General features: G+C 43.4%; 1 protein-coding gene across 1 annotated transcript; it reads right to left on the bottom strand.

The window, feature by feature from the left end:
* Positions 1–37,115: 37,115 nt before the first annotated feature.
* On the bottom strand, positions 37,116–41,393 carry LOC123169535 (uncharacterized). The gene is made up of 10 exons (XM_044587405.1): positions 41,029–41,393; positions 40,837–40,928; positions 40,566–40,673; positions 40,365–40,447; positions 40,003–40,136; positions 39,232–39,281; positions 39,037–39,129; positions 38,793–38,884; positions 38,460–38,566; positions 37,116–37,346 (listed from the first exon to the last, which is right to left on the bottom strand). The coding sequence occupies exons 1-10, from the start codon at positions 41,311–41,313 to the stop codon at positions 37,305–37,307; spliced, it is 1,086 nt and encodes a 361-aa protein (XP_044443340.1). The 5' UTR covers positions 41,314–41,393; the 3' UTR covers positions 37,116–37,304.
* Positions 41,394–72,089: the final 30,696 nt, after the last annotated feature.

Below are 72,089 nucleotides of genomic sequence, written 5' to 3'. Positions count from 1 at the left end.
ATGAAGATTATGGTGCTACTTTGAAGCACAAGTGTGGTAAAAAGGATAGTAACATTGTCCCTTCTCTCTTTTTCTCTCATATTTTTTTGGGGCCTTCTTTTTTCTTATGGCCTTTCTCTCTTTTTTTATTTTTATTTTATTTTTCCTCACTTGGGACAATGCTCTAGAAAATGATGATCATCACACTTCTATTTATTTACAACTCAATGATTACAACTCGATACTAGAACAAAGTATGACTTTATATGAATGCCTCCGGCGGTGTACCGGGATATGCAATGAACCAAGAGTGACATGTATGAAAGAATTATGAATGGTGGCTTTGCCACAAATACTATGTCAACTACATGATCATGCAAAGCAATATGACAATGATGAACGTGTCATAATAAACGGAACGGTGGAAAGTTGCATGGAAATATATCTCGGAATGGCTATGGAAATGCCATAATAGGTAGGTATGGTGGCTGTTTTGAGGAAGATATAAGGAGTTTTATGTGTGAAAGAGCATATCATATCACGGGGTTTGGACGCACCGGCGAAGTTTGCACCAACTCTCAATGTGAGAAAGGGCAATGCACGGTATCGAAGAGGCTAGCAATGATGGAAAGGTGAGAGTGCGTATAATCCATGGACTCAACATTAGTCATAAAGAACTCACATACTTATTGCAAAAATCTACAAGTCATCAAAAACCAAGCACTACGCGCATGCTCCTAGGGGGATAGATTGGTAGGAAAAGACCATCGCTCGTCCCCGACCGCCACTCATAAGGAGGACAATCAAAGAACACCTCATGTTTCAAATTTGTTACATAACGTTTACCATACGTGCATGCTACGGGACTTGCAAACTTGAACACAAGTATTTCTCAAATTCACAACTACTCAACTAGCACAACTTTAATATCACTACCTCCATATCTCAAAACAATCATCAAGCATCAAACATTTCTTAGTATTCAACACACTCATAAGAAAGTTTCTACTAGTCTTGAATACCTAGCATATTAGGATTAAGCAAATTACCATGATGTTTAAGACTCTCAAAATAATATAAGTGAAGCATGAGAGTTCATCTATTTCTTCAAAATAAAACCACCATTGTGCTCTAAAAGATATAAGTGAAGCACTAGAGCAAACAACAAACTACTCCAAAAGATATGAGTGAAGATCAGTGAGTAGTTGTATAATTATGTAACTATGTGAAGACTCTCTAACATTTAAGAATTTCAGATCTTGGTATTTTATTCAAACAGCAAGCAAAACAAAAGAAAATAAAATGACGCTCCAAGCAAAACACATATCATGTGGTGAATAAAAATATAGCTCCAAGTAAAGTTACCGATGAACGAAGACGAAAGAGGGGATGCCTTCCGGGGCATCCCCAAGCTTAGGCTCTTGGTTGTCCTTGAATATTACCTTGGGGTTCCTTGGGCATCCCCAAGCTTAGGCTCTTTCCACTCCTTATTCCATAGTCCATCGAATCTTTACCCAAAACTTGAAAACTTCACAACACAAAACTTAACAGAAAACTCATAAGCTCCGTTAGTATAAGAAAATAAAACACCACTTCAAAGTACTGTATTGAACTCATTCTTTATTTATATTGGTGTTAAAACTACTGTATTCCAACTTCTCTATGGTTTATAAACTATTTTACTAACCATAGACTCATCAAAATAAGCAAACAACACACGAAAAACAGAATCTGTCAAAAACAGAACAGTCTGTAGTAATCTGTATCAAACGTATACTTCTGGAACTCCAAAAATTCTAAAATAAATTGGTGGACCTGAGTAATTTGTCTAGTAATCATCTGCAAAAATAATCAACTAAATAGCACTCTCCAATAAAAAGTTTTAGCTAATCTCGTGAGCGCTAAAGTTTCTGTTTTTACAGCATGATCATAAAGACTTCACCCAAGTCTTCCCAAAGGTTCTACATGGCACAAACACTAATTAAAACACAAAACCACATCTAAAAATAAGATAGATGGATTATTTATTCCTAAACAGAACCAAAAAGCAAAAAACTAAAATAAAATTGGGTTGCCTCCCAACAAGCGCTAACGTTTAACGCCCCTAGCTAGGCATGATGATTTCAATGATGCTCGCATAAAAGATAAGAATTGAAACATAAAGAGAGCATCATGAAGAATATGACTAGCACATTTAGGTCTAACCCACTTCCTATGCATAGGGATTTTGTGAGCAAACAACTTATGGGAACACTAATCAACTAGCATAGGAAGGCAAAGCAAGCATAACTTCAAAACTTTAAGCACATAGAGAGGAAACTTGATATCATTGCAATTCCTACAAGCATATGTTCCTCCCTCATAATAATTCTCAGTAGCATCATGAATGAATTCAACAATATAACCATCACCTAAAGCATTCTTTTCATGATCTACTTGCATAGAAAATTTACTACTCTCCACATAAGCAAAATTCTTCTCATTCGGAATAGTGAGAGTATCATAAGAGACTCGAATATTATAAATTGTTTCCACATTAAATGAGTAATGTTCAGAAAAAGGGTAATCATAATCATGACAAGTTTTATAAATATAATCATCACTACTCTTTATAGCATAAGTTTCATCACAATAATCATCATAAGTAGCAACTTTGTTCTCATCATAATCAATTGAAACCTCTTCCGAAATAGTGGATTCATCACTAAATAAAGTCATGACCTCTCCAAATCCACTTTCATAATTATCACAATAAGATTCAACATCCTCCAAAATAGTGGGATCACTACTTCCTAAAGTTGACACTCTTCCAAACCCACTTTCATCAATATAATCATCATAAGTAGGAGGCATGCTATCATCATTATAAATTTGCATATCAAAACTTGGAAGACTAAAAATATCATCTTCATTAAACGTAGCATCTCCAAGCTCGGGACAAACATTAATTGCAGCAAATATATTCTCAAAAACATCATCTTCATCAAACATAGCATCCCCAAGCTTGGGCCTTTTCATATCATAAGCATAATCACTCTCATCATTAATAGTATGGATAGCACCAATAGTATAGCAATTATCATCATCATGATGAGTAATAGGAGCAACATCATTTGGGGGAGATACCTTTCTACCTTTGCTTCTTCGTCTTTTCTTTTTCTTCTTCACATCATGTGTGGGTTCAATCCTCTTTTTGGAGCTCCTTATTAATGAGATTGGTTGAATAGAAGGCTCCTCCTCGTTACCTGATTCATCATAAGAAATAATAGGAGGATATTGGGAAGTCTCTTCCCTTTCATTAGTATTCTCTTCATCCTCTATTTGTTTTCTTTTCTTTATGTAATTGGCAATATAAGGGTTTTCAATGCAATACACCGCACAATACATATAAATTTCCTCTAGATCAAAATCAAGAAATTTATCGAGATTAAATTTTGGAATACCCTCAGTTATACGTTTCATTTCTTCATAACCCAAAAGAAGACTAAGCTCTTTATGATGCTCAAGGGTAATCAAGTTATCACAATTTTTGGACACGACTTGATCATGAAACAAATAGCATTGGAGCTTTAAATGACCATGTTCATTGCAAAGTTCACAAGGATGGCGATAAATATTGAATCTTTCAGCACAAATATCTAACCTTTCTTGCAACAATTTAGTTTCTAAATGCTTATGCCTCTTGCAATATCTATCTTCCCTATTTGGTGTGTACTTGCAAACCCATTGCACTCCACAAAAATTGGCATGTTTATAGGAGACATTTTCATCATAACTAGTGCAATCATCATTAGTACTATGGATATTCAAGGAGTTCATACTAACAACATTGCAATCATGCTCATCATTCAAAGATTTAGTGCCAAACATTTTAATGCATTCTTCTTCTAACACTTTGGCACAATTTTCCTTTCCATCATACTCACGAAAGATATTAAAAAGATGAAGCGTATGAGGCAAACTGAATTCCATTTTTTATTTTCTTTTATAAACTAAACTAGTGCTAAAACAAGAAACAAAAAGATTCGATTGCAAGATCTAAAGATATACCTTCAAGCACTCACCTCCCCGGCAACGGCGCCAGAAAAGAGCTTGATGTCTACTACGCAACCTTCTTCTTGTAGACGTTGTTGGGCCTCCAAGTGCAGAGGTTTGTAGGACAGTAGCAAATTTCCCTCAAGTGGATGACCTAAGGTTTATCAATCCGTGGGAGGCGTAGGATGGAGATGGTCTCTCTCAAACAACCCTGCAACCAAATAACAAAGAGTCTCTTGTGTCCCCAACACACCCAATACAATGGTAAATTGTATAGGTCCACTAGTTCGGTGAAGAGATGGTGATACAAGTGCAATATGGATGGAAGATATAGGTTTTTGTAATCTAAAAATATAAAAACAGCAAGGTAACTAATGATAAAAGTGAGCGTAAACGGTATTGCAATGATAGGAAACAAGGTCTAGGGGTCATACTTTCACTAGTGCAAGTTTTCTCAACAATAATAACATAATTGGATCATATAACTATCCCTCAACATGCAACAAAGAGTCACTCCAAAGTCACTAACAGCGGAGAACAAACGAAGAGATTATGGTAGGGTACGAAACCACCTTAAAGTTATTCTTTCCGATCAATCCATTGGGCTATTCCTATAAGTGTCACAAACAGCCCTAGAGTTTGTAGTAAAATAACACCTTAAGACAGACATCAACCAAAACCCTAATGTCACCTAGATACTCCAATGTCACCTCAAGTATCCGTGGGTATGATTATACGATATGCATCACACAATCTCAGATTCATCTATTCAACCAACACACAAAACCTCAAAGAGTGCCCCAAAGTTTCTACCGGGGAGTCAAGACGAAAACGTGTGCCAACCCCTATGCATAGGTTCATGGGCGGAACCCGCAAGTTGATCACCAAAACATACATCAAGTGAATCAATAGAATAACCCATTGTCACCACGGTTATCCCACGCAAGACATACATCAAGTGTTCTCAAATCATTAAAGACTCAATCCGATAAGATAACTTCAAAGGGAAAACTCAATCCATTACAAGAGAGTAGAGGGGGAGAAACATCATAATATCCAACTATAATAGCAAAGCTCGCGATACATCAAGATCGTATCACCTCAAGAACACGAGAGAGAGAGAGAGATCAAACACATAGCTACTGGTACATACCCTCAGCCCCGAGAGTGAAGTACTCCCTCCGCGTCATGGAGAGTGCCGGGATGATGAAGAAGGCCACCGGTAACGGTTCCCCCCTCCGGCAGGGTGCCAGGACAGGGTCCCGATTGGTTTTTGGTGGCTACAGAGGCTTGCGGCGGCGGAACTCCCGATCTATTATGTTCCCCGAAGGTTTTAGGGTATATTGGTATATATAGGAGGAAGAAATACGTCAGGGGAGCCACAAGGGGCCCACGAGGGTGGAGGGCGCGCCCCCCTGCCTCATGCCTTCCTTGTTTATTCCCTGACGTGCACTCCAAGTCCCCTGGATTGCTTCCGTTCCAAAAATCACGTTCCCGCAGGTTTCATTCCGTTTGGACTCCGTTTGATATTCCTTTTCTGCGAAACACTGAAACAAGGGAAAAACAGAAACTGGCACTGGGCTCTGGGTCAATAGGTTAGTCCCAAAAATAATATAAAAGTGTATAACAAAGCCCCCCCCCTCATCGGCATGGGACACTGCCGTCGACCGCTACCTCTCAGCGGCGCCAGTTGCCGTCCTCCCGCGCCACGCATGTCGGTCGCGCGACGACATGATGTTTGATTTACAAGTGAAGAACATTTTGTGCTGCCTTGAAGACTTCAACAACGGCATCCCGGAGGACGACAACGACGGCGCGGCACGCCGCCTCCGCCGCCGCCGGAAATAGTTTTTTTGGGGTTTAATACTGTATCTCGAATTCTCAATCATATGAATATAAATTCGCAGTGTGACTGAATGAAAGATATGGTTTGAACGAACTTGCGTTTTTCTCTCTTAATGTACAGACTTATCAAACGATTTTCTTTTGAAAAAATGTCAATGGTTTTTAAATATAAAACACTCATCGCAAACGTTTTAGTTAGAACACCCTTATGCAAACCGACAGCTTTCCCAGGAAGCCAAGGGAAAATGTGCCGAGCAGGATTTCTGCATCCCTTCAACGCAAATGGTTGTTTTGCATGACCCGTGTGCAACCACGTATAAACAATTGGGTGAGATTTGCATATCTGTCATTTTTGGTATGTTGCCATTTGTCAAACTAGAAAGATTGACATTTGTTTATCTAGTAACATTGCCATTTGTCAACCTTGTAACAATGCGATTTGTCAAAATATGCAGCTAAAAATCACTAGCACTATCTAATTTTTGCAACTAAAATCACTAGCATTGTTCATATGGACACCACTAGCAGGCGTGAGTTGATGGACGCATATGCAAATATACCATTGATTACATACGACAAGTCATCAACCCACAATGACAACGAGGATACACGTTGGATTATAGATCATGTCCAACAAAACATTCTAGTATAGTTTTTCTCACACAACAAATAACAAAGCGATGAAATGAACTTCGGCTCAACCACTCGTCGGCGTTGGAAACGCTTGCTTTGAACCAGAAGTGATTCTCTAGGAAGGGCCAGCTACTCTCAATCTCGAGACCAACGCAGGACTGATCATCCAGACTGAAGCGGCCTATGTCAGGACCCATATTGGGATGGTAGGGAAGCATAGCAATGTCCGAGGTATAGATATAGTTGCTTCTCATAAACGGTAGTAACGTTGTGTCAACAGCAGCTGGATCGCTTTCCACCATCATTGGATAGTTTTGTCCAAGGAAGAGCGAGTTTTCTCCAAGACTTTCAATACTGAACCAGGGAGAAGGTGTTAGCGCTAGTACACTAGTATCCATCCCGAATACCCTGCAACGGATGTTGGAATAGGTCCGGAGAGTGCGACCATGCGAGACAACACCTGCTTCCTTAGTAACATCAACAGTGCCCTGTATACAGAAAAGAAGAGGTGATCCATCGGAATAAGTTGCCAGGCGCCACTGAGTATATGGGTCCTGCTTGTCTTCATGCTCGTGATCATCAGCATCGTCATCTCCCCATTGGTTATAAAAAATTTCAAGTATAGGTGGTGGAATGTTTACAGTACCTTGGAAACACAAGAAGGTTAATTAGTAAAGGGAAACTAGTTAACCCGCATGCATGTGGATGAAACAATTATAATTACGGTAGAAGACAAACGTACCGAAAGCATCAGGATTCCATGCAAAAACAGTGCCACGAGTGGTGGTTGCAAACACAAGACCCTCGTATTGAATTGCATCACAGTACTCATCCGTGTACAGAAATTAATTTTTGAGCAATATCCATCGAGGCATGGAAGTAAGGACGGCAACAAGCTTGTCGAAGATAGCAACAACTTCATAGTTCGTGTAATCCCAAGAGCGGTTGGGAACTCGACAACTTGCTATCTTCCGTAGACGACAGTCACCATGATCGTATTTGAACTCACGTAGAATACCGGTGTACTCAACCTCTGGGCAGTCGTCTGAGTTTTTGGAAGTGGAACCCGGTGACAAGTGTACACATTCACAAGTTCCCACTCGCAGTTGTACCCAATATAAACAACCCAATCTCCATTTGCGCCTGCCAAGCCTTGCCCTCAAGTGATGGCATCTCAACATCATACGTATCATTATCAAGCGGCACCAACTTGCACAAGGTGAGGCTTCCCTCGTCCCCGCGCCAGTCAGCAGGGTCACGGCGAAGAAGATACGGGAGATCAAACCGCTCCTGGACCCTTGGGTTCCTTGTAATGATGTTATTAGTTGAGTCGAGAATGGTCTTGAACGAACCTGCCATACTAGCCAAGGTGATGACGTCGCACCGATCAATGAGTTCCTCCACCACGTCATCTTTCAGATCGGGGCAAGAATAACGGGGTCGTTTCCGGCCTGTTCCCTCCATGGAAAAGATGATCAAACAATGGCAGAAGGAAGGGTGAAAGCAAATGGAGGGAGGAAGAGCGTGTGACAGCAGTTTCAAATCGAGAGGAAAAGGCGAAGAGGCGGTGGACGGTTGCCACGGTACACGAAGAGGCGCCTGGGGAGCGAACGGTTGCCACAGAGGTCACACACTGACGACAAGGGCCGAGTGAACCGCATGCGTATATCGCACACACCTTGATCTGGCTGACCGTTTCTTTTGTGTTGCCTAATCATAAACAAATCATCCGAGTGAACCGTATGTTGTATATCGCACACACATTCATCTGGCTGCCCGTTTCTTTTGTGTTGCCTAATCACAAACAGTTCATCCAAGTTAACCGTATGTTGTGTATCGCACACGCCTTAATCTGGCTGCCCGTTTCGTTTGTTCCTCCTCATCGCAAACAGTTAATTGAACTGAACCGTATGCCCTTCATCGCACACGCAACTAAAATCTGAACCGTGTTTGATGCATCCGTCATCGCAAACGTTTTATACATTTTTGACGGGTTTCATACACCACCGTTTGCGATTATTGCATCGCACACAGTTTCTCGAAGGTTCTCTGATCGTAGTGTCACGTTAGCAGTACCTGCAGTAGTGTCTATTAAAGGGTCAGAAGCCGATTGCCATCGTATTCCTAAGGTAGTCTACCGTTTCCTTTGTATTCGAGATTTCATTTTTGAAAAATCAATTTAATCACTATCTTATTCACAGATCACAAGTTTCTTGTGGCCGCACATATATGGAATCGGATCCTCTAACATCCTCAAGGGATGTCACGTAAGCTACAGTAACCGTGACATCCCTTCTTCACATCCATGTGATTAAGCCTAAAATGATTATAATTAATTTGCAAATTACAAATCTACTGTATACATTTACAAAAATTACATATAAACAAAATTATGGTGCAATAAAATTATTTTTTGATTTATTTTTGTACATGCTACAGTAAATCCACACAGTAGTTGCTACAGTAACCCTAACATCCCTTCTTCGCTTTACACACATATTTCACTCTAGCTTCATGACATCCCTTGAGAATGTTAGAGGATCCGCTTCCCACATATATAAGTGGCACTTGCCAGCCAAAAACCCATAAGCTAGCTATTGCCTTGACCTGAACCCTCATAAAGACATGCACCTAAATTTCACAAGTGAAAAGAAAGGGTGCTAGTCAGGAGCCACATGCTTCGCACTCATGGCCATGGCGAATAATTAATAGCCTTTGTTTAGTGAAACATTTTCTTCAAAAATAAAATATAATAAAAGTGATAATAAAATGATGCATATGCTTCCAACGAACCATGCTATATATAAGATGGATAGAGCAGTATAGACAGAACAACAATAGTTCTTACAAAATGAAAGAGAACAACAAAGAGGTACTTCAAAGTTTGCCATGGTTCTGATGTGGTCTTCCACCGGGAGTCAAATTGCAACTCGTGAGATTGGGAGATATTGGGAACCGCTTGTATGTGTATTGGTCATCACGACCTTCTCCATTGCCCTTGTTGCCTGCTTGATGTGAACGTCCCACTATTGTTGTTCTAAGCTAAGGTAAGTGGCCTTGGCTTGGGGAACAAACTTTTGGGACTCCGGGTACAATATGGTCGTACTGAACGGGGTCACGTAGTCTGTAGATTGAGTTCGGCTACATGCCGCCATATCAATCTTAAACTTTTTCGGAACGTGATGGATAGATACTGAGGTCATATCCCGAAGGATTCCGCCGCACGCGGTGCGCAGATATATACTACTAGCGGGTAGTGCGCGGCGGCACGCCGCGCCACAAAGAGTGATAAGCTATTTAGTTTTTTAATATTTTGTAAATCGTCTCAAAATTTTATTAATGGCAAAATAGTTCATACAAGGCCCTGTTGATTTGCTTGAGGTTTGTTGTTTTTGTGAAGTTTTTGAGATTTTGTTGTATGTTCAACATGTGTGTATCTTTGTAGTGGCGAAGAGAATAATTGCGCACTACCCAGCTTATGTTGCTCCCACCGTGATCACTGAATTAACACATGAGAGTTGGAAGTCGGCAAAACTTTAAGCACACTAACTTGTCATAGATGTTTCAGAAAACTAAATCTGCACATGATGCTGAATGGAAAAAATTATTGGAGTTGGTAGAATTGCACCCGCTGTTATCATCCACAGGACCTTGCATATTCCAGCCAACATAGAATATATTGTCAATATTATGCAAAAAAACACAACTGAATGATTAACCGAGATAAAGTACGTGTGCAACATATTCTATCCGAATTGTAAAATACTTCTATTAGTATCTAGAGAATTTCTTGCATTTATCCATCTTGTTAGTACTACGTATTTTGGACATTGGTGCTGTCATGCCAAGACCTCCATAAATGTAACAACATATTGGTTGACAAAGGTGTATCTTCATAACACCATACTCTGCCCGCCCATATCAGTAGTAGCATTATAATCTCAGCCTTGAGATTCCATTTCTGAAGATATAGAATGTCACAGGTACACAAATAATTTCAGCACCAACTGTACGATTGTGGCGCCACTGCCGTCGTCGCGGATGTGGCAGCCGCGCTCGCGAGCACCGGCGGTATCCAGGCGTCCTCTCCCTCTGTCGTCGCCTCCGAGGTGAGAGAAACCACAAAGGGTCCCGCCGACGGTGGAAGAGCGGATCGAATCGAGCTGATGCGCTGCTGTTATGGTTGCGCTTGCAGAGAGGTACCGGAGCGGCGAGCTGAAGAGGGCTCTTTTCCGAGGCTGAAGCCTACGCCTTCAAGGTATAAAATCCTTGTCGATTCGGTTCAGTAGTTGCTCAACTCGGATGCCTGAATTTGTTCCAGTTTTTGTCGATTTCTTTCTTGGGACAGAATTTAGAGTATGATGTTCTGTAGCTGTGATTTGTCCATCGATGTTGATAGCTAGTACAATTGATTGAATACATCTCCCGCCTCGCCTCCTCTGACACATACGATTCTCGGCATCTCACTCATGTTCTCGTGGTGCTGCGGGCCAACATAGGTGGAGCTGCTCATGGGGTGAGCAGACCGGCCTTGCTCCTGAATTCTGGCCGTGTTTGGGCTGGCCGGCGAAGATGGCAAATTCCGGCGCTTTGGGTGCCTCAGCTTCGGTTCCTTTGCTTTCCTTGCTGTTCTGGTGGCCGTGCGTTTCCTTGGCTTCTTCTGCATGTGTTGAGCTTTCCTGAATCCCTGACGAGTTATTGTTTTTTCTAGAATACTCAGTTCCTGGGTGGACGCTTAGTAAGCAGATAAGTGGACTTGGGCACTTGACTCGTTTCTTAATAGGAAAAATAGTGATTAAATTCTTATATTCAGGGTGACTGCCATTGTTGGTAGTGTTTTTTTATTTAAAGAAAACGATCAATTCAGATCATTCATAATATTAATAGAGTGTTGGCCCTCCCATCCTTCAAATCCCAAATTTGTTTCTTTTGGTTATATTGATTATTTGTTCCTTCTTTGGCTCTGCATAAGGAAATATGGTGAAAATAAGGGTTAACATAAGATAGTACTAAGGGGGGATCGACTATCACCACCAGGTGGCAGCAAAATGTACCGCACATCATGACAGAGAAAGGAAATCAGCTATTAACACTATATGTCTTTGTGTATAATTTGGTGGGCAAAATCACAGTTCATTATGCTAAAATGAGAAATGACACAAAACACGCTTGTAGCTGACTGTCAAGATGAGAAATGAAACTATTAGTCTCTCTATACCTTTGTAGACAGAACACTCTTCTAGCTAGTGTCTAAACTCTATACGGTTGTAGACAGAACACTCTTCTAGCTAGTGTCTAAACGGTCCTAGATAGTGCTTCCCTGCCACTACATCATCCTCGTGTTGTACGATTAACATCTACCACTACATCATCTATTTTTGGATTGAAGAAATTTAACTGCTCTATATATACTTTTCTGTCAGGTAGTCTGACTGTTTAGCATCTGTTGCTACAGTGACAGAGTTCTCTGTTTAATTAAATAGCTAACATTTTTTCTGATAGACCGCAATATTATCTCTGATGAGAATATTTGAGCGAATTGTTTCTTGTTATTATCCGAAAAAGATTGCCACCATGGCTATACAATAATAAAATGAATTTATTCGTTGCTACAGAGAGAAATGTCCAACACTACTTGTCATTTTTTGCATGTCCAGCTTTCTGGAAGATGGCATTAGGCAGTATTCTTTCCGATGGAGACCTAGATTGGCCGATCTACTTTTTTTATCAGCGACGCTACTATCTATTTCACGAGGATGCACTTGGCAGATCTGTAAGATCGCAATGTTCAGCCTGGCTTCTATCTTTGATCTGGTATGTAATAGTTTTTTCGTTGGTATAAAACTGCAAGTTATCCGTATTGTGCTGCTAAAACAAAGTTCTTGATATAAGTTACCTATAATCATCCGGCGCGGCTTATATAATATTTTGATAGTAAGACTCATGGCACAGTAGATCTAATACTTCTGTTTGGAAAAGAAGCAATAGAGAAAATTAATTTGCTAGATTTGAAAAGCACAACCCGGTATTTAGTGTGTGGTGAATTGATAGCATCATCACAAACACCATACAGATAAGAGGCTTTTTGCCTAATTAGTTAATTAACAACATAAATGAACAAATATACTGGGTGAAGTATGTGTCCATCACCCCTCTGTCTAATACTCATCGCAAGCACCAAAATAAATTATCTTAGTTCTATACAGAAATCCCAACTGATGAAGCTAGCATAACTTCCAAAAGTCGTTCTTGACAGGAAGTCCCGTACTACTAACCTGAAGAAAGAAAATCTAAAAAAGATTACTAAAATTCAGAAACAATCAATTAACCAAAAGAGAAGTTTTCTCCAACCAGATATCTTTTTCTAATTACCAACAAAGAATTAATTATGTCCTTGTTAAGCCCAACTGGCGAAACGAGGATAAATTCCAAAAGCCAGTCTTGGCAGGAACTCCTAAACCACTAACCTGAAAAAAGCATATCCATATAGAGATGAGAACCGAAAAACCCTTAGCCAAAATTAGTAGCAAAATTGTACAAGTACCTCTTTTCTAACATAATAACACAACCATCACCTTTTGGAATTGATAAATAACACATGCAAGATTTCACATTTGGAAAGGACCATTGGCTCTAACACAGGTTGATTTTGTGCATCTTAGTGTTCCAATAATAGCTGGAAAAGGTCAAACGTTGATCAATTTGTTCTATCGCTACAGAAAGTAATGTCGTTCTTCTATGATACTCAAAAACTGAAGACTTCAGTTGTGCCTATCCATAAATAATAAGTTGTAGGCCATAAATAAATGAAATGTAGTGCTTGTCATGTGAAATGGCAAGTGGAAGTTATTTATATTCAAAGCCGGGAAAAAATCCTGAGTGTTGTGGTGACTAAATTAGCTACAGGATATGACTAAGCTACCACATTAGTGTATGCCTAAAGAATACATCTGAAAAGAGAGGATGATGAAGTCAAAGTGTGACATACTAAATCCTGTGTGGATAGTATATACATACTCTTCACAGTGCAATGTACTGTATATTTAATATCATGTGTTCAGCATATTAGTACCCTATAAGGCTAACAAACCTACATTAGATTTCTATAGTAAGCAGATTTTGCGAAGCTTTTTAAGAAAGTGATAATGCCTCAATGGCTGAGCGCCCTACTTTCGGCAACCTTGTTCAAAGAATTAAAAATGAGTCATTTTACTTCTATATAGGAGAGAGCAACCTTGTTCAAAAAATAAAAATGATTCATTTTACTTTCATAGGAGAGAGAACTATCACAAAAGGAACAATACATACCTGAAAATAATGTAGTACTGCAATAATCATCAAGCTGTAGCATTTCCTCTGTATGTCAGCTACATATCATGTGTTTATTTCTTTTAACACCATGTGAAATTAAACCAAAATTACTTCCATCGAGAAAAATGCAACACAACGTCAAGGAGAGATCAAGAATAAATATACCATGGTATACTGAAGAAAAGATGCAGGTTCTAAATTCCTTGCACATTCATGCAAGGAGCTAGACGCCCAAATTTTTGTCCTCACCAGAGACCTGTACGCAATACCTGAACATTCTTCTCAGATTAAGAATCTGTACCATATGCACCAACTTTAGATCTGAAATTCTAGTACTAATAACTCATCTACCTGTACAAAGAAACCACGCAGATCAGAGGAGAGGAAAGGCAGATGCGATGCGTACCTTTGCAAGAGCGCTGCAGCGGAGGGACGGCCGTCGGGCAGATGGGAGGGGACCGGCAGCCGGGGCCGAAGCTGGGGAAGGCCAAGGGGAGCCGATTAGGATGGAGAGCAGCAGGGCAGCGAGCTATCCGCTGCCAGCTGCAGGCGTGCCACCTGGACCACGCGAAGGCCACCGCTGTTTATCCGCCTTCAGGCCAGGGGGCCGGAGCCGAGGAAGATCCATGGGAGGCAGGGAGCCGGAGCCGAGGAAGATCCATGTGAGGCGATGGTACATGGCTCTCCCGATTCATGTTGTAGCCTGTGCGCACCTCTCGGCCGGCCAGCCGGAGCGGCGACGTAGCGCGCCATGGGATCTCGGGTGGAGGGTGGAGGGCAGCATCGGGAGGAGAGATGGGCGTATTGGTGAGGAGCCGTCTGGGTGCAGCGGTGACTGGAGGGACCCACGCTACGGGGGGCCTTTTATACGCACATAGGTTGGCAGAGCCACGACACGGGATTGAGCCAGAATTTTCGGGAGAGACAGAGATAGACCGGTCAAAGCGGTGGAGGCAAACGTGGCGAGGTGCATGGCGCAGACATGCATGCCCATACGGAGACGCGTCGAAGGAAGGAAACCCAGGAAATATAGAATAGGCACGTCAGCTTGACCATGCAAACCGGCCAGTCAAAACAAATATAAAAAAACAAAGGAACTCTCTCGTACGATGGGCTGCACACGTGAAGGTAAACAAGGGCTGCACACACGTCGCTCAAAGAAACATGGTAAAAGAAAATCCAAAAAAACCAGAAAAAAGGAACCCTTACGGGCCTAGTCTTAGTATATGGGATCACGTTCCTCGAATAGCAAACTGGCTTCTCACGCCGATTTTTTTTTTTTTTTGCTGTACATTTTTGTTGTTTTGAAACCCCGAATCAGTGGGTTCTGCTGTGGAAGAGAATCGTTGATCGATTCATCTCGCCCTCGGCCGTAAGCCCATAGCTAACTAAAACCATCGCTCTGCGGCCCCGGATCAGATCCTCTGATGAACGAACTAACCGACCCTCGCGCACGCTGCATGTCTCCATGCCATTGACCGTCACGCGGCGCAGCTGTACGTAGGTGCGAGAAAGACCGACCGAGAGCAGATCGACTGATCGGTCGAGGAGCCGAGTCCTATGATCTTACAAAATCCAAGTCCTTCTTTGGGAGCCAACAAGAAGCCAATTTGTGTCATCCCTATGACATATCTTAGAATCTATATATAAGTTCAAAATTCTGCAACAATTTTACATGCTACTTCCTCCATTCCAAAATAGATGATCCAACTTTATACTAACTTTGTGTCCCTCCGTTTCAAAATAGATGATCCAACTTTATACTAACTTTAGAGTTAGTATAAAGTTGGATCATCTATTTTGAAACGGAGGGACACAAAGTTAGTATAAAGTTGGATCATCTATTTTGGAATGGAGGGAGTAGATAATTGTTTGTGCGTGAAGCACCGCAAGCAAGGTCCTTGGTTATCTGGTTATAAGATCTTTCCATCTCTGGAGACCACATAACCTGACAAAAGTAAATCAACAGACCCCTAACACTAGGGGAGGCTGCCTGCCCCCCGACCGCCGCGTCGCCTAGCTCGGGCGACACCGGGGAACCTAGCACCGCCGCCACAAAGCTCTCTTTCCCCCACTCCCCCGCATCGCCGCCACCGGAGGGGCCGCCGGCGAAGCCCGCGCGTGCCCCAGGGAGGGTGGGGCGGGGCATTTTCTCCTCTTCCACGGCGTAGCGCGCGCGGCGGCTGCATCTTCCCGGAGGCGCGGGCGCCTAGCGGGGCTGCAGGGACGGCGTTTGCGCGGGGAGCGGCTAGATCCTGGCCGTGCTTGCCAGATCTGGCTTTCTCCGCCCTCGGTGGCTGCGGCGGAGTGGCGCGCGACGCGTCGGCGAGCCGGTGCTCGGCGGCTCCATGGCGGGGCTGTTTGCGCCGGCGAGGGGCTGCGGCGGGCAGTGTGCATCGACAACGTGGTGCTTGGCGGCTCCATGGTGGAGCTGTGAGCTCTGGCGGGCATCGAGGGCTGGCATCTGGGGCGGCGGCCCCGAGAAGGTGGTTGACGTGTGACACGTGTCGACGGCTGTGGAGTTCGCGCGGGCGACGTAGCGGCCGCGGTGTGCTGGTGGTGGGAGGCTCGTCCTGCCTGTCTAGGCAGCTCGGCGACGACGGTTCTTCGGCAGGTGACAGCTCCGGCAGCTCGGGCTGTGGCGTCTGCTTTCTGCGCGGTCTTTGGACCACCAGATCTGGCCGGCGGGAGGATGCGGGGTGGCAGTCTGCCCTTCCCTGCCCGGAGGAAGTGCATCAGTCTACATGTTGGTGGTTTGCCGTGGTTGACTCGACAGCAAGTCATGGTGGTGGTCCCTGCACAGTCATGGCGTTGTGGTTGTGCATGGTTGCGCGAGTCAGTGGAGTTGCTTGCATGAGAGTGGTGGTGTCGATTGATCCGAGCGAAAGCTTGGCCGGTTCTTGCTGGCCGGCGGCCGCGGCGCCCGTGGGCATCGCTTTCTTCCTTGGAGGCGCCGTCGAGGTGATTTGGGCATCCTTCGCTCTCGGGTCAAGATCTTCGGGCGAAAGTCATGATCCTGGTTGGATCAGGCGGCGGCGTCGTCTTCAACGTCGTATTCCCTCTTGGGGGCGCCGTCTTGAAGATCTTGGTCCCATTTGTGATTCTTGCAGGCTGGATGTGCACTACATTGCGTTCTGCAGGTGCCCGACCGGCGATGAGGTGGTGTGGCATTGCGACGTGTGTGGCAACGATGATGGTGGCGAGGAGAGCCGGGTCGCGACTTGTCCTTCTGATGCCGAAGGTCCAGTGCGCCAATGGGTGTGCCTATGTTGGCTTCTGGCTGTGACAGAGAAGTCGGAGCTGCGGGCGGCGGGGCCACTGCGGCAATGATGACTCCATGAGGGCGGTTTTCAACGAGCGGTGCTCTTCAGGTGTTGCGCTGGACTAGGTCGGTGTGAGGCTTGTAACTTTCTCCTGTGATGCTCCTCGGCAAAATCGGAGCTGCCATGTCCTCGATGCTGCGGTCGACTGTTTGGCGTTGCTTTGTTGTTCGGTGCTACCTCTCAACGGTTGTGTCGTTGGTTGTGTCGTGATTTTGTTGGTGGCCAGGTCGTCCGTGTGTGCCCCTTGTGGGGTTTGTAATTTAGGTTTTCGTCCGGTTTTCCTCTAATTAACCGGACAACTCTCTTCTTCTTAATCAATGAAAATAGCAAATCTTTTGCCTTGTTTCAAAAAGTTGAACTTCAGTTTCAGATTTAGTGTTACGCACACACCTGCTGACTATTGGATGTTGGGATTCTAGATACTAGTACTTTTCATCGTAATATTGATGTCAATTTTATCCGTTTTATTTTGTACACATTTCTTGGGACCAGGGCTCTCTTATCATCAAACTATGATGGAACAACGCCACATGGTAGCAAGCACGATGATTCGACTAAAATTTACATGGGCACTATCACTGTGTGTACAAAGCCATTTGTCAAATATCTATATGGTGATTTTGTGCATTTTAACATACATCAGGGGCATCAAGTACATACGTGCCTCAAGCCAGAAATGGCGCTCGCAAGTGATATTCATGTCATGAGGTTTTTAACATGGTCCCTCTTAACTCCTTTTTTTTCAGATGAAAGGTAAGAGTATATAATAAATCTGAGTCATTGATTTCATTAAGTAATGGGTCTGATTAATCTTATCTTATCTTTCATGTGAAAAGAGAGGGTAAGAGGGATAATGTTAAAATCGTTCGTCATGTCATAACTTACAAAACGAACTTGTCGAACGGAAATGGGACTCACAACGGAGACAATGTAGGACCATATGTATGTCATTGTAAGTAAGATCCACATAACATTACAGCTTCAACCAACTAATGTTGACAGTTTACACTAAGCAACGTGGCTCCCGATCCACATTTGTTCGATGAGTACTCTCTATCCTACCCTTTCATTTGTTTTGTTTTGTTTTACAAACCATGCAGACAAACTGTATGTAAACTTTATAGAGAAGGAAAGGGTCATTGTCGTCTTTCAGATCGGACAATGACGGCACTGCGATGTCGCAGCGGCGCCGTTTCTCTCTTGGGAGCATCATTTATGGAGCAGCGCTGGATGATAGAGGCAAAAGGTGGAGCGGCTTCGTCTTGCACGGAGCTTTGATGAAGATGTCAAGTCATGCCTGACCGAGAGGTGCTACGTTGTGTCATGCCTATTCAGCAGGTGCTATGCACGACATATCGTTCTGGTACTTCAAGCTATATCGGCTGGTGGTACTTGGCCGCATGGTGATGCGGTGTACCGGCGGCGACTACGACGTGCTCAGCAGTTTGCATGCAGGAAGGTGGTGTTTTTTAGCGCCGTGATGGCGTCGACGGAGGGGCGGACTGGCAAGGATGATGAGGATCTCTTTTCTAAAGATGGGTCAGCGGTTCGATGATGATGGCGACCTCTAAAACGTTGCATATGGTGTACGCTTTGGATTTGCTGCACCGGCTATAGGTCCCGATAGTTATGCGGATCGATCGGCGACGACACCGGTTTTACATATGGAGAATGAGAGCACTACACATTATCGAGTTTGTAGGTGTGAGTGGTGGCTTCAGGTGGCTTGATGTATGTTCTCATCAGATCTTTGTTGAACAATAAATAAAGATGGTTGTATGCATTGATTGATACAGAGGCCGGGGGTTTTAACCTCTTTTTCCACACAAAAAACAATCCTCAACCTAAACGATAACAAGCAACAAGTGACCTGAACTTTAGATCCATCCCAGCCAGTACCCAGCATCGACCTTGAGTTGGTTGACGACCTGAATGATGGGAGTAACCTTATTCTCGAAGACTCCGTTTAAAAAAAAAAACCTTATTCTCGAAGACCTGGGCGTTTCTCTCCCCCCAGATAGCCCAAACCCCAAGCACGCATAAGCAATCCAGTCTCTTCCTATCTCTGCCATGGCAGGCATCTCAAGCAGAAGCTCACCAAGATGAGAATTCCTGATCCAGGGAAGGAGCCACATGCACATCACTCCACTGCAGAATGGAGATCCACGTAATATTGGTCACGACACAGCCCATAAAAAGATGATCGCAGTCCTCTGGTCTGAGATTACACATGACACAGACCTTGTTATGTTGTGGTCATTTGTTTTGTTTTAACTCATGAAACTCTGAATCAGAGTCTATGTTAGCGAACCAAGGCAACTAAGTGCAATATTATTTTTCATATGTGCAAGATGATTTGATTCTTTTAATGGAAGAGAAAATTTTTTTGGCTGTGTACACTTATGTCCAATTAATCATCATGTGTTTCTGCTAGATAATAAAGCTTGCTACGAGTAATGTTCCATTTGCAATGCAAGTAATATGATGCACTACCACTCTAACCTTTTATATGATTATGAAATCTGTATTGCCCTTGCACCCAAAGCTTCATAAAGAGAAGCACCTAAATTTCACAAGAGATATAAAGTGTTGGTAGTAATAAACCACATGCTTCTTGCTGATGGCCATGATCAATAATTAATATCTGGAACAATGTAGTAAAAGAAACAATGGTACAATGCATCTGCTTCAAGCCAACCCATGTTATAAAAGAAGGATAGAGTAGTATAGACCAAACATGTTACTACCACCTATAGTTCTTGCAATGTGGAAAAAGGAAGGAAGAGAGACAAAGCAGGTTGAGTGTCATGGTTCAGATCTGGCTTTTGGATGAGAGCGAAACTGCAACTTGTGGGATTGGGAGACATGGGGAACTTCTTGCGTGCATATTGATCATGGCTACTTTCTCCTTTGTTATTGTTGTTCACAGGTTTTGAAGTTGGATCAACTCTCTAGCTGAGGCTGAGTAGTCTTTGGGTTGAAGAACACATTCCAGGGACTAGCTACAGAGGCTTTAACTCTGGGCCACATTGTCTAGTCTGATATATGCGCCAAATGTTCAACTTAGGACTTACTCTGATCAGACATCAAATGTTTTATCTCCATCAATGCCGATCACCTCTAAAGAAAAGCATCGAAGGTGTAAGGAAGGTTGGTCCTCACATGTTAGCGGCATAGGTTGATAATATAGACTGCCTTTTGCCTACAGACGAATGCTGTATTTTTATTTCAATACAAAGTTTCATGATTATTGTGTTGCCAAAATCAACTCAGTCCAATTTCTATTAGAAATGCAATGCCAAATGAAAATTGCTCACCAGACAAATTAAACGAGTTGAAGGATATGTACAAAACAATTCTCTCAATCCTTTTTCTACAAAAAAAAATCATTTAATCCTAATATGATAGCGAAATTTACATGTAATAAAAATGAGAACTAATAGTTAATTATTTTGTGGTGCCCATGTTGAACGCCTATGGAATATTCTCACACTGCCACATTAATTTCCATTCACTCGTTTCTCTGCCTCACTTTTACTGGAACTATTCTTTGCATCATTTATATGAGGACCAACAGATTGAACTATAGATCACGGTTGTGGGGAATTTCTCTTTGGTAAACTGGCAACGATGTTTTTTTTGTGAATGGCAACGAGGTTAATAAGAAAATGTGGAATCGGATTATTTTGGGCGAGGAAATGAGACAAAAGAGCTAGAGCCGTACTCTCAGTGGAACCGACAATTCCTGTTTTGCTTGAGTTAACCCATGGTCCCACAAAACAAACTGTGACACTAGCATAGGGGGCTTGCTTTGCTAACACGTTGGATATTTTGACTAGACAGGAGCATGTGCTCCCGGGAGCCAAATTGAATTTCTGATTACACATTCTTTTTGTTCTTCCACCCACGATCTCCACCATATAAATCAAAGATTGTCACCTCTGCCAATGTTATGTATGGCTCATAATCCACCCCTTTCATCCCCACCCGCAAACGTTTTGAATCTACCCCTACCCCTACGGCCTACCCCTCCCTCTCCCCCCCCCCCCCTCTCTCTCTCTCTCTCTACTGTGGAGGCAGACACGGCCTGACACGCCGTATCACACAGCCTCAAGGCTTTAGAGGGATGTTATTGTCATATAATTAGTTCTCGGAGTTTCTATTTTATTTTCTTGCTTTGAGAGAAAATAAGTCATCATATATACCATCATATCTCATTGGAATTTAACTTAGACATCATACGAGATAAAAATACCAAAACCGCAGTTTGAAAACAGAAAAGGAAACTATCAGATGACCCGTCAACTCTAAATTGTTAGCAAAGGGATACTTCCAAGAGTTCATGTATTTTACTATGCTGACCAAATGAAACCTTCAAGATGCCTGCAGCCGCTCCTTGATATCATACCCCTGCAGCTGAAACACAAGACAAAAAGAACTTAAATTAGTTTTATAGGTACTTCTATGGTTTTTCTTCCACAAAAGGCAGGAGCTTTGTCAATCAGTATAAGGTGACAATACTAATGTGCAAAAAAGGATCAAGGACCAGCATGAGAGATGAAGTGAAAACGAGCGACCCAAAAAATACCCTAAGCAATAGAGCGCAGTGATCAAGGACCAGGGTGCTGGGGGAGTGAAAACAAGTGACGCCAAAAACAACACACCCTAAACCACGCTGTGTGCAACCACATTGCATATGACTAAAAAGAGCAAATTGGCATCAGTTATACAACAAATGATGCATAAAGATATACCCGAAGAATGGTTAGTAAAAATATTACTCAAACTGAAGGAATATTACTGATCAACATCACTGAACAGAATTACATGATTTTGAAGCCGAGAGGGATGGAGGAAACCTACTGAAGGAATATTACTGTTCAAAGTTGATGCTGCTTATGATAGGGATTGATGCTCTGGAAGAACAGGGGTGGTGATTAAAGATTGTCACGGAGATTGTATTGCAAGTTGTCAGAGATATCTTATGCATGTAGTACACGCAGCAATGGCAGAAGCATATCACTACTGGAATCTGGTAATTTGTCGTCTGCCACCTCTTTGCCATCCGCTTCCACATAGCGGACGGCAAAGAATGTGCAGATGACAAAAAGTCTATTTGCCGTCCGCTGTTTCTTTGCCGTCAGCCAGCTGACGGCTGACGGCAAAGAGCTAGAAGGCAGACGGCAAAGGGCCAGGTGGGCCCCACAGGGCACGGCGTGGCTAGGTCAGCTTCTTTGCCGTCTGCCAGGTCTTTGCCGTCTGCCTTCTGGACCTTTGCCGTCCGCTGGCAGATGGTAAAGAAATGGCCCAGCTAACGGCCGTCTCCCCCCTCCTATGCTCGCTCTCTGTCTCTCCGGCCCCACCCCCCTCTCTCCCCTCTCTCCCAACTCAACCGCGCTCGCGCCCCCAACTCAACCGCGTCCGCAACGCCGCCGTCGAACACCGCCGCCGCCTGGACGCTGCCGCCACCCCACCCCGCCGCAGCACCACCCCGCCGCCCCAGAGCCCTGCGGCCCCGTCGCCACCACCGCCCGGCGCCCCCTCCGCCCGGCCAGCGCCGCCCCGCCGCCGCCCCTCACGTTGCCGCCGCCCCACCCCGTCGCAGCACCACCCCGCCGCACCGGAGCCCTGCGGCCTCGTCGCCACCACCGCCCGGCGCCCCCTCCGCCCGGCCAGCGCTACCCCCCCGCCGCCCCGAAGCCCTGCGGCCCCGTCGCCACCACCGCTCGGTGCCCCCTCCGCCCGTCCAGCGCCCCTCCGACGCCGAGCAACCCCGCCGCCCGGCGCCCTTGGGCCTGCCGCAGGTGAGCCCCGGCCGCACCCCTCTTTTCCTATTTTTTTTGTTTTTTCTGTTTTTTAGTTTAGATTACTTTTAGTTTTGTTTTAGATTTAGTTTAGTTTAGATTACTGTTAGTTTGGTTCTATATTTAGTTTAGTTTAGATTACTTTTAGTTTGGTCTTAGGTTTAGTTTAGTTTTAGGTTTATGTTTAGTCATGAAAAAAACTAAGAATAATTAGAAGAAGAGGAGGAGAAGAAGAATAGCTAGGTTTAGGTGTAGTTTTTTCCTGTTTTGTTTTAGGTTAATTAGTGCTAGGTTTAAGAAGAAGAAGAAGAAGAAGAAGAAGAGGAGGAGGAGGAGGAGAAGAAAGAAGAAGAAAAAGAAGAAGAAGAAGAAGAAGAAGAAGAAGAAGAAAGAGAAGAGGAGGAGGAGGAGAAGAAGAAGAAGAAGAAGAAGAAAGAGGAGAGGAGGAGAAGAATAAGAAGAGAAGAAGAAAAGGAAAAAGAGACCCCGACCCCCGACACTCGACACCCCGACACCTCGGCACGACACCCCGACACCGACCCCCGACCCCCGACACCCTGACACCACACCCCGACCCCGACCCTCGACCAACCGACACCCTGACACCACACCCCGACCCACACCCCGACCCCGACACCCTGACACCACACCCCGACCCCATATATATTTGTGTTGATCGGGTGTATTTTTATTATGTTCATGATTATGATACACTTAAATTTTTATTATGTGTCACCAGGGAGAGCAGGAGGCCGCGTGTATGGTTGTCGAAAACGAGTGCAAGCGCCTACTTCAGAACTTAAGGCACGAGGCTCGGGTGCAGGCCATTCGAGACTACTACGCCTCGAAGGGTATTAGGAGGGGCAAGCAGAAGTGTCGCGGCAAGTTTCTGAGTAAGGAGAAGTACATGCAGGTAATTACCTATTCTTAAGGCCTTGAACTTAGTTTTCTTGATTTGATTCGTAGGCGTAGCGCTGAAATTTCTCTTGACTCACTTAGGTGCCCCCGAGATGGTGTGTGGATAAGATGGACTGTTGGGAGGCGTTGGTGGATGCGTGGTGCTCTGCCCAATGGAAAGTCGAACACCAAAGGGCCAAGGATAAGCGCGACCAAATGGAAGGTGTGCCATACCATCAAGGGAGCTCCAACCTGTTTGAGTACGGGGATAACTGGGTATGTGGTTTGCTACATGATTTATGCAATTCATTCTTCATGCTAGATAGTTCATTTATGACATATTTAGCTCTAAAATGACATAATAACCTTAGATAGCTCTATAAAATGACTTAATATGCTTTAGTCAGTTAAAAAATGGCATAACTACCTTCGATAGCTCAATAACGACCTAAACTAATCTTAGCTAGTTCATTCATGACATAATTAGCTCTAAAATGACATAATAACCTTAGATAGCTCTATAGAATGCCTAAATATGCTATAGTTAGCTCTAAAATGACACAGTAACCTTGGATAGCTCAATAATGACATAATTAGCATACTTTGGTCAAAAATGGCATAATAATCTTGGTTACCTCGAAAATGACCTAAACTTAGCTTAGTTTCCTCGAAAATGACATAATAACCTTTCTTAGCTCCAAAATGACCTATTTGTTGGGGAACGTAGTAATTTCAAAAAAATTCCTACGCACACGCAAGATCATGGTGATGCATAGCAACGAGAGGGGAGAGTGTTGTCCACGTACCCTCGTAGACCGACAGCGGAAGCGTTATCACAACGCGGTTGATGTAGTCGTATGTCTTCACGATCCGACCGATCAAGTACCGAACGCACGGCACCTCCGAGTTCTACACACGTTCAGCTCGATGACGTCCCTCGAACTCCGATCCAGCCGAGTGTTGAGGGAGAGTTTCGTCAGCACGACGGCGTGGTGACGATGATGATGTTCCACCGACGCAGGGCTTCGCCTAAGCTCCGCAACGGTATTATCGAGGTGTAATATGGTGGAAGGGGGCACCGCACACGGCTAAGAGATCTCAAGGATCAATTGTTGTGTCCATGGGGTGCCCCCTGCCCCCGTATATAAAGGAGCAAGGGAGGAGGAGGCCGGCCCTAGGAGGGGGCGCACCAAGTGTGGAGTCCTACTAGGACTCCCTAGTCCTAGTAGGATTCCACCTCCCATATGGAATAGGAAAAGAGGAAGGGAAAAAGAGAAGGAAGGAAGGGGGCGCCCCCCTTCCCTAGTCCAATTCGGACCAGACCAAGGGGAGGGGTGCGGCCACCCTTGAGGCCCTTTTCCTTCTTTCCCGTATGGCCCAATACGTATTCCCGTAACTCTCCGGTACTCCGAAAAATACCCGAATCACTCGGAACCTTTCCGAAGTCCGAATATAGTCGTCCAATATATCGAACTTTACGTCTCGACCATTTCAAGACTCCTCGTCATATCCCCGATCTCATCCGGGACTCCGAACTCCTTCGGTACATCAAAACTCAATAAAACTGTCATCGTAACGTTAAGCGTGCGGACCCTACGGGTTCGAGAACTATGTAGACATGACCGAGACACGTCTCCGGTCAATAACCAATAGCGGGACCTGGATGCCCATATTGGCTCCCACATATTCTACGAAGATCTTTATCGGTCAGACCGCATAACAACATACGTTGTTCCCTTTGTCACCGGTATGTTACTTGCCCGAGATTTGATCGTCGGTATCTCGATACCTAGTTCAATCTCGTTACTGGCAAGTCTCTTTACTCGTTCCGTAATACATCATCCCGCAACTAACTCATTAGTCACAATGCTTGCGCTTATAGTGATGTGCATTACCGAGTGGGCCCAGAGATACCTCTCCGACAATCGGAGTGACAAATCCTAATCTCGAAATACGCCAACCCAACAAGTACCTTTGGAGACACCTGTAGAGCACCTTTATAATCACCCATTTACGTTGTGACGTTTGGTAGCACACAAAGTGTTCCTCCGGTAAACGGGAGTTGCATAATCTCATAGTCATAGGAACATGTATAAGTCATGAAGGAAGCAATAGCAACATACTAAACGATCGGGTGCTAAGCTAACGAAATGGGTCAAGTCAATCACGTCATTCTCCTAATGAGGTGATCCCGTTAATCAAATGACAACTCATGTCTATGGCTAGGAAACATAACCATCTTTGATTAACGAGCTAGTCAAGTAGAGGCATACTAGTGACACTCTGTTTGTCTATGTATTCACACATGTATTACGTTTCCGGTTAATACAATTCTAGCATGAATAATAAACATTTATCATGATATAAGGAAATATATAATACTTTATTATTGCCTCTAGGGCATATTTCCTTCACTATTTACATAGCAATATCATTCTTCACGCTAGCTTGAGCCCTTAACTAATATTTTGTTCCTCTCTCTCTCAAGCGCACCACCACAAGAAGCCTGTGCCAGGTCTGTTCGACCTCTATGGCATGGCCCATATGGCCCCGTACAAGAAGGCCAAGCCATTCACGGAGTCTGACCTAGATGATCCAGAGAGCTTCACCAACAAGACCTCCCACCACAAGCTTGTGAAGTACAGACACGAGGGGAAGGCGAGGAAAGGGGAGGACTTTAACCCGAGCCAGGATCCTTTTGATACAGAGCTGGTGATGATATCTGGTGGCGGGAGGTCCCATGGCTCTCTAGCCATTGGTGATAGACTGATACGTTGTCCTAAGACTCTCCCGCAGATCAAGAAGCGCCTGAGTAGCTCTAATCCTGAGATAACGCCTCGTGCACGGCCCGCGGAGATCGCCATGGCGGTTAGTTATACGGACTCTCTCACCTTTCCTCCATTACATTGTGTGTGCGTCCGTCGATGATTACAATGCTAACGAGGAGTGGTGTGTTGCAGGCTATTGTTGAGAAAGAGAGATTGAAGACGAAGGAGCTTGTGGAGGAGGCAAAAAGGAAGGCACAAAGGGAGGCGGCGGAGAGGGAGATGGAGGAGAGGACGGCTAAGCTGTTGGAGGAGGAGAGGAACCGAACGACAGCGCTAACCGGGCCCTATACGAGCTCATCGTGGTACGTTTCTCGTGCATATTAGCCCAATCACTACGGGAAACAGCTAATTTGCCGTCAGGGGATGTCTTTGCCGTCAGCTTTTCGTCGGGCAGACGGCAAAGAAAGGGTTTGCCATCATCAACAGACGGCAAAGAAAACCTAACGGCAAAATAGACTTTGTCGTCTGCAAAAAAAAAGAGACGGCAAAGTGCACTTTGCCGTCTGCTAACAAAAACATAGACGGCAAATATTCTTTGCCGTCTGTATTTGTTTTGGCACACGGCAAAGAATCTTTGCCGTCTGTGTTTGTTTCGGTAGACGGCAAAGTGAGCTCTTTGCCGTCTGTCTTTTTTTTCAGACGGCAACGAGAAAGCACACCACACGGATCGATGACTTGGCAAAATCTGAGACGCACAACCCACAACCATCGGACGCACGCCCGCACCCACCCACTAACCCACAACGCATGCGCCCCCACGACCCTACCCGCCCACACCCACGACTGTACCTGCCACCACCCACGACTCCCATCTCGTCTCTCCTTCTCCCCCGAGCACCCTCTCTCTCGTATGCATCTCTCCCTCTCTCTCAGTCTCTCGTACGCACCCTCTCTCCCGATCTAGAGCACCCCGGTGCCGTTGAATCGACATCCACCCGCTTCGCCCCCAGCGCCGGCGGCCCCGGCCCCGCGCCCCTGCAGGTCTCCTCGCCCCGGAGCCCCCGCACGCAGGCGTCTGCGCCCCGTCGCCCCCCGGCGCCGCCGGGCCCGGCCCTGGCTCCGCCGCCCCCGCACGCAGGCGTCTGCGCCCCATCGCCCCGCGGCGCCGCCGGGCCCAGCCCTGGCTCCGTCGCCCCCGCAGGCCTCCACCGTCCCCGGACCATTTGATTCGCTTCTACAGGCCTCCGCCACCCCCTGCCCCGCCCGTCCCCCGCGGCCCCGCCCATCGCCTCGCTGGACCCGACCTCGTCCCCGGCCGGCCCCGCGCGTGGCGCATCGTGCCTCAACGGCCTCCGCAGCCCGTGCTGCACCGGCCACCACTGGCCGCTCCGTGCCGCGCCGGCCACCCACTGCTGGCCGCGCCGGCAATGGCGTGGCTCTGCCGTGCCGCGCGGGCACCCGCTGCAATATGTTTTTTTGTTTGACCCCCTCTGTAATCTCTCTGTAATGAAACCTTTTTATTGCATATACATAAAGATGATTGTAATAAGACTACTAAACCACAGCATAAACGAACGAATATTAGAAAAAAAAACCTCGCATGTGAGGATTTTGTCTAAGCGTTTGACCATCTGGCATCTGCAATTGGTCTGTTTGTACAGTTTTTTAAAAATAAAAAATATGCTTTGCCGTCTGTGATCTTCCTGGCTCACGGCAAAGATGCATTTTTGGCTGACGGCAAAGACGATTTTCTTCTCCGTCTGTTATTTTTTCGGCTGATGGCAAAGACAGACTGGCTGACGGCAAAATCTTTGTCGTCTGCCCCATAAAAAGCTGACGGCAAAGTGCTCTTTGCCGACTTAGCTTTGCCGTCTGACTTTGCCGTCAGCTTGCAGACGGCAAACTCTTTGCCGTCTGTTTTTTGGTCTTTGCCATCTGTAGGGCACAGACGGCAAATTATCTGATTCCTGTAGTGAATCATGCACGTAATGTTCGCATTACTATCTAATATGACTGACTCGTGAGAACCAAATGTGCAGACCATGTGCGAGAAAAACGGCCAGGCCCCTCCGCCGATGCCCCAGATTGCTCCGGCGACCACGGTGAGTTTGATTTGAATGGTCGTTGCTTACTACTATTCACATTTCAGTTTGCGAACTTGCTAACGAGACATTATTGGAAATGATCTTTGGTGCAGCATGGCTCCTGACAAGCATCGACCACTCCTTCTGCCAATGCCGGAACCCCGACCGGTCCTTCACATCCGTCTGGCACTGGCGCAGCCCCGACCATTCCTACACCTCCGTGATAACGGTATTTTTCTTCTTATTTAGCGTGTTTCGTCCATTTATGACATAATTTAGCCTATTTAGTCCACAAATGACATAATAAGATGAAGAAAATCAAGGAAGAGGAAGGAAAGAAGGAATAGGAAGAAAAGAAGAAGAAGAAGTTCTTCTTCTTCTTCTTCTAGTTTTCTTCTTCTTCTTCTTCTCCAAAATGAAGTTAGCTCTAAGTTATATCAAAAATGGCATAATATGCTTAGTTAGGTCAAAAATGGCATAATTAGCCAGGTAAGCTCAAAATGGCATTTTTCTTCTTATTTAGTCCATTTTTGACATAATTTAGCCTATTTAGTCCACAAATGACATAATAATATGAAGAAAATCAAGGAAGAGGAAGAAAAGAAGGAATAGGAAGGAAATAAGAAGAAGAAGAAGAAGAAGAAGAAGAAGAAGAAGAATAAGAAGAAGAAGAAGAAGAAGAAGAAGAAGAAGAAGAAGAAGAACAAGAACAAGAAGTTCTTCTTCTTCTTCTCCAAAATGAAGTTAGCTCTAATTAAGTTATATCTCATAATATGCTTAGTTAGGTCAAAAATGGCATAATTAGCTAGGTAAGCTCAAAAATGGCATTTTTCTTCTTATTTAGCCTATTTAGTCCATTTTTGACATCATTTAGCCTATTTAGTCCACAAATGACATAATAAGATGAAGAAAATCAAGGAAGAGGAAGAAAAGAAGGAATAGGAAGAAGAAGAAGAAGAAAAGAAGAAGAAGAAGAAGAAGAAGAAGAAGAAGAAGAAGAAGAAGAAGAAGAAGAAGAAGAAGAAGAAGAAGAAGAAGAAGAAGAAGAAGAAGAAAAAGAAGAAGAATTCTTCTTCTTCTTCTAGTTTTCTTCTTCTTCTTCTTCTTCTCCAAAATGAAGTTAGCTCTAATTAAGTTATATCTCATAATATGCTTAGTTAGGTCAAAAATGGCATAATTAGCTAGGTAAGCTCAAAAATGGCATTTTTCTTCTTGTTAAGCCTATTTAGTCCATTTATGACATAATTTAGCCTATTTAGTCCACAAATGACATAATAAGATGAAGAAAATCAAGGAAGAGGAAGGAAAGAAGGAATAGGAAGAAAAGAAGAAGAAGAAGTTCTTCTTCTTCTTCTTCTAGTTTTCTTCTTCTTCTTCTTCTCCAAAATGAAGTTAGCTCTAAGTTATATCAAAAATGGCATAATATGCTTAGTTAGGTCAAAAATGGCATAATTAGCCAGGTAAGCTCAAAAATGGCATTTTTCTTCTTATTTAGTCCATTTTTGACATAATTTAGCCTATTTAGTCCACAAATGACATAATAATATGAAGAAAATCAAGGAAGAGGAAGAAAAGAAGGAATAGGAAGGAAATAAGAAGAAGAAGAAGAAGAAGAAGAAGAAGAAGAAGAATAAGAAGAAGAAGAAGAAGAAGAAGAAGAAGAAGAAGAAGAACAAGAACAAGAAGTTCTTCTTCTTCTTCTCCAAAATGAAGTTAGCTCTAATTAAGTTATATCTCATAATATGCTTAGTTAGGTCAAAAATGGCATAATTAGCTAGGTAAGCTCAAAAATGGCATTTTTCTTCTTATTTAGCCTATTTAGTCCATTTTTGACATCATTTAGCCTATTTAGTCCACAAATGACATAATAAGATGAAGAAAATCAAGGAAGAGGAAGAAAAGAAGGAATAGGAAGAAGAAGAAGAAGAAAAGAAGAAGAAGAAGAAGAAGAAGAAGAAGAAGAAGAAGAAGAAGAAGAAGAAGAAGAAAAGAAGAAGAAGAAGAAGAAGAAGAAGAAGAAGAAGAAAAAGAAGAAGAATTCTTCTTCTTCTTCTAGTTTTCTTCTTCTTCTTCTTCTTCTCCAAAATGAAGTTAGCTCTAATTAAGTTATATCTCATAATATGCTTAGTTAGGTCAAAAATGGCATAATTAGCTAGGTAAGCTCAAAAATGGCATTTTTCTTCTTGTTAAGCCTATTTAGTCCATTTATGACATAATTTAGCCTATTTAGTCCACAAATGACATAATAAGATGAAGAAAATCAAGGAAGAGGAAGAAAAGAAGGAATAGGAAGAAGAAGAAGAAGAAGAAGAAGAAGAAGAAGAAGACTAGAAGAAGAATAGTTCTTCTTCTAGTCTTCTTCTTCTTCTTCTTCTTCTTCTAGTTTTCTTCTTCTTCTCCAAAATGAAGTTAGCTCTAAGTTATATCAAAAATGGCATAATATGCTTAGTTCACTCAAAAATGGCACAATTAGCTAGGTTAACTCCATTTTACCTAAGTATGCTTACTTCTTTTTCTTCTGATTCTAGTCTTTTTCTTCTAACTTTCTTGTTTCCCATTTTGCAGATTTAATTCATTATATGGAAGCTTGCATGGATGGAGTCTTGTTTCCCTTTTCTTTTTTCGTTTGTATCGATGAAACATGTGGAACTTGTTATATGGATGCATGGAACAATGTGTTGGATGAACATTGTGATGTTATTGTAATATGTATGGATGGAACTCTGTTTCTTATTATGTATGTATGTTGTCATGGATGGAGCTATGTGTTGGATACATCATATGTCTGCTGTGCATGTAAAAAAAATGTATATCTGTGTGTGAATTCCTGTGAAATTAAATGGATTCAAATAAAAATAGGGGAAATGTAGCATTTTTTACGTCCGCTAGCAGACGGCAAAGAGGACACGTGGCAGCTACCTGTAAAACCTGGGAACACTGGCTGCCTATTTGGTCACTTTGTCGTCTGCCAGCATACGGCAAAGATTCAAATCACGTTGCCGTCCAGCGGACGGCATAGCTAGCCACGTGGCAGCTTCCCAGTGCTGCCTAGCTGGGCTCTTTGTCGTCTGTCAGCGGACGGCAAAGAGCTTTGACTCTTTGCCGTCCGCTGGCAGACGGCAAAGAGCGTCGTTAACCCCCTAACGGCTGTCACGCCACCGCACTGCCGTCCGCTGTCTTTGCCGTCTGCTGGCCACGGATGGCGGACGGCGTAATCCTTTGCTGGCACGTGTTCATCCGGAAAGTTTGCCATCCGCTGGCGGACGGCAAAGAATTTTGCCGTCCGTGATCTATGCCTTGACGGCAAAGAAGCTGATTCCAGTAGTGTATGCATTCAGAGGGATTGCTGCTAGCACAAAGGTCCGAACAGCCTGCACGCAAGTGGTTGAAACAATGCAAGATGGTGGCTTCTCGGCAACAGCATATCATCAGCGATATATGGAGAATGCAACAACATCTTGATAGGTTTTCATAGGGTTCTGGTAGAACATCGTAATCGGGAGGCCAATGTCGTAGCACACAAGCTAGCAAGAAGTGCTTTTATTACTCATAATTCTTGTATCTGGGACGATGACCCCCCCCCCCCCCCCCCCCGGTTTTATCCTTGAATCGCTTGTGAACAATGTAACTATTTTTTCAAATCAATAAAGCTAGCCAAATGACATTCCCTCAAAAAAAAAAGGACCAGGGTGCTGGGGAAGTTGAAACAAGGGCCGCCAAAGAAACACCCTAAGCCACGTTGTGTGCACCCACATTGCATATATGGGTAAAAAACTAAAAAAGGGAAATACTATCAGTTGTACAACAAAAGGGTGCCATAAAGTTATGGGCGACGGGTGTTGCTGATCCTGAGCCGAGAATGGTCTGATTCCCTAGTGTCGGGTTGCTGCTGGAAGGTGCTGCTGTGTTGGCTGCAGCATTGGATGTCCTTTGGTCTCATTTCGGTGCTGCTTTTTCAGTTAGGGTTCATGGTCTATTATCATGGAACTTGTTATTCTCTCCTGAACTGTTAGACTAGGTGGTATCAGGTTTTGTCCCGTGGTAGCTGTTTCGATTCCGAGCAGCTTCAGCGGGTTTCCTGATAGTGCCCCCAGCTCGCTCCCTTCTTTCCTAGTTTCCTAGTTCTTGGTTATCTGCTGTTGCGAGGGTGTTGCTTTTGGTTGTATATAAATAGACTGATCTGGAGGTTGCTATCTTTCCGTTGAGAAATTAATGGAAACGGGGATGCCCGGTTGGAAAAAATATATACATGAAGAAAGGTTAGTAAGAATATTCCAAGCAGCATGGATTGCGTGATAGGAGTAAGAAGATTCCGAGTTTGAGAATATGAGATTCCCAGTGCCACACCTGTGCACATTAAACACATGGAAAATCAATCTCCATGGTGTCAAATCATGTAACACAAGTTACACAACATACATATGGCCGCACAATTGTTTGTGATTTGTTTGGTTTCAGCATGCTGCAGTTTTTGTGCAGTATCCTGCCAAGTTACTGGTAATGCAGTCCCTTACCAAGCACAAAAAGTTGGGGAAACTCCCCTGGTGTAAGATGAGTAAAGGCAAACACCACAGCTGTGCAGATACTAGGGTAGAAAACCTGATTAAACAAATTATATATTTTTTTCGATAAAGGGCATTTTTATTGACTCAAAATGTAGCATCAAGCGGATACAAAACATAATGAACATCACCCGGCCTCTGCATAACTAAGATGCACATAGCCAAACAAAAACAAATTGAAAGAATATAAAAAAGGCGACATATCAGCAATAGTAGGATCATATATGACCGACAGTCCGCCTATGTCGAAGGAGTTGGTGCGGCTATCCGTAGATTATGCTGCCACCCATGTTGAGTGAAGACCTCCCTGGCCACCCGCTCCAACCGCGTACACACCGTCTTGAATAGCGGTTGATACTCCGTTTGGTGTAGTGTAGACCACGTACGAAGCGAGTGCGTACAGCGAAAAATAACCTGCAAAGGAGAGGTGTTTTTGCCCTTGAAAACCAAATCATTCCTACATAGCCAGAGTGCCCATAATAAGGCATATGCTCCCACCCGAATTAGCATTTTGAACCTATTTGAAATGCCGTCCAACCAATGACCAAAAATATTGGCAACACTTGTGAGCGGATACAAATTGGACGCTATTTGGATGACTGACCATGTAGAGCACGCAAACTTGCATTAAAAAAAGAGGTGTTTGATTGTCTCGTCATGAGTACAAAAACTACACTTCTTACTTCCGTGCCAATTGCGACGGGCGAGATTGTCTTTGGTTAGCACAACTCCCTTTCGAAGATACCACATAAAGATTTTAACCTTTAGTGGAATCTTCGACATCCAAATTTTCTTGTTATTATCCACTGGGACCACTGAATGCGTGAGCGCACGATACATAGAGTCGACTGTGAAGGACCCAGATGTAGTGAGGTTCCAGTGAAACACATCCCGTCCTTGTGTCAGGTTTATCGACTCCAATAGAGACAATAAATTTTGCCATGACATAAGACGGGGGCCAATCAAATCCCGCCTAAAAGAAATATTCGGCGGAAATGAACTGAGCACCTGCGCTAGAGTATCATTCTTATCGTGAACAATGCGGTACAAAGCTGGATATTGTTCTCGGAGGCTGGCATTGCCCAGCCAGTTATCCTCCCAGAAACGAATCTCCGACCCATCTTTTATCGCAAAGGATCCAAAACAGAAAAGGTGTTTCTTCACCGCCATTAGACCAGCCCAAAAGTGTGAGTCACCAGGTTTCCAATAGGCCTGTGACATAGCTTTTTGGCCTAGATACTTATTGCGCAGCAGGGTTTGCCAAACGCCATCCTCAGTAAGTAGTTTGAACAACCATTTACTAAGTAAGGCATCATTCTTGACCTGAAGGTCATGAATGCCAAGTCCACCTTGGTCTTTGGGCCTACAAACCACACTTCATTTGGTTAGCCTGTATTTTTTCTTTTCGCTGTCCCCTTGCCAAAAGAATCTGGATCTGAAATAATCCAGCCTCTGCAAGACCCCTCTTGGGACTTGGAAAAAAGAGAGCATATAGAGAACCATATTTGTGAGGACTGAGTTAATTAAGACCAGTCGTCCTCCAATAGAGAGCAACTTGCCTTTCCAACTACTCAACCGTTTCTCTAAGCGCTCATCTACATGTTTCCACTCCGCATTAGTGAGTCGCCGATAATGAATCGGAATTCCCAAATATTTAACCGGGAATTGGCCTTGCGCACAGCCAAATAGGTCGGCATACTCAGCCGCTGCTTCACTAGCTTCTCCAAAGCAGAACAGTTCGCTTTTATAAAAGTTAATTTTAAGACCTGACATCTGCTCAAACACTGAAAGTAATAATTTCAGGTTTCGAGCCTTATCCAGGTCATGTTCCATAAAAAGAATTGTATCATCGGCATATTGCAGAATAGAGAGGCCACCATCCACAAGGTGGGGCACTACTCCTGCAATTTGACCGTCCTGCTTGGCGCGATCAATCAGAATAGACAACATGTCAGCCACGATGTTAAATAATATTGGAGACATGGAATCACCCTGTCGTAGTCATTTTTTTGTTTGAAAGTAATGGCCTATGTCATCATTGACTTTGATAGCCACACTACCTCCAGTAACAAAATGTTGGATCCACTGGCGCCATTTATCGGAGAATCCTTTCATTCTTAGGGCATGTTGAAGGAACGACCATTTGACCTTATCATAGGCCTTTCCGAAATCAGTCTTGAACACTACTCCACTCATGTGTTTACGGTGAAAAAGTGCAGATGCACCAATCTACAGTTGTACATTTCTAGGTAAGCACAGGAAATCCCTTACAAAGAAGCATTAATAAGTGTCTGGACCAATAAAACGGTATGCATATTTACCACATAGTCAAGGATGCCATTAGAAATCCTCTAAACACAGTTTCCTCCAACATTGGTGCAAGAACCCCAGTGACGATACTTCTCTGCATGCTGATGGACTTATTTGCCTCACCAAACAAGACATCTTCATGCCAATGATGTCTATGCACTACATTTCTGACTGCCAGAACGAACCACCTCCTGAACCAGACTAGTTTTATGTCTCGTTGCGTTCCTCTGGGCGATTCCTTATCCTGAATTTATAACACTAACAATGTATTTCTATATCCTCTTAATTGATAAGGAGATCACTGCCAAAAGTGCCAGTTCCTCAAAAACAAAACCTTGTATTTTATGACTGAAGATATGACACATGTCCCAAGCTAAACTAGGGGGCCGAAAGAACACCTTGCTAGTTCCTGAGTCATAGGCTACTCAGCCCAGATTTCCAATATCGTTGATGGGAGATGCAGTGAAGTGAAGAACAATGGCAAAGGAGAAGTCACCGGTGACAAAATTGTATGTTAGCAGTTCCCCGTGTCTCTCAATCCCACCAGTTGCAATTTAACTCACATCCAAAGGCCATGATGGAACCATGGCAATCAACTTGCTTTGCCTATTTTCTTTTCTCTCTTCCAGTTTGCAAGTATCATGTTTTCTCTATGCTGCATTATCCATCTTTTATAACATGGGCTGACTGGAAGCAGATGCACATCGCTTTCTTGTCTGCATGTGGTACTTATCTAGGACCGCTTTTATTTTCTCTTATACGATTTTGGTGCTTGTCTTTATGAAGCTTCAGTACCAGACAATATGGTGGCCACGGTCTTATATAAAGCTTATAGGATGTTAGTTTACCTCATCACGTCCATTGTAAAATGGCACATTACTCTATAGCAAGCTTATTCAGAACATAAATTGATGGTTCATTACACATGTGTACAAAATCCAAAACACTTCTCTTTCCTTACAAAATCAAATCAGTTTGCAAATAAGAAAAACAATATTGCCTTTAACTGGCTTGGTTCACTGATATAGATCCTAGTTTCGAATTTCATTAGTTAAAAAGGTACCTAGAGTATAACTTGAAGGCCCAGTTTGCATTAGCTACCAATTCACATCATGATTTGTCTTTTTTATTTCGAGATATCTATTTCGAATTTGGATCTAAAAATTTATACCATGTTAAATATGTTTTGTAATTGCATCCTCACAAAAACGCCATGATTTCTTTACGATTCTCAAGTTACAGAGATCGGGTGCACTGGTAGCACCAGATACCTTCCCAGAGGACATATGCTCCTATGTGTGTGTTGTCTTTGCTCAATAAGCCATTCATAATATTTCCAGTTTATCTGTTGCTACAGTTAAATAAAATTATACATGACACATACAAAATTTAGAGCCTTTCTCTTTTTCTAAACATATGCTTTCTTGGACTTGCACTGTAGCCTACTAGCCTGCCATAAATTATATGCGACTGTCGCAGCATTAGTTCTGTGTTTGTCTTGCTTTCAAATGAGTGAAAATTAACTTGCTTTGCATAAAGTATATGTACATACCATCATATCACATTGGAATTTAACTTTGACATCATAAGAGATCAAATATCAAACCGCAGTTTGAAAAACAAAAGGAAATTACCAGATCAGATGACACGTCAACTATGAATTGTTAGCAGGGGATACTTCAAAGAGTTCATGTATTTTACAGTAACGTACAAAATCGGTGCAAGATAAAACTATGGTGACCAAATGAAACCTTCAAGATGCCTGCAGCAGCTCCTTGATATCATATCCCTGCAGCTGAAACACAATACACAAAGAACTTCAATTAGTTTTCAGTACTTCTATGTTTTTTCTTCCACAAAAGGCAGGAGCTCTGGCAATCAGCATACGATGACAGTATTTATGTACAACAAAGGATCGAGGACCAGCATGAGATGGGAAGTGAAAACGAGCGACGCCAAAAAACACCCTAAGTGACAGAGCAGATTGATCAAGGACCAGGGTGTCGGGGGAGTGAAAACAAGCGAAGCCAGGAAACACCCTAAGCCACGGCAACCACATTGCATATGGATAAAAAGGGCAAATGGGTATCAGTTGTACAACAAATGATGACAAAAAGATAATATATACCTGAAGAACGGTTGGTGACAATATTACTCAAACTGACGGAATATTACAGATCAATATCACTGAACTGAATAACATATGGATTTTGAAGCCGAGAGAGGGATGGAGGAAACCAACTTTAGGAATATTACTGATCAACGTTGATGCTACTTATGATAGGAATTCAGGCTATGGAAGAACAGGGGTGGTGATTAGAGATTGTCATGGAAACTATATTGCGAGTTCTCACAGATATCTTATGCATGTAGTACACGCAGCAATGGCAGAAGCATATGCATTCAGAGGGATTGCTGCTAGCGCAGCATATTGGTATAAATGTTTTTGCGGTCCAAATGGACTGCATGCAAGTGGTTGAAACAATGCAAGATGGTGGCTTCTTGGCAACAGCATCATCAGCGATATATGGAGATTGCAACAACATCTTTGACAGGTTTTGATAGGGTTCTTGTAGAATATCTTAATCGGGATTCGGGAGGCCATTGTCGTAGCGCACAAGCTAGCAAGAAATGCTTTTGTTACTCATAATTCTTGTATCTGGGATGATGATCCCCTAGTTTTATCCTTGAATCGCTTGTGAACAATGTAACTACTTTTTCAAACCAATAAAGCTAGCCGAATGACATTTCCTCAAAAAAAAAAAAGGGGGTGCGTGGGGAGTGAAAACAAACGACTCCAAAGAAACACCCTAAGCCACACTGTGTGCAATCACACTGCATATGGATAAAAGAAGGACAAATGGCCATCAGTTGTACAACAAAACGGTGACATAAAGATAATATATACCTGAAGAAAGGTTAGTAACAATATTACTCCGGAATTCCAAGCAGCATGAATTGTGATAGGAGTAAGAAGATTCCGAGTTTGAGAATATGAGAATCCCAGTGCCACACCTGTGCACATTCAACAGATGGAAAAGATAGTCATGTCCATGCTGTCAAATCATGTAACACAAGTTACACAACATATGAACATATGGCCTCACAATTGTTTGTGATTTGTTCGATTCTGGGCAACACCGAACTAGTAACCATGCTGAGGGCTTGTGATAGGGGGGTTTCAGCATAATGCAGTTTTTGTACAGTATCCTGCCAAGTTACTGGTAATGCAGTCACTTACCAAGCACAAAAAGTTGGGGAAACTCTCCTGGTGTAAGATGAGCAAAGGCAAACACCACAGCTGTGATCAGAACAGATACTGGCGTAGAAAACCTGTATAATAAACAAATTATATATCTCTTTTATATGGTACAGAAGTGCAGATGCACCAATGTACAGTTCATCATTTCTAGGATAAGCACAGGAATCCCTTAAAAAGAAGCGTTAATAAGTTTCTGGACCAAGAAAAAGGTATGCCTATTTACCACATAGTCAAGGATACCATTAGAAATCCTCTAAATACAGTTTCCTCCAAAATTGGTGCAAGAACCCCAGTGATGCCCAGCAGACAGGCAGTGCTACGAATAAAGAAAAAAAGTCAAGATGTCAGATAAGTTTGTCTACTCTTCCCTAATCTATATCTACATGCAATTTGTGACAGTAAACCCCACAAGTAATACCTGATATTCGACGAGCCTATCAGTGGCAATAGAAGACCTAGCGAGTCAGTCTGAAAGAAGATGTTCAAGAAGTAAATAAGTTCAGGTGAGATGTAAGGGTTTTTTCTTGATAAAATGTTAAACGTAAGATAGTAAAATAACATGAGAAATCGTCATCTGAATTTGGGTACATCTAAACCTGAATTTGTATCTCATCTACCAATCATATCTAGGATTTTCAAAAATATATGAAAAGTTCAGTGCAAGTAGATGACCGGTAGGAATACGCACATGCGAATTTTGGTGAAAATGTATGATCACCGCTTACTATAAATTTCAGATGTGCCCATGTGGGAAAAATGTGGTCTAATACTAACATTCTGGGATTTTACATTTATCTGATATATAACATACTCTAGTCCATACGTTTATTATATCATGGATATCATATAACTACATATACATATCTGAATCTTCACAACCTTCTTCCAACAGAGGCTGGTGATGCAGGAACGTTAGGCATATGGTATAGTGTACCACAGAGCTAAACACTGGAAACTAAGACATGCCAAAAATATGGCTAATGAAGAAACCATTTAGCAAATTAGAGTAATTTATTCTTGACAAGTTCTACAAATCACTAGAAAAATCCAAGATAACAATAAAAACTATAATAAAATTTGAAATAGAAAGGATGTAGGATATCAATGAAGATTGTTAATTGATTTATAAATTAGTGTTCCATAAGACAACACAAGACTAGCAGCTCAAGCATAAAAAGTCTAGATCGACCTCTCTCTGTGTGGTTTCACCATTCAGAAAGGTCATCACTGCTCCAGTTAAAGAAATGGAAACTAGAGCAAAAAAGAGGCCAATTCCAGCCCACAGGAGCCAGCCGTTTTGCAGCTTAAATGGTTCCTTAAAATCTGGAAATTGACAAATACAGTTGCATTAATAAACTCCCAGCCAACAAAAGAGGAAGAAACAACATCCAGTCATAGTGCAGAAAGCAGCACAAGTCTTGGCTACTAGGTAATTTTCATGCCATTAACGATTCTATTATTTATCAAGGTGGTCTTCCGAAAGGAAGCAACATGTTCTTATAATGCAACCAAAAGAATTACTGAAAGGGAATAACAAGATCATTCTCTGACCATAACGAAATATGTCATCCGAGAATGGTCGGAAGGTATTGGTGATGCCAAAAATAACTCCAATGGCAACTGCTGTCACACTACTGCACTTGGACACAAGAAGAGACAAGTAAATCCCACGCTGATATATAATCTATAAGCAGATGAGCTATGAGTTGAGTTGCGGTATCCATACATAGGAAAAAGAAATCAGATCCATACAATTGTTCCAAAAAGAGTACCCCGGCCTTCTCATCAATAGTTGCCTCTCCGGCTTGATAGCCTAGATACTCCAAAACTGACTGCTCAACCTTTCCTGCCAAAAGAGCGCTGTCTAAAGAACATTCAGCAAATTTTTCTAGACATTCAAGAACCCAAATTATTGGCATTTACATGTAATCGACATAATCTGGATTGTGCAAATGAAATTTCTTGTTTCAGAATGCTGTCGCTAGAGTGATAATGCACAGTACCAATCTGGATTGCAATGTACCTTAGTGCACAGGCCACCATGGTGAGGGACACGGTTGGCCACTGCCATGGGACATCCCATCTGCTAAGGGCAGGACGCCACACATCCACGCTCTGTCCATATCAACACAACATCATCGTAACTCGTAACAGAACACAACAGAACTCTTACTGGAGAGCTAACAAATTTCGCAGCATTTCTTGACGCGCTCACCTCACCGGAAGGAGGCGGAGGAGGAGGCCCGGGAAGCCCGTCTCCTGAATCGTAGGACCCGCGGCACGCTAGCCGGTACTTCCACCTCAGACGGCCAGCCTCCGGCGGCCGGGGCGCGAGCTTGTCCACCGCCGCCGCCGCCACGTGACGGCGACCGGTTCCTGGTGAAGGCAATCGCTGCAGCCTCTTCTTCGAGCGGAGGCAGAGGGATCTTCTGCTGCTGCTGCCGTAGGGCAGCGCGCGGAAGCTGAGGAGGAGGGCGGGCGGAGCCGACGGCGAGTCCATCGGAAGGGAAGGGAAGCCACCCCGCGCGGCGCGAGGATAATGACCAAGATGCTTTTTTGGTCTTTCCGGCAAATAGGATATTTTGGTGTAATACAGTATACAAGATCACATTTTCCTTTTTAATAGAAGAGGATACCCGGTTGCTGCGGAATCCATTGCAATATAGTATTTCAAGTGACTTGATTGTATGATTCATAAATAGTTGAATTAATAATATATTGTATTAACTAAAATTCTAAAAATAAAAATGCATATTTTATAATCCCTTCTATCTATATTACTTATCTTATAGATTTGTCTAGATACCGACGTATGTTGGATTGGAGGGAGTATTATATTTGATTATTGTATGGTTAAAAATATTTATTGAACTTAAGTGGTATAACATAATGAAAAAAATCCAATGCAAGTTGAGTGAACCTTTGATAAGGTGGCATGTGTGGCCTGGTGAGATGTGTGTATGAGATCAAATAATGGGGAAAAAATCGCATGCATGCTATGCTATGGTGGACCTTTGATGAGGTGGCATATGTGCATGTTAAAGGATCAACTATTTAGGTATAATAGAATTAGGTATACGATATTCTCAAAAAAAATAGAATTAGGTATACGATAGCATTCTACCTAGTATACGTCCCGGGTCCAATGCACATTGATATTAGACGGGATATTAATTGATTGTTAATTATATGTCTAGCACTAACATTAATATTAGGGATAGCGATATTAAGAATCTCAACTAATATTACAACCAAACACACTACAAGTGTCGGCTGTGTTTACTCGGTGTACTAACAACAATACGGTGAGCCTACGCGGATTTATATGACAATGAGACGTCACCTTATACCCGATAGACATAGGGCATACATTTACTTGCTAGACAAATAAGAGCATTTCCCAAGGCAAGTCTCAAAAACCTTCCCCTTATATCTGCCGACAACAAACAGTGACGCTTGTTTTGTCCTCCGCTCCAATAACAATACCCATTTCTTCTTCCCAAATCCATTCGACATGCAACACATGGTTCAAATTGACATAGTAGAACATAGGACAAGTTGATACAACATACATATACATAGTTCAATGACATAGGACATAGAAGTAGGACAACACATAATTCAATTTGACATAGGACACAACAGTAGGACAAGCTACACTTCACTTGCATTTTCTGAAGTGCAAGTGAACGAAGGTGCCGTAGGGGTAGTTAGAGTCCCCATCTTCCTCTTCTTGGAGCCCGGCGTGTACTCGGGCGGAGCGGGCTTTTTCGTTGACGAGGACTTTGGCTCAGGTGGCTTTTTCGATGTGAAGCATCAATCCCTCTCGAAGCGCGCATTCTTCTAGCATTTGCGCCGAGCGTCAGGCTCCTACTTGATGAAGGACCGGTGGAGAAACCCACGGACCACCATGTCCTCCTCGAGGGAGGACAACACATGAACCAGAGCGGAAAGAGGAGGACGCACCACCGTCACCTCTGAACACGCCGCGTGAGATGGGTCTACTTAGCGCGAGGGACTCACCGCCGCCACCTCTGAACATAACACGCTTCATTGAATTTTTTGGCATATGCTTTGGGGGGGGGGGGGTTACTCAACTTTATTCAAGTTCTATGAAAGTTTCAATACAAACGAAATCAGGAGGGCTAAGTAGCCACAAATGGCGCCCCAAATTAAGAGTACCAACTAATCCAGAAAGCTATGGACCCCCCAATTCTTCTCCCTTTTTCTCATGATCAAAGAGACAGATTTCAAAGTCTTTTATATTCTCTTTGATATCGTCTATAACTTTGGAACTTTCACCCAAATATGGCCTCTTCAGATGATGCACCATGGCCATGCAATCAGTTACCATCTAGACCTTTCTCAAATTAAGATTTGATGCTAGAGGTAATGCTTCATGAAATGTCATTGCTTCTAAGATCTCCGGTGTCACTTGGTCATCTATCACGACCGCTGAAGCGCCTTGGAAAATGCCATGCTCGTTCCTACAGACAAGTGCATAAGCTTCCTTGTCAAAAAAATTAACATTGTTGCGTCCACCACCAGTTTAGCACAACCTTCCAAAGGAGACGTCCAAGTCCTCCTTATTCCTTGATTCGGCCTAGCCTTAATATTTCAAGTGTTTTCCATGCCTTGGCAGGGATCAAAGCAAGGTCCTTCAAGTATTTCTCAACAAAATAGAAAGTTAAAACTGGTGATTGATACTCCTGTTCGTGGATGGCCTTCCGCCGTGCCCACCAAATATCCCATAGTGTCACCAGAATTTTCAAAAGCTCCTCCTCCTTTGTTGATTCCATCATCTCGAGAAGCCATAGTTTTGCATCCGGGATATTGCATGCGATGATGTCCTCGAAAAGATCCTCATCCAAAAGTGACCAAACACACTTCGACATGTTGCAGTTTATTAGTGCACGCTGACAGTCATCCACTGCCCCGTTGCATATCGGACACACCTCAGAATCATACATGTTCCTATGGTGTTGAACCGACTTAGTTGGGACTAAATTTCCAGCCAAATGCCATGCAAATTGCTTGATTTCCCCCCGAAACTCTAATTTTCATAGCTTCTTGCATTGATCCTGGATTGCGGTTGTGTTAGACGGAGTCGATCAGTCTTCCAGCCGAACTTCTCTCCTCCTCTTCGTGTCAATAAGAAGACAATATGCGGACCGGATAGTAGAGATCCCTATCTGCTCGTAATTCCACACCCATCTATGTTTAGTATTACCGAACTGAAAGGGATTTTCAACACAACCAAAGCGTCAATTGGCTGCAGATGTTCACAAATAAGTTGTTTGTTCCGCTTCAGTGTATTGTGGTTGTTGTCAACTGATATGTCTCCAACGTATCTATAATTTATTAAGTATTCATGCTATATTTACATCAGTTATATATGTTTTCGGTGCACTTTTATATTATTTTTATGGACTAACTTATCAATCTAGTGCTCAGCGCCAGTCCCTGTTTTTTGCATATTTTTTCTTCTACAGATCAATATCTATACGGTCAAAACACCCCGGCGATTTAATATTTTTTATGGAATATACGTGATTTTTTGGATGAAGATATCAATGCAAAACAATTCCCGGGGGCCCCACAAGGGCAGGTGGCGCGACCACCCTCTGGCCGCGCCATGGGCCCTTGTGGGCATCCATAAGTCGGTTGCTGCCCTACTTCCACCGCAAGAAAGCTAATTTCTAGAGAAAAATCCCCTCAAAATTTCAGACCGATCGGAGTTACCGATCTCCAGCTATAAAAACGGTAAAAGGCCAGAAAACAGTTGCGAAACAAAGAAGAAAATACCGAGCAAGCTTGGAGGGGCTCTCGCCCCTCCGGGCCCATGGAGGCCAAGGGCCAGAGGGAAAAACCTCTTCCCATCTATGCGGGAGGCCATGGAGGAGCAAGCCGGAGGGGAGCCTCTCTCCCCTTCTCTCCCGGTGGCATCGGAGTGCCGTTGGAGGAACCATCACCGTGGTGATCGTTTTTATCAACGTCGTCGTCTTCAGCATCTTCCTCATCTCTTTTTAGCGGTCAACTCTCCCACAACCCATTGTAGTATCCTACTTGGACATGGTGTTTTGGTGATATGAATTATTATCTAATGATTTGTGTCACCACTATTGTTTTTTAGTATAGTTTTGTTGTCATATGGATTAATTGATGAATTGTTATGATTGGTTTAAATTGCATGTGGTTATGTTACTGTCCTTTGGTGCCTATCATATGAGCGTGCATGTGGATCACACCATAGGGGTAGTTGTATGTTGATAGTACTATGCATTGGGGGGCGAGAGCGACCAAAACTTCTTCCTGCCATAAAATTTGATACATGGGGGATTGAAGGGGGGCCAATATATTTTCATGCTATGATTGGGTTTTACCTTAATGAACTTGTTAGTAGTTGTGGATACTTGCTAAAAGTTCCAATCATAAGTGCATAAAATTCCATGTAAGGGATGGTATGCTAGCAGATGCCTCTCCAACATAAAAACTTGCCATCGGTCTAGCAACTTAGCCAATTGCCTAGGGACAATTCCGCACAGCCTACCACCACTATTCCACACTCCTATTTGTATTATGATGTATTATGTTATAATATATTTATTTAGGTAGTGAATACTTTTATGTTTATGTTATTCATTATCTTGCAACGCTATCCCTGTTGGGTAACGCAGTAATTTCAAAAAAATTCCTACGCACACGCAAGATCATGGTGATGCATAGCAACGAGAGGGGAGAGTGTTGTCCACGTACCCTCGTAGACCGATAGCGGAAGCGTTAACACAACGCGGTTGATGTAGTCGTACGTCCTCATGATCCGACCGATCAAGTACCGAACATACGGCACCTCCGAGTTCAGCACACGTTCAGCTCGATGACGTCCCTCGAACTCCGATCCAGCCGAGTGTTGAGGGAGAGTTTCGTCAGCACGACGGCATGGTGACGATGATGATGTTCTACCGACGCAGGGCTTCGCCTAAGCACCGCTACGATATTATCGAGGTGTAATATGGTGGAGGGGGGCACCGCACACGGCTAAGAGATCAATAAATCAACTGTTGTATCTATGGGGTGCCCCCTGCCCCCGTATATAAAGGAGCAAGGGGGAGGCCGGCCGGCCCTTGTTGGCGCACCAGGAGGAGGAGTCCTCCTCCTAGTAGGAGTAGGACTCCCCTCTTTCCTACTCCTACTAGGAGGGGGAAAGGAAGGGGGAGAGGGAGAAGGAAAGGGGGCCCCCCCTCTCCTAGTCCAATTCGGACCAGAGGGGGAGGGGGCGCGCGGCCCCTCCTGGCTGCCCCTCTCTCTCTCCACTAAGGCCCATAAGGCCCATTACTTCTCCGGGGGGGTCCGGTAACCCTCCGGCACTCCGGTTTTCTCCGAAATCACCCGGAACACTTCCGGTGTCCGAATATAGTCGTCCAATATATCAATCTTTATGTCTCGACCATTTCGAGACTCCTCGTCATGTCCGTGATCACATCCGGGACTCCGAACAACCTTCGGTACATCAAAACATATAAACTCATAATATAACTGTCATCGTAATGTTAAGCGTGCGGACCCTACGGGTTCGAGAACTATGTAGACATGACCGAGACACATCTCCGGTCAATAACCAATAGCGGAACCTGGATGCTCATATTGGCTCCTACATATTCTACGAAGATCTTTATCGGTCAGACTGCATAACAACATACGTTGTTCCCTTTATCATCGGTATGTTACTTGCCCGGGATTCGATCGTCGGTATCTTAATACCTAGTTCAATCTCGTTACTGGCAAGTCTCTTTACTCGTTCCGTAATACATCATCTCGGAACAAACTCATTAGTTGCAATGCTTGCAAGGCTTAAGTGATGTGCATTACCAAGAGGGCCCAGAGATACCTCTCCGACAATCGGAGTGACAAATCCTAATCTCGAAATACGCCAACCCAACAAGTACCTTCGGAGACACCTGTAGAGCACCTTTATAATCACCCAGTTACGTTGTGACGTTTGGTAGCACACAAAGTGTTCCTCCGGTAAACGGGAGTTGCATAATCTCATAGTCATAGAAACATGTATAAGTCATGAAGAAAGCAATAGCAACATACTAAACGATCGAGTGCTAAGCTAACGGAATGGGTCAAGTCAATCACATCATTCTCCTAATGATGTGATCCCGTTAATCAAATGACAACTCATGTCTATGGCTAGGAAACATAACCATCTTTGATCAACGAGCTAGTCAAGTAGAGGCATACTAGTGACACTCTGTTTGTCTATGTATTCACACATGTATCATGTTTCCGGTTAATACAATTCTAGCATGAATAATAAACTTTTATCATGATATAAGGAAATAAATAATAACTTTATTATTGTCTCTAGGGCATATTTCCTTCAGTCTCCCACTTGCACTAGAGTCAATAATCTAGTTCACATCGCCATGTGATTTAACATCAATAGTTCACATCTTTATGTGGTTAACACCCATAGTTCACATCGATATGTGACCAACACCCAAAGGGTTTACTAGAGTCAGTAATCTAGTTCACATCGCTATGTGATTAACACCCAAAGAGTACTAAGGTGTGATCATGTTTTGCTTGTGAGATAATTTTAGTCAACGGGTCTGTCACATTCAGATCCATAAGTACTTTGCAAATTCTATGTCTACAATGCTCTGCACGGAGCTACTCTAGCTAATTGCTCCCACTTTCAATATGTATCTAGACCGAGACTTAGAGTCATCTAGATTAGTGTCAAAACTTGCATCGACGTAACCCTTTACGACGAACCTTTTGTCACTTCCATAATCGAGAAACATATCCTTATTCCAGTAAGGATAATTTTGACCGCTGTCCAGTGATCTACTCCTAGATCACTATTGTACTCCCTTGCCAAAATCAGTGTAGGGTATACAATAGATCTGGTACACAGCATGGCATACTTTATAGAACCTATGGCCGAGGCATAGGGAATGACTTTCATTCTTTTTCTATCTTCTGCCGTGGTCGGTCTTTGAGTCTTACTCAATTTCACACCTTCTAACACAGGCAAGAAACTCTTTCTTTGACTGTTCCATTTTGAACCACTTCAAAATCTTTTTAAGGTATGTACTCATTGAAAAAACTTATCAAGCGTCTTGATCTATCTCTATAGATCTTGATGCTCAATATGTAAGCAGCTTCACCGAGGTCTTTCTTTGAAAAACTCCTTTCAAACACTCCTTTATGCTTTGCAGAATAATTCTACATTATTTCCGATCAACAATATGTCATTCACATATACTTATCAGAAATGTTGTAGTGCTCCCACTCACTTTCTTGTAAATACAGGCTTCACCGCAAGTCTGTATAAAACTATATCCTTTGATCAACTTATCAAAGCGTATATTCCAACTCCGAGATGCTTGCACCAGTCCATAGATGGATCGCTGGAGCTTGCATATTTTGTTAGCACCTTTAGGATTGACAAAACCTTCTGGTTGCATCATATACAACTCTTCTTTAATAAATCCATTAAGGAATGCAGTTTTGTTTATCCATTTGCCAGATTTCATAAAATGCGGCAATTGCTAACATGATTCGGACAGACTTAAGCATAGATACGAGTGAGAAACTCTCGTCGTAGTCAACACCTTGAACTTGTCGAAAAACCTTTTTGCGACAATTCTAGCTTTGTAGATAGTAACACTACTATCAGCGTCCGTCTTCCTCTTGAAGATCCATTTAATCTCAATAGCTCGCCGATCATTAGGAAAGTCAATCAAAGTCCATACTTTGTTCTCATACATGGATCTCATCTCAGATTTCATGGCCTCAAGCCATTTCGCGGAATCTGGGCTCACCATCGCTTCTTCATAGTTCGTAGGTTCGTCATGGTCTAGTAACATAACCTCCAGAACAGGATTACCGTACCACTATGGTGCGGATCTTGATCTGGTTGACCTACGAGGTTCAGTAATAACTTGATCTGAAGTTTCATGATCATTATGATTAACTTCCTCACTAATTGGTGTAGGTGTCACAGAAACTGGTTTCTGTGATGATCTACTTTCCAATAAGGGAGCAGGTACAGTTACCTCATCAAGTTATACTTTCCTCCCACTCACTTCTTTCGAGAGAAACTCCTTCTCTAGAAAGGATCCATTCTTAGCAACGAATATCTTGCCTTCGGATCTGTGATAGAAGGTGTACCCAACTGTCTCCTTTGGGTATCCTATGAAGAAACATTTCTCCGATTTGGGTTTGAGCTTATCAGGATGGAACTTTTTCTTATAAGCATTGCAACCCCAAACTTTAAGAAACGACAACTTTGGTTTCTTGCCAAACCATCGTTCATACGGTGTCGTCTCAAACGAATTTAGATGGTGCCCTTTTTACGTGAATGCAGCTGTCTCTAATGCATAACCCCAAAACTATAGTGGTAAATCGGTAAGAAACATCATAGATTGCACTATATCCAATAAAGTGTTATGACGTTCGGACACACCATTATGTTGTGGTGCTCCAGGTGGCACGAATTTGTGAAACTATTCCACATTGTTTTAATTTGAAGACCAAACTCGTAACTCAAATATTTGTCTCCGCGATCAGATCGTAGAAACCTTATTTTGTTGTCACGATGATTTTCCACTTCACTCTGAAATTCTTTGAACTTTTCAAATGTTTCAGACTTATGTTTCATCAAGTAGATATACCCATATCTGCTCAAATCATCTGTGAAGGTCAGAAAATAATGATACCTGCTACGAGCCTCAATATTCATCGGACCATATACATCTGTATGTATGATTTCCAACAAATCTGTTGCTCTCTTCATAGTTCCGGACAACGGCATTTTAGTCATCTTACCCATGAGGCACGGTTCGCAAGCATCAAGTGATTCATAATCAAGTGATTCCAAAATCCCATCAGTATGGAGTTTCTTCATGCGCTTTACACCAATATGACCTAAACGGCAGTGCCACAAATAAGTTGCACTATCATTATTAACTTTGCATCTTTTGGCTTTAATATTATGAATATGTGTATCACTACGATCGAGATCCAACAAACCATTTTATTGGGTGTATGACCATAGAAGGTTTTATTCATGTAAACAGAACAACAATTATTCTCTAATTTAAATGAATAACCGTATTGCAATAAACATGATCAAATCATATTCATGCTCAACGCAAACACCAAATAACACTTATTTAGTTTCAACACTAATCCCGAAAGTATAGGGAGTGTGCGATGATGATCATATCAATCTTGGAACTACTTCCAACACACATCGTCACCTCGCCTTTTACTAGTCTCTGTTTATTCTGTAACTCCCGTTTCGAGTTACTACTCTTAGCAACTGAACCAGTATCAAATGCCGAGGGGTTGCTATAAACACTAGTAAGTACACATCAATAACATGTATATCCAATATACCTTTGTTCACTTTGCCATCCTTCTTATCCACCAAATACTTGGGGCAGTTCCGCTTCCAGTGACCAGTCCCTTTGCAGTAGAAGCACTTAGTCTCAGGCTTAGGTCCAGACTTGGGCTTCTTCACTTGAGCAGCAACTTGCTTGCCATTCTTCTTGAAGTTCCCCTTCTATCCCTTTGCCCTTTTATTGAAACTAGTGGTCTTGTTAACCATCAACACTTGATGCTCTTTCTTGATTTCTACCTTCGTCGATTTCAGCATCACGAAGAGCTCGGGAATTACTTTCGTCATCCCTTACATACTATAGTTCATCACGAAGTTCTACTAACTTGGTGATGGTGACTAGAGAATTCTGTCAATCACTATTTTATCTGGAAGATTAACTCCCACTTGATTCAAGCGATTGTAGTACCCAGACAATCTGAGCACATGCTCACTGCTTGAGCTATTCTCCTCCATCTTTTAGCTATAGAACTTGTTGGAGACTTCATATCTCTCAACTCGGGTATTTGCTTGAAATATTAACTTCAACTCCTGGAACATCTCATATGGTCCATGACGTTCAAAACGTCTTTGAAGTCCCGATTCTAAGCCGTTAAGCATGGTGCACTAAACTATCAAGTAGTCATCATATTGAGCTAGCCAAACGTTCATAACGTCTGCAGCTGCTCCTGCAATAGGTCTGTCACCTAGCGGTGCATCAAGGACATAATTCTTCTGTGCAGCAATGAGGATAATCCTCAGATCATGGATCCAATCTGCATCATTGCTACTAACATCTTTCAACATAATTTTTCTCTAGGAACATATCAAAATAAACATAGGGAAGCAACAACACGAGCTATTGATCTACAACATAATTTGCAAAATACTATCAGGACTAAGTTCATGATAAATTCAAGTTCAATTAATCATATTACTTAAGAACTCCCACTTAGATAGACATCCCTCTAATCCTCTAAGTGATCATGTGATCCATATCAACTAAACCATGTCCGATCATCACGTGAGATGGAGTAGTTTCAACGGTGAACATCACTATGTTGATCATATCTACTATATGATTCACGCTCGACCTTTCGGTCTCCGTCCGAGGCCATATTTGTTATATGCTAGGCTCGTCAAGCTTAACCTGAGTATTCCGCGTGTGCAACTGTTTTGCACCCGTTGTATTTGAACGTAGAGCCTATCACACCCGATCATCACGTGGTGTCTCAGCACGAAGAACTTTCGCAACGGTGCATACTCAGGGAGAACACTTATACTTTGATAATTTAGTGAAGGATCATCTTATAATGCTACCGTCAATCAAAGCAAGATAAGATGCATAAAAGATAAACATCACATGCAATCAATATAAGTGATATGATATGGCCATCATCATCTTGTGCTTGTGATCTCCATCTCCAAAGCACCGTCATGATCACCATCGTCATCGGCGTGACACCTTGATCTCCATCGTAGCATTGTTGTCGTCTCGCCAACTATTGCTTCTACGACTATCGCTATCGCTTAGTGATAAAGTAAAACAATTACATGGCGATTGCATTGCATACAATAAAGCGACAACCATATGGCTCCTGCCAGTTGCCGATAACTCGGTTACAAAACATGATCATCTCATACAATAAAATTCAGTATCATGTCTTGACCATATCACATCACAACATGCCCTGCAAAAACAAGTTAGACGTCCTCTACTTTGTTGTTGCAAGTTTTACGTGGCTGCTACGGGCTTAGCAACAACCGTTCTTACCTACGCATCAAAACCACAACGATAGTTTGTCAAGTTGGTGATGTTTTAACCTTCGCAAGGACCGGGCGTAGCCACACTCGGTTCAACTAAAGTGAGAGAGACAGACACCCGCCAGTCACCTTTAAGCAACGAGTGCTCGCAACGGTGAAACCAGTCTCGCAAGCGTACGCGTAATGTCGGTCCGGGCCGCTTCATCTCACAATACCGTCGAACCAAAGTATGACATGCTGGTAAGCAGTATGACTTATATCGCCCACAACTCACTTGTGTTCTACTCGTGCATAACATCAACGCATAAAACCTGGCTCGGATGCCACTGTTGGGTAACGCGGTAATTTCAAAAAAATTCCTACGCACACGCAAGATCATGGTGATGCATAGCAACGAGAGGGGAGAGTGTTGTCCACGTACCCTCGTAGACCGATAGCGGAAGCGTTAACACAACGCGGTTGATGTAGTCGTACGTCCTCATGATCCGACCGATCAAGTACCGAACATACGGCACCTCCGAGTTCAGCACACGTTCAGCTCGATGACGTCCCTCGAACTCCGATCCAGCCGAGTGTTGAGGGAGAGTTTCGTCAGCACGACGGCATGGTGACGATGATGATGTTCTACCGACGCAGGGCTTCGCCTAAGCACCGCTACGATATTATCGAGGTGTAATATGGTGGAGGGGGGCACCGCACACGGCTAAGAGATCAATAAATCAACTGTTGTATCTATGGGGTGCCCCCCTGCCCCCGTATATAAAGGAGCAAGGGGGAGGCCGGCCGGCCCTTGTTGGCGCACCAGGAGGAGGAGTCCTCCTCCTAGTAGGAGTAGGACTCCCCTCTTTCCTACTCCTACTAGGAGGGGGAAAGGAAGGGGGAGAGGGAGAAGGAAAGGGGGGCCCCCCTCTCCTAGTCCAATTCGGACCAGAGGGGGAGGGGGCGCGCGGCCCCTCCTGGCTGCCCCTCTCTCTCTCCACTAAGGCCCATAAGGCCCATTACTTCTCCGGGGGGGTTCCGGTAACCCTCCGGCACTCCGGTTTTCTCCGAAATCACCCGGAACACTTCCGGTGTCCGAATATAGTCGTCCAATATATCAATCTTTATGTCTCGACCATTTCGAGACTCCTCGTCATGTCCGTGATCACATCCGGGACTCCGAACAACTTTCGGTACATCAAAACATATAAACTCATAATATAACTGTCATCGTAACGTTAAGCGTGCGGACCCTACGGGTTCGAGAACTATGTAGACATGACCGAGACACGTCTCCGGTCAATAACCAATAGCGGAACCTGGATGCTCATATTGGCTCCTACATATTCTACGAAGATCTTTATCGGTCAGACCGCATAACAACATACGTTGTTCCCTTTGTCATCGGTATGTTACTTGCCCGAGATTCGATCGTCGGTATCTTAATACCTAGCTCAATCTCGTTACCGGCAAGTCTCTTTACTCGTTCCGTAATACATCATCTCGCAACAAACTCATTAGTTGCAATGCTTGCAAGGCTTAAGTGATGTGCATTACCAAGAGGGCCCAGAGATACCTCTCCGACAATCGGAGTGACAAATCCTAATCTCGAAATACGCCAACCCAACAAGTACCTTCGGAGACACCTGTAGATCACCTTTATAATCACCCAGTTACGTTGTGACGTTTGGTAGCACACAAAGTGTTCCTCCGGTAAACGGGAGTTGCATAATCTCATAGTCATAGGAACATGTATAAGTCATGAAGAAAGCTATAGCAACATACTAAACGATCTAATGATGTGATCCCGTTAATCAAATGACAACTCATGTCTATGGCTAGGAAACATAACCATCTTTGATCAACGAGCTAGTCAAGTAGAGGCATACTAGTGACACTCTGTTTGTCTATGTATTCACACATGTATCATGTTTCCAGTTAATACAATTCTAGCATGAATAATAAACATTTATCATGATATAAGGAAATAAATAATAACTTTATTATTGTCTCTAGGGCATATTTCCTTCAATCCCTTTATACCGACTTTGTAGTTTTTATTTCTCGTTTTTAGATAAAAGCAGATGCTTGGTGCATGTAGGGTTGTATCAGTGGCAGGCAAGACCTGAGAAAATATTGATCTTACCTTTAGCTCCTTGTGGGTTCGACACTCCATACATACCACTTCCATCTTTGAAAAGTGTTACGATGATTACTTGCACTTGAGGATTATCATCAATCCACATCAATTCAGTTTGTAATTCATGTACACCCTTTCATTTGTTTATTTTACACTTTAACTCATGAACTCCAAACTATATTCCATGTCAGCAAACTAACTTAGTTAATGAAGCTTGAAATATTTCTTCATTATGTGCAAATGGCCCTTTTATGAGAAGAGAAATTTTGGACACTCGTGTCAATTAATCATCAGTTTTCTTCCTAATCATTAAGTTTGACACGGGGTGCTTCATTTTCAATGCAAGTAATAAGATGCAATCGCACCATTGTAAATGCCTTGGTGCATGGTGTGCTCCCATATAACATATCTCACCCTTCTTAAAACACTGGGATATAAGCTTAGGATGCATTTCTAAGAATATTTCTCACATACTTACTCTACTTTTAAATATAGTGCATATTGTTTTTTCAAAGTCAAATTTATAAGTTGTATTTTTTTCATATTCTAGTGGTAAGTATGTGAGATATATTTAAAAGTGGAAGTATGTGAGATATATTTCAAAGGAAAACTAAGCAGAAAATCATCTTTGCCAACCTTCTCACTTTGTTGTTTGTTTTCGTGTATTGATTAGATTATGTAATAAAGCAAACTAGTGGTAATATTATCTACTCATGTATTAAAGCTAACATGTGCGAGTAATATCAGTTGGCGTCGACAACTATACAGTAACATTCCACTCTGCTAGAGCCACGTGTAAGTTACCATGAGATAATTAATATTAGTCATCTTTCCTTAGAGCCGGCGCATCACACACCAGTGCCCCTGAAGCTTTTCTTCATGGTATCTCTTTGATCTCTCATCTCTTCATTTAAATGCTATTTTTTCTTGCATTTTCTTCATTTCTCCTTCGTCCCTGGTTCTAGGTTCCTTTAGAGCAACAATTGCTCTTCCTTCTTCCTAATGCTCTCTTCCTATATTCCTTTCTCTGGTCTCTTCTCTCTTTTGCATATCGGTAACCATGCCCCCTTCGACATAGCGTTGGTCATCTGACTCTTTTGTTGCCGATTTGTCGGTTTTTCCTTTTTCCTTCCGCCAGGCCATTGATATTGGTTGTCTTTACCTTAGCTATGCAGAGGCCGGGTGTTGCTCATTATGCTTTATATCTGTTTCATGCTATATTTTAAGTTAATAAAATCATTATAAAAAATATGTAACCGGGCCTAAAACATACCCATACCACTCTCTCAGGACAAGAAAGGGCCTCGCCCAAGTCACCATTTTATTGAAAACACAACCGACCTATCAAGTCTCAACACAGCTGGTACGGAATAAAGACTATTCCACCTTGTTACTTAAATTACCTTCGCATAAATGATATTAACCCCAACTACAGCAGTTAGGTGACTCGCTAACTCTTGATTTGTTAGGCTTCGGTTTGTTTAATGTATGTTCTTGTCAGACCTTTGTTGAATAACTAATACTACTAATATGATTGTGTGCATCGCTCGATGTAGAGGTCGGGTCTTGATCCCCTTTTCCGAATAACTAAATCTTGCTTTGCAAGTAGACGAGCGAATCCAAAAAGATGTTTGAGTCAAGCTGAGATTCTGTTCCGGCCCGTGTTATTGAATGAGACTAAGGACAATGCCTCTTTATTTCTTTGGTATTATTCCATTTACCCTGTATTCAGTCTTTTTTTCCTGGATAATATATGTAATTACTACCTAATCAATAGATAACACAAAGCTCCTGGTGGCCGACTGGTCGCACAGATATAAGAGGTGCTTGTCTCCAGGAGCCAAATATCCATGTCCCTGCTTTATAAGGTTCTGATAGCCGTATTGACTTGCACTAAAATTTCATAAAGACAAGCACCCAAATTTCAAAAGATAAAACAAAAGCGGTACTAGTCAGGAACCACATGCAACCTGCTCATGGCCATGATAGATAATTAATAGCCTTCATTTAGTGGGACCTCAAAACAAAAATAAAAGAAACAAGGAAACAATGCATCTGCTTCTAGACAACCCTTGTTATAAAAGATGGATATGGTAGCATAGACCAAACATTATGATATACCATCACCTATAGTTCTTGCAAAGCGGAAGAGAGGAAGGAAGAGAGAAAAACAAGTCGATTCCCATGGTCTGATCTAGTCTTCGAATGAGAGCAAAATTGCAACTCATTGGGGGATTGAGAGACATGAGGAATGGCCCGCGCATGTCTTGGTCATCATGACCTTCTCCTTTCTCGTCGTTGTTCACATCTAGTGAACTCTGATCAAATCTGGTTTTAATCTCGGGGACGTCTCATCGGGCTCAAGGTACAGACTTTTGGGTTTTTGGGTAAAGGATGCTACGGACTGGGGTCATGTAGTTTAGGTTGAGATATCTGCCACATGTTTAACTTACGGGATTAGATTATCATTGTATTTAGGAAATAGAGAACATCATAGGATTTATTCTACCTTGTCTTGTACTCCAACAAGGTCCATATACTCTATGTATATACGTCCACAAAACTCAGCAATATAACAACAATTCCACCGACCTCCTCTCTAATCATTGACACCCACCTTGACGACTGCCTCGATGGCGTCACCATTTTATTCTTGGCACACCACTGCTTCCCTAACTATACGACACTTCTTGCACCTGCAGCTCCACGTGTGGCTACCTCAACACCGGCAACTCTTTGCTTTGTTCTTTTTTCTCTCCTTGTTTCTTGTTCTTCTTTTTTCTCCTGCTTTGGTTAACAAATTTCAAATATGTGAATATTTCCAATTCGTCAACTCTTTTGAAATTAATGAAACTTTTTTTAGACCCATGAACTGTTTTTTTCATTCGCGAGCATTTTCGAATCTGTGAACTTTTTCAATTCTGTGATTTTTTCCGGGAATTTCATGTTTTTTTTTCAATTTCACAAACTATTTTTGAATCAACGGACATTTTAAAATTTACGAACTTCTTTTGAATTCATGATTTTTTTTATACTCGCAATCTTCTTTCAAAGTCATGAAGTTATTTTAATGTCCAAACTTTTTTATCCGATGTTTTTTCTGGGAGAAGTCAACCATGCCCAGCCAATCGGGAGTGATGGAGCCATGCCATCAATTCACTCCGAAGTTCCCGCCACCAAATCGGGAGTTTTTTTCTTAGGGGAACCAAATCGGGAGTGACTGCAGTGAGGCGACCAAATCGTACAAGCAACCAACGCGAGGAGCATACTGGGCCGCAGCCCGTTAGCGTCTGCGCGTCGAAGGTTGGACTCCCTTGATGCTAAAGGTGTTGAACAGCAACATCACTAATTAAGAGGTACCCGTTGCAAAGGCCACTCATACTTTCTCTGGTACTGATAAGTGAGGCATTGCATGTGCGTTACTTGTCACAATCTGAGAGTTTTTTCTGTCCTTCGTAGATTTATTCTTTTAAAACATTTTATCTCTTGAACCATGCGTTCAAATCACGAACTATTTTCACCGTTGGATTTCTCACGTCAAGATCTTCGAAACTAGATCATATGTTAATAGGTTTGGATGGAGTTTTTTCACAAAAAATCTGAGAACATGGGAATAAAAAACCAAAACCAAAAAAATATCCGAAATAATGAAAACAAAAAAGATCGAAAACCAGGAAAAAACCAAAATCAGAAAAAGGAACCGGAAGCACAATTCCCCCTTTTTTAAGAACAAATGTGTTTTTCCTTTTCGGGAAGCATTATTGTGCTTCTCATGGAAACACATGACGTGCTTTTGCATTTTTGGCGAGCATAGTTCTATTTCTTATGAAAACATAAGCTGTGTTTTCCCTTTTTTGAGGAAGCACAACCGTGCTTTTCCTTTTTCGGGAAGCACAGTTGTGCTTCTCGTGGAAACCCATACTGTGTTTTTTAGGAAGCACATATCTGATTTCTCTTTTTCCTAAAGCACAATGTGACGGTGTTATGCACGGGGGAGGCTCACCTAGAGGGGTGCCCGGCTTCGGGCTCCATCAGGGCCCGCAAGGCCCAAGACGGAGGCGAAACCCCAAGGAGGGCGCCCAAGACATTCTTATCTACAAAGACAAGGGCGGCGGCTGAGATCACATCTGCCTCTCTGTAAACCCTAGAACCCCCTCTATATAAGGGGAGGTTAGGAAACATTCATGATCGGATCTTGATAGCAACTCTCGGTAGCATTCTCATACATCATTTAACCCTTCGTATGAGGTATCCCTCCATCATGAATAATCAAAGCAAGCATGATGTAGGCTATTACTCTGCGGAGGCCTGAACCTCGGTAAAATCCTCGTATGATCTCCGATCTAAGACTTCCAGTTACTTTTCGACCCCTAGCAAGGGATCTGACGGTATTTTGCACCATCATAATGTGCTTCTCGTGGAAGTACATAATGTGTTTTCCCCTTTTTCAAGAAAGCATAGTTGTGCTTTTGCCTTTTCGGAAAGCATAGTTGTGCTTCTCGTGGAAGCATAGGTATGCCTTTCTCTTTTGGAGAAGTCCAGTTGTGCTTCTCGCAGAAGCACATGTTATACTTCTCACTGTAAAGCACTACTTTTCGGAAAAAAACAAATGTATTTTCCGTCAAAACCTAGGAAAAACTAAGCAAAAGCTAAAAAACCAAAATAAACACTAGAGAGGCGTGAAATAAAAACCGAAATCCCGGGGGTGCACCCAGCGTGCGACATGCGGTGGCGGCTAGGCCCACAACTTGGCGCACTCACATGCACAAAAATGTGACCTTTATAGGAGCCCTCCAAAGGGTGCATGTGAGTGCGTGAAGCGCACTCACATGCCTTAATTAGTTGCTCCTTCCAAATAAGAGCTCATGGAAGGAAAGTGGTATCTGGCCAGCTGGAAATAATGAACTTGGGTCGCTCACTCCTCTTTGTCTGGCTCACCTGGTGGTCCATGAGGAGGTGTACTTGTGACATTTGTTGCCAAAGGCTGACAAATTTTGCGAGAGCTATATCTCGCTTCATACGAAATGGAAGTCATTCTCGTTTCAGGTACAATGATAGTGGGCCAGCCCATTAGCTTAGGACTCGCCTGCATTAGATTCTCTCATTGTGGTTTTTTTTTCTTTGGTCATTTTGTTTTTTCACTAGTTTTCTTTAGTATAACTTCAGTTTTCTTTTGTTTTTCACCCGTTTCTCATTGCTTTTATGGTTTTTACACATTTTTTTGTTTTATTTCTTCTTTTCCCTTTTATGGTTTTCTTTGTTTATTTCTCAACTTTCTTGGCCTCTTTGTTTCTTTTTTTTTTGCAATATTTTTCACCAGTTTTCTGTTTCCTTTTTCTCTTTAGCTTCCGGTCATTTCTTTATTTGGTTTTCCTTTGTTTTTATTTGTTTTTTCCCTCTCCTTTTTACAGCACACATCTACATTTTTTGTTACACATTGTACATTTTTAGTACACATCAAGAATATATTTTTAATACATGTTTTACATTTTTCAAATACATGATTAATATTTTTGTCAAATAAATGTTTCAATTATCTTGTTTTCTTGCATGCTATACATCTGTGATACACATCTATCTTTCTTAAATACAGGTTTAACAATTTTCAAATATATGAATAAAATATATGTTTTGATGTCTATTTTTTTATACACATCGTGCATTCTTCTTGTTTATCTGATAATTTTTTTATAAATGATTAACTTTTTATATATCCACGTTTACTATTTTTTATATACATGATTAATTTTTTTAAACATATCTTTTTGGATCTCTACTATTTTCATACATATCCTAAATATTTTGTATACACCAGGAACATTTTTAGTTACAAGTTTAACATTTTGCCAAATAAATGATTAACTTTTTTAGAAATGAATATTTTTTATGTCTACTTTTTCACATACATTTTTTGTACATTTGTCATATACTCCCTCCGTTCCTAAATATAAGTCTTTTTAGACATTTCAAATGAACTATAATATACGGATGTATGTAGACATATTTTAGAGTGTAGATTCACTCATTTTGCTCCTTATGTAGTCACTTGTTGGAATCTCTAAAAAGACTTATATCTAGGAATGGAGGGAGTACAATGGAAACAATTTTCCTATACACATATAACATTTTTAAATGCATGGTTAATATTTTTCAAATGTTCTATGTAAAGTGCTTTTTGAATTATATATATTAAGAATAGTTGGAAGTATAACCAAAAGTAAATATAAATAAAGTAAAAACAAAAAAATGTGAAAACTGTAAAAAAGAGGCTATAGCCTACGGCCTCGCGGTTGCCTTTAGCGCCCTACATCTCGCACAAGCAAGACATAGGCGCGTCCACGCGAGATGGAAGCAGGTCTCGCCAGGGCTATATGTCGCCCGTACCGATTCTTAATAGGAATCGCCTACGGGCGACAGTAGCAGGCTAACCCCTTTTGTAGCATGGGCGCTGCGCGTTTTCTGCATTTTGTTCTACTCCCTCCGTCCCATAATATAAGAGTGTTTTTTAAACTAGTTTAAAAAACGCTCTTATATTATGGGACGGAGGGAGTAGCTCGTAGTGATCGCCTTAGAGTTCGTTCGCTCCAGTTCTTTTCCCTTCAGTTTTTTTCCTTCGTTTCATTTTGTTTTCTCTTAGTACTTTTTGCCAGTTTTTTTCTTCTTCTTTATTCCCTGCTTTTTTTTGCTTTTCTTTTTTCTTCCTTATACTTTTGTTTTTTTGTTTCTTTCTGGGTTTTCCATAATTTATTTTGTTCCTTCTCTTTTATTTTTCTGTCTTTTTTCATTGGTTTTTTCAATACTTTCTACTTTTTATCATCCATGTTGTGTGTGTGTGTGTGTGTCCATATAAGCCAAAATGGAAAAGGATGGTAAACGACTAGAAGCTGAAGACACATGTAAGAGGTCATGTGACGAGTACTTTGCCCGTGGCGCTTCTGAAGTTATTGATCTGTTGCTGGAGTTTTTGCGACATCCTCTGTGAGCAGCTCGTGCCATCCACTGCTACCGTTTCACCATTTTTCAGCTAAAGTTCACGATCGATTTTGAGCTACTACCACTCTTGTTCGAGCAAGTTGTGGGCATTTAAGCCCTAGTCTAACTACCAATTAGTACATGTGCTCTTCACATTATTGTTGTGTTTGTCGTGCTATGCTCAAATAGGAACCTGAACTTTTATTTGCATGGGGATACCTATCAATCCGAGCCACCACGATTTGATGAATCATTGCGAGCTATCTTACTGAACCGTGAGGTTTCAGAAAGAGGGGTCATGTAATGGTTACTAGGTAGACAGTCTCTAGTCAAAATACGAGAATGTCTTCTTTTTTTTGAGTGTGAAAATACTACTGTCTATTTCGAATTTCTGCTCTTATTGGATTTTTCAAAGTGACAGAACAAGTAATGGTAATCATCAAGGTTTATCAAGCTGGACAGAGTGCACAGACGATATGAAAAAGTATGCCTCAATTTTTTTTATTTTCCTTTGCACTTGCGCCATCCTAATTGGACACAGGTCCCTAAGTGTTTCTCTAATGACACTCTTGATGCAAGATTAGATAATATTCTGCCGGTCGTCCAATTAGACACAAATATGATCCAGGGATTTAAATTCAAGCAACTAATATGAAGCAGTACAATTGATTTAGCTCCAAGGGAATGGTAAGCGCCGTTCAGGAACCGCCAAAACTCAAAAGAAGGATCTGTTTGATTTAGGTCCAAGGGACCGGTAGTCATTGTTCGGGAACCAACAAGAATCCAAGATGGATCTGTTAGAGTTAGCTTCAAAGCACCGATAACCGCCATTTATGAAACCGTCAAGAACAACGATGGAGCCGATGGATTTAGGTCCAAGGGACCGCTAGTCGTTGTTCGAGAACTGACGAGAATTGAAGACGAATCCGCTAGAGTTAGCTCCAAAGCACCGACAACCACCATTTATGGAACCTTCGAGAACAACAATGGAGGCAATGGATTCAGGTCCAAGGGACCGGTAGTCGTTGTTTGAGAACTGACGAGAACTGAAGATGGATTCGTTAGCGTTAGCTCCAAAGCACCGATAACTGCCATTTATGGAACCGTCGAGAACAAAGATGGAGCCGATGGATTTAGGTCCAAGCGAACGCTAGTCGTTGTTCGAGAACTGACGAGAATCGAAGACGGATCTGTTAGAGTTAGCTCCAAAGCACCGACAACCGCCATTTAGGGAACCGTCGAGAACAACGACGAAGCCGATGGATTTAGGTCCAAGGGACCGGTAGTCATTGTTCGGCAACTGACGAGAATCGAATACGGATCCGTTAGAGTTAGCTTCAAAGCACCGACAACCGCCATTTAGGGAACTGTCGAGAACAACGATGGAGCCGATGGATTTAGGTCCAAGGGACTAGTAGTCGTTGTTCATGAACTGACGAGAATCAAAGACGGATCCATTAACTCCAAAGCACCGACAACCGCCATTTATGAAACTATGGAGAACAGCGATGGAGCCGATGGATTTAGGTTCAAGGGACTGGTAGTCATTGTTCGCGAACTGACGAGAACCAACCAATCCGTGAGCTCGGTGTGAGATGCATATATGATAGCTAACATGTGTGAGATGATGCACGTATTTTCTCGTTTACTGTGCCGCTGATCATGGAATGAACGGATTAAAACCCTGACCGGCCTGAGTTCAAATTCAAAAATACCCAGTGTACAAGGGCGCTGACATGAAAAACAGTATACTAGCTGACTCGTACACTAAAAAGGGATCTCCAAATCATGTGCATGGTAGGCTACCGGTAAGACATGTGCTAGATGTCGGTGTCACCTTGATATAATATACACCATAACTCACCAGTAAAATCTTAATTAAAGATTCCATCTGACTGCAGCACACGAGCAGTACACGGAGAAAAGTGTGGTCCACGTATGCCGGACTGTCGTCCTTTATATCACGAGAATACGCGCGCAACACGGAAGGATACATATACAATGCATAGGTTCAACACATGGGTGTCGTAGGTGAAAACCTAAGATCTAGGATCGGGTGATGACGGTGCTTGTATACTGTTTCCTTTTTGAAGGCGTTATTTTTGGAGAATTAGGACTTCGGGTGTTGTCTAGACAGTGGTTCGTGTTGTAGCTACGAGTAATTGATCACGGTTGCAGGATCTTTTTTCTTCTTGTTCTTATTATTATTTTTGGCCGTGTGTGTCCGTAATCTCTTTACGATATTGCGTTGTTGCAGAGGTCAGGTGTAATTGGTATCTCCGCGATATTAATATATTCCCTTTTTTGAAAAAAAAAGGGTGTCGTAGGTTCCTCGCAGGCATACACGTGGATCGTTGGTGACTACTGGGTGCTACTCACTTCTACGACCTCTAGGGACATTTGGCTACTGGGTGCAATCGATAGGAGATGGTAGTACGGGCTATCTTCAACCGGTTTGAATGACGGTCGCATAATAGGATAGGTCTTTGATGTCCACTGCATCTTGTTCGACAAACCTTTTTAATAATATGGTTGCATGCATTTTTTGGATGCAGAGGCCGAGAGTAATCCTCCTTTTTCAAAAAAAAAAAAAACACGCGGATCCTTGATGACTAGCGGACCGAACTTGCGCCCGTCTCGTCGACAGACTTACACTTATTTGAACAAGACCTCACACAAGAGGCTAATCTAACAAGCCTACCAACGAAATCCAGATAAAGATTAATTTACTCTCGGTTGATGTATATACGTAGCAACAACTGGCACTCAAACGTCGAAAATAAAAAAAAACGCTTTAAAAGAGACACTGGTTGTGTGCTTGCTCGTTCGGCCCTAACTAAGAGCAACTTCAATGGAGCGACCCATTTCATTCGCTGGCGTCTGTTTGGGTCGACGCGGACACAAAAGTCGGTCCAACGCGCCGATCTAAATGGACGCGCGTTCGCTTGGTGTCCGCCTGTCGACCCCATTCCTGTCCCATTTTTGAGCCAGATTTGTGTCGGCGCGGACACAAGACGGACGCGCGCGTGCCTACTCCTCTCCCTGGGCCCGCCGGTCGGTGGCAGCCACCACCATTTTCCCCCCAAAACCCTCCCGTGCGTGCTCCCGCCCCACACCCCGCCATGGAGGACGCCATCGACCTCGACGCCGCCGCCGCCCTCGCCCCCCTCGCCTCGTCTGGCGTCCCCGCCCTCGCCCGGAAAGGCAAGCCTCGTGCCCCGCGCAAGACCGCTGCCACAGCCAAGCCAAAGAAGCCGCTGACGCCCGCACAACGGGCAAGGGAGTCGGCCAAGAGGAAGGACCGGAGGCACGCCGCGGACGCGCGGGATGAGGCCGCCGTCGCCGCCGCCGCGCAGGAGGAGGTCACCAATGCCCGCGTCGCGGCGGCAACGAGGGAGGCGCTCTACATGCTAGGGTTAAACCTTGGCCAGTACAGCCTCCTCAACGCCACCGTCGCCGCGGCCAGCACCGGCTCATCGACGTTTCCTCGGATGATGCTGCCCGACTCAGCCCGCGCGTCGGCTTGCAACCCGGTGCCTGGCTTCCATGTGTACCCGCAGGCCTCCCGCCTTTTCAGGGAGTGCTCGCCCGACGTGAGCGTGGTCGCGCCTTCCACGCCCGCGCCCATCGACCTCAATGCCACCCCGGTGGCCGGTGGCTCGTCATCCGGTGGCGCGAGGAAACGCGCGCGGCAGACGCCGGCCGGCATGCTCCCGGAGGCCCGCAACCTGTTCTAGGGAATGCCGTCCGCCGTCGACAAGGACTACATGCAGAACCTTATCTTCGAGGGCGGTGCGCCGGCCGCTGGCTACGATCCCGACGAGACACAAAGCCAGGACAGCCGCGGGGCGTTCACGCCGGCCGCTGGCTATGATCCCGATCAGGGGCCTTCATGCGTGATCAGGTCGGCATCGACCGGACGGCTTCCCACTCAACCACGAGTTCCTGGACGACTACGGGCTAGAGGAAGAGGACGAGTGCGACATCGAAGTGGAGCCCTTGTTCGAGGACGAGCTCGCCAACCAAGCTGCCGGTCCTAAGCCGAAGCACAAGAGCAAGCGCACGAAGGCATACACGGCGGCCGAGGACAAGCTTCTTTGCAAGTGTTGGCGAGACATTGGACAAGACCCCAAGACGGGCGCTGAACAAAAGCATTCAACCTTTGGATTCGTGTCCATCGAGAGTTTCATGAGCGCAAGAAGTTTCCACCTTACCAACTTGTGAGCACGTGCGGGTGGGTGTCCATTTCCAAGCGATGGAGGGTGATCCAACAAGAGTGCAACAAGTCTTGCGCCACTCTCGAGAGCGTCAAGGCCCGCCCCGTGAGCGGCATCGGCATGCAAGACATGGTATGCTAGCAAGCCGCCCTCTTTTGTGTCATCAAGTTCATGCTTGCGTGTTCATTTGCATATCATTTGCCCATATGCTTGCATGAAAACATTTTGTAGGCATTTCAAGCTTTGGAGGCATTCAAGGTTCAACACAATGGCAAGTGCTTCAACCTCTCCCATTGCTTTCGGGTCATCAAGGACGAGGAGAAGTTCAAGGCGCAATATGCCACCCTCAAGTCGCGTGGGGGGAAGCAAGCCATGGAGGAGGTTGGGGAGGGCGAGCCGGCACGGCCGCAGGAGGGAGACCAACTCCAAGAAGGAGGACAAGCGGGATGTGTCGGGGGTGTCGTGCGATATATGCCAAAGGATGGCTTATCATGGTGGGGAAGAGTGGTGCCTGGAAACAGGATAAGGCGTAAACATGCGCGCCGACGCATCTTACCCAGGTTCGGGGCTCTCCTAGGAGATAACACCCGTAGTCCTGCTCTGCGGGGTCTTCGCATGATCACTATACCAATAGAGTGGCTACAAGGTTGCTCCTAGAGTTGTTTGGCTAGAGGAGGAAGAAGGGCAAGGCTAGCTCTGCTCCTCTCTCTATGTGTGTGTGTGTGTGTGTGTGTGTGTGTTATCTATGATGCTGAACCCTTTGCATGGGTGTCCTGGGGGGTTTATATAGGCCTACCCCCAGGGGTACAATGGTAATCTGGCCCGGTGTAGGACCCGGCTGTCAGTGTCTTTGGTCGCCGGCTGCTGGGGCCTGCCGCCTGGTGGGTCCCGCTGGCTGTCTCGTACTTCGCCGGCAGGCCGCGCCCGCCGCCTGCGGGTCTTACCGGCTGCTTAGTACTGTGGCCGCGCCACTGATGATGCACGCTTTGTCAGGGAGAGCATGGCTATAGTGCCGCCACCTGGTGGGCTTCACTGTAGCCATTCCCCGTCTCTTCTGATTATTGGCGCACAGACTTTGAGGGAGGGGGAGGGCCGCCTGCTGGAAGTCGGCCTCCTCCTACGAATAACTGGTCAGGGCTGGCCGCCTTCTGGCTTCTCACGGACAGGTAGGGCCTGCCGCCCGCGGGCCGTACCGACAGCCCGTAGTGGGAGCATGGCCTTCTCTGCCATAAGTGATGTCATGGGCTGCATGGCAACAGTGCCGCGTGGGGCGAGGGATGTCCGCCCAGTACGCTGCACTGTGGCCATGCTCTGCCCTGGATTCGGGGGTGGCAGGATGCACTGTAGCCACGCCCCGTCTCGTCGTTATAATGAGGTGCTGAGTTCGAGGGAGTGAGGGGCCGCCTGCTAGGAACCGGCCTCCCTGGAGGCCGCCTGCTAGGAGTCGGCCCACCTCATGGCCGCCCTCTGGGCTCCGCCGCCTTCTAGCAGCCGGCACAAAGAAGGCGGCTCTTTGCCTCTGAGGTTTGAGGGGAGCAGCTGGCCCCGATGTCTTGAAATACCATGGGGAGCAGATGAGGCTACCCGTGATCGTTTACTCCGACAGGATGCGGCATCCAACGCCTTGATCGCAAGCGTGGAGGGCATGATGAACAAGAAGGACTCAAGGGAGAAGGAGCGCCGACGTTTCAAGGCGGAGCAAATGGACGCTTTCATGGAGATCCAAAGGAGGAGGCTTGAGATGGACACGGAGAAGCAAGCCAAGATGTTCGAGCTCAAGGCGGAGAAGCAAGCCAAGATGCTAGAGATCGAGGCTGCCAACGCCAAGACCAAAGCCAAAGAAGTGGCTCTCGCGAGCATGATGACCGGGGTGGAGATCATAAAGGTGGATCTCAAGACCGTGTCGCCAAGGAAGAGGCCGTGCTTCGAGAAGATGCAGGCCGACATGCTCAAGTTCGACGACGAGTGATCTACGGCAGCGAGCGCCGTCTTTTTTGTATGCGGGCAGGTGTGCTGGCATGACCACGGGGGCCGCGATGGCATGGTTGAACTCAAGTCCCACCCTTTTTTTGTGCTGGCATGTGTGCCGGCCGGCTGGCGAGTACGCCAGCATGAACTATATATGATGATATTTTCTGAAGCCGGCATTGTATGTCGGCGCTGGCATGGTGCCGGCATGATGAGACATGGCCGCTGCCATGATCGGCCGCGGGCCTCTTTTTTTTAAGTTGATGCGGACATGAAATGGGTCGGTGCATTGGGCGCACTGCCGACCCAAATGCAAAACTGGACGGACGCCGGGCCGGCGGCCGATCCAAACGGACAAAAAACGGACAAATGCACTGTCCGTTTGAATCGGCCCGTTGAAGTTGCCCTAATAAGCTTCGCCCCTGACGATCTGTCAACAACCATGGCACGGAAGAGACGAAACGCTCCGTTGCTGTTAGACCAAACCAGTTTGTGTGAGGCAGATGGCTAGAAAACCACAAGGCAGGAGCCATGTCGTTCAGAGTAGACGATAGGACGGATCCCTATCCGTCATTTCTTTTTTCTGGTAAAGTTCCGATCCATGTGAGTTCGAGCGTGCGCTACTTCCAGGGAATGGGCTGGGCTGGGAGTGGAGCAGGCGTACATGAACGATGTGGAGTTCTCTCGACTGCTGGACAGCCAGTTCCCTCCTCAGGGAAAAAAAAGACAGCCCGTTGAGTTGTTTTAGAAAAAGAAAAAACGAAGGCAGTTGAGCTGAGACTTGTACACGAGATTTGAACAAAAAGTGCTTAGACAAACAAGGCAAGAAGACAATCAATAAACTTATTAGTATTCAAATCCTCCATTATTCTTATAAAAATCCTACAATCCAAAGAGGCCCTAAATATAAGTTACTCCTCTTTTTAACAAGACAATGCAAGAGTCTTTTCGATTTGAAAGCCTTGGCTCTTAGCTGGGTATACTAGGACATATATTGAACATTGCATCAACAATACCGGCTGATAAACGCCTGACCACCGTGCTCACTTTTTGACCCGAGTTGGTATTTTAAGTACCAAAATCTTCATCTACAATGTGTCAGAGAAATTATACGCTGGTCAATGAGAGCCTGCTTAAAGTTGAAGTACATAATATAGGTAAAAAGTAACCGTTCTTTAGATAATGGCAGCAGTTACTGTACCCACCTCTGTAGGCATCAACACATGCATTGGTGCAACTCTATAAATTGCAGAGTATGTGCTAGTATCAGATAACCTAGAGATTCTATCATAGGCTTCAGTTTCTAGCGATGCATACCTTGCAATGTAATTGAACTTGACGAGCGTATCTATAGATCACACTTGCTTACTATGCTGGCAGTGGCATCGCCTCAATTTTAACCTCTACGAACATGTTAGATCTAGCTAGCCATGTATAGGATTGGGATGCAACGGGGATCTAAGGCGTACAAGAGAATGATGTTCAAGCGCTAATGAGGATTTGTACTGCCCGGTAAGATGGTGCTTCAACCCCCCGCTAAAACCTCCAATCTATGTTTCACCATTCCTAATCAAGCAGTTGGGCACGCGAGCACACCACGCGCACCCACCCCAGTCAACCAACACACAGGCCGCCACCGCGACGCCACTCGCCCATCCACGATACAACTCCTAGGCGCTTCCACGTCAGTGCAGCTAGTTTAGTAGTTAGGCCACAAACTTAGGAGACTATTAAAAGACATTGTGGTCCTATCAATTGATTAAGTTTGTTGGTTTCTTATGTTTTTATATATAGTTCAAGGAGTCTTTAGATCCGGCGGACGTTTGCTTTAATATTAGCCTCTGCACCATATTTTTTCTGTGTCCATTTTGGTAATATTAGTTTTAGTTTTCTAGGTTTATGTATCCACTTTCACTTCCACATAAAAAACTGAAAATAAATATGCATCACTCTGTTCCATCTGTTATCATCCCTAGCCTCAAGCAAATATTGGAGTGCTAACTAGTGAATCATGTCATAATAACTTAGTGACTAAACCTTTGTCGAACAGAAATGACACTCATAGCAGAATCAAGGAATAGTTAATCGATCTTTGGATCATGTTTATTATTTTAGTTGTAGTTTGAGCCATATTTGTCTCAATGGTAGCACTTTGCACTAGTAGAATACCCATAATATCGCGTCTTCCACCCTTCGTCTGTGTTTATTAGGCTCCTTCTTATCTTGCATAAGGTTTGACCATAAATTTAACTAATATAATGTAAATTATATGTCAAAAAATTATACAGTGTGAAACCTATTTCGAATACAAATCCGATAATATACTTTTAGTAGCATACACCTCATACTTAGTTAGTCATATAGATTGTCAAAGTATGAGCCAAAATACAAGGGGCCCAATAAACCTGAATTGCGGAAGTAGTTAACAACAACAAAAAACATGCTTCATTGACTTTTTTTGCATTTGTGAGGCACCACGCCAGCCCATTTGTTATTGATCTTAGTCCACATCTATTGAGTTTGTAATTCATGTTCTACCCTTTCATTTGTTTATTTTACCCTTTAATTCATGATCAAACTCCAAACTGTACTCCATGTCAGCAAACCAAGTCAGTTAATGAAGTTTGCAATATTTCTTCAATATGTGCAAATGTTCCTTTTAGGAAAAGAGAAATTATGTACACTCATATCTAATTAATCTACATATCAGTTTTGCTTCCTAATAATTAGTTTTTCCACAGAGTGTTCCATTTTCAATGCAAATAAGGTGCACTAGCACCATAGTAAAGGCATTTGTGCACCATGTGCACCCATATAGGATCTCACCCTTCTTAATACATTTGTTTGAACACAGTACAATCAAAGACGCTCACATACGTGCACATACACTCATCCTTACCCCTATGAGCAACTCCGAGAGACTAGAACGGCAAATATCTTGAGATTGACGAATCACCATATGTGCATCGTAGTCGCCGGGAACGTTTTCTTCCACTGAGCGAAGATCACCAGAAAGCCTGAAATAAATATAGAAAAATGCGAGCACCAATGCCAAGTCTAGGACTTAATCCTGGTGGGATGTTCCACCATAAGAAACCTAACCATCCGAGCTAGGCTCAGTTCGCACCATTCTTAATACATTGGGATATAAGCTCAGGATGCATTTTTAGGCATATATTTCATGTACTTACTCTATTTCAAAATAGTGCATACTAGTATTTTCCATAATCAATCTTGTAAAGTTCGAGTAAATTTATAAAATAATGTCAGCATCTACATTAAAAAAAATATAATGTACAAAAATATATTTCATGATGGATCTACATTTGCTGATTTGGTGTTGCGGATGGTGATTTTTTTCCAACAAGCTTGGTTAAAGATTGAAAGTTAGAATTTGCACGAAATTAATATGCACTATTGTTTGAAATAGAGTGAGTATATAGTTTTCGTATGATCCGACTTCTTTGTGTGCTTTTATTACAAAGCAGATGTAGGTTCTCTTCAATGGCCACATATTCCAATTGATGCTGCCACTCAATTATCTCCAATGTTCTCGGCCATTATCAAGAAGAACCATGCCCATCACTCTACCTCTATTGCTTCAGCAATTCTCCCATACCGCATTCTCTCTTCCTCCTAAAAACCAACAATAACATGTGCTAGTTCCACCACCATGGAGTATCTCCTTCTTCTTTCTTCCAGTAGTTGTTAGATCCGTTGCCTGATTAAGAGGTTTTGGGCTCTTTGTTGTTCCGTTCTTGCGGATGCAACTTTTGGAACTGGGAGAACCTATGTCATATATGGAACCATATTTTCATTCCATCCATGCCAGAAGAATCCTGGTCTACACACAAAGATTTCCTGGTCTTGAGCCAATCTAAATAGAAAATCATACACGGCGTTGCCAACCTTCCCACTTTGTTATTTTGTTTTAATGTATTGATTATATTATATATTATAAGATCCATTAATTGTATTGTCATGTACTCATGTAGTAAGGCAAAGCTACCATTTGCCAGTAAGATCAGCTGGACTCAACATGTGTTTTGCTAGAGCCATCTATGTGTTAGTTGTAATTTAATCATGAGGTAATTAATATTAGTCATCATTTCCTTAGAGCTAACCCATCACAAACCACTGCCTCGAAGCTTTTCCTCATGGTATCTCTTTGGTCTTTCACCTCTTCATTTCAATGCTATATTTTTCTTGAATTTCCTTCATGTCTCCTTCATCCATGGTTCTAGGTTCATTCCTTTAGAGCAACAAATGCTCTTCCTGCTTCCCCTGGTCTCTTCCTATGTACTTTCTCCAATTTATTTTCTCCTTTGCATATGGGTAAACAAGACTAAAACATATCCACTACTCTCTACAATCTTTTAAGAACAACAGAGTCCTCCCAAGTCCCATTCGCACTAAAAACAAAACCAACCTCTCAACTCTCAGCACAATTTGTAGGGAATGAATACTATTCTACCATGTTGCTTAAATTCCCTTCGCAGAAAGGACATTAGATTTGACTATTGTAATTAGGTTACTCATTAACTCGTACTTTGCAAGTAGACGAGCTAATTCAAAATTATGCTCTTTCGCGATAGATTCAAGCTGAGATTTTGTCCTCGGCCATTCCATTGGAATGCCCAATGCCACATTATTTATTTGTATAATTCCATTTTGCCCCGCATTCAATATTGTTCCCCCAACAACCCATTTAATTACTACCTTATCAACAAAAATCAAAAAGTTCTTGGTAGTTGCAAGATATAAGGGCTGCTTCTCTCCAGGAGCCAAAAAATCATGCCCCTACTTTATAGGATTCTGATCATCATATTTCCTTGCAATAA

Source organism: Triticum aestivum, chromosome 7D, assembly GCF_018294505.1.
Source record: "Triticum aestivum cultivar Chinese Spring chromosome 7D, IWGSC CS RefSeq v2.1, whole genome shotgun sequence".
Classification (NCBI taxonomy): Eukaryota; Viridiplantae; Streptophyta; class Magnoliopsida; order Poales; family Poaceae; genus Triticum; species Triticum aestivum.
This window is presented reverse-complemented; position numbering and strand designations above follow the sequence as displayed.

Excerpts from the sequence above, each read along its gene's own strand:
- LOC123169535 (XM_044587405.1), bottom strand. The coding sequence starts at position 41,313 with ATGGACTCGCCGTCGGCTCCGCCCGCCCTCCTCCTCAGCTTCCGCGCG. Across the intron at positions 39,282-40,002 it reads GTGAAACCACACAGAGAGAG|ACTGACTCGCTAGGTCTTCT; the intron begins GTCGATCTAGAC and ends ATCTTCTTTCAG. Across the intron at positions 38,567-38,792 it reads TCCCCAACTTTTTGTGCTTG|GTGTGGCACTGGGATTCTCA; the intron begins GTAAGTGACTGC and ends GAATGTGCACAG.